We start from the raw sequence: 72089 nt of genomic DNA, 5'->3' as shown, positions 1-72089 counted from the left end.
TGTTGCCCTGGGGTGGCTGAGCATCTATGATCCGCGACTGAGAGCACACTATGAAATCCCTCTCAGTTCTCACTTCATAGACACACTGGAAAGTATCCGCTCCTCCGCCATGACACAAAGTATAGATTTCATATTAATCCGCCCCATATTTCTTCTCGTGATTTGCTGTCAAGGCAGTTGTACTTGCTGTAGCATCAAAATAATGTTTTTTATACAGCCGTTTAAAGCTGCGCCGGGGAAGATTTCGATGTAAAAGTCCAGCGGTCTTATGAGTCTAAATCATAAAGTGGGGCAGCAGCAGAGGAGAGTGTCCCATCTCCACTAATTGAGATGCTTTAGATTTCCCCAAATTCAAATCTGGTACACGCTAAAGGCGCAATCAGACTATTCACCAAAGTGTGAAAATTTGCTTCGCCCTCTCATTCCCTCCCAGTGAAAAACACGAGAAGAGAGAATAAGAAACGTCATTTCCGGGTTGTGGAGCAATTTCACCCGTCGCGTTCGCGCAGAGTTCACGATTTGATTTGTTGTTTTTTCAGTCACTCTTGCGATACGAGCTAATTAGCATGCTAGTAGCTAACAGCTAACTAGCGCCCTCCTCAAAGTTTGAAATGCCGGTCGCAGCACACGTGACATCATATCCTTTTTTGTCGCGAGAGAATGAAGATAGCTCCAACTTGGCGTCATGAATTGCGCAAATGTGTCCAAGAGGGGAATCCAAGGTAATGAAAATCAAAATGATCATTTATAGTCACGGTAATACAATCAACTCTACTTACAAAAAGTGAACAATATCTGTCAGTTTCTGGTTGATGTTAACTTGTCAATGACAACAATTAACTACATGATCGGCATCTTGGATGTGGGCGTTCCAACGAGTTAGAAAACGTGAACTCTTCCAAGTTGTAGCGACGTGATGTCATCTCGCTCTCCTGTTTCCTCCGATATGATATGAACACAGCGTTAGATTCCTGGAATGTGCAATTTACGCTACATTCCATTGTACTCGGAACTCGGAGAAAAACGACTTCCGATGTGGAAAAAGCTCAACAGGACGGTCGCTCAAGTCGGGGTTTCCCGGACGGAAATTCGGGTCAAGATCCGTTCCGCCCCGCGTTCTCCGACAGAAACACAGCTGACATCGCAGCAGTGAAAAGTAAACTGAATTCCCGTTGCATCAATTTGTACTTAATAAAACTTGACTTTACTTGATATGTAGTTTTTGTACTATGAAAAAAGGTCTGTCAAACCCCAGTAGATGCCAGCTGGAGATGTATTGAGAGCAATAAGAAGAATAAAACTAACTAGGAAAAACAAGACAGAATTCAGTTTGACATATAGTTTACATGGTAGATGCCTGCTTTAGGTGCAGCAGGCGGGCCAGTATTTGTGTACAGTATATCCAATCGTTGACGTGTGTGTGTGTGTGTGTGTGGGGGGGGAGGGGGGGTAGTTGTACATGTTGGAAATACAGTGTGCGCTCGTACACCAGGCAGTACGGTAGGAGAAAGCATCAACCAACTCAACGTAGTTTCACTCACTCCAATCATATACACTCCCACCCCATGAATGTACTTAATGGAAGGTGCTCATAAACCTGTGTGTGTGTGTGTGTGTGTGTGTGTGTGTGTGTGTGTGTGTGTGTGACGCCGCGTGTTCCAGCACACTCAAAACAACAGGATGACTAGTGAGGGGCCTCTTGATATGAGTGCATTTTAATGGGACACACACTTACAATGTGTGTCTGACAGAAAGAGAGAGAGTGTGCGTTTTTTTGTTCCTGTTTTGATGCTCCTACCCCTGTGTGTGTATATCTGTGTGCGTGTGTGTGTGTGTGTGTGTGTGTGTGTGTGTGTGTGTGTGTGTGTGCGCGCGTCGTCGCCCTTGTCCTCCTGGGCGCAGCGGGAACACACACACACTCGCCGGTGGGCCCTGGGACAGGCAGACAATTAAACAGGTCAGCGTGGGGTAACCTCGGCCGGCCTGCGGGGGGCGGTAGACACGCAGCTGGAGGTAGCAGGACAGGCGAGAACAGCAACACCTCCGACGGACATGCTCTCTGTTTCACAGGCAGATACTGAGGGACACACACACACACACACACGCACTTGAACACACACACACACACGCTCTAGACAGCAGGAGAGAGGGATGATTAAGAAGTTAGAGAGTGGAGGATGAGGACCACTTCTGCTGACCGCAACTCTGAACAGGGAGAAATGCATCCCACTATATTGCCATTTTTTTTGTGTATTTCACACCTTGGAACTAAAATCTTAATAATACAAAAAAATACAAAAAAATATATTCTTTCTGTCTCCTTCAGACTTCTTATTTCATTTCTTTTCCTAGACTCCTATTGTATTGTAACAGCACTTTAAGGCCCTGACCTTTACACTCCTTATCTTTGGTTGCTTGTAAATTCTGGCTGATCTAGGAACTGAAGCTTATTCTACTGTTGCACTCGCTGTTATTTGCTCTGGATAAAAGTGTCCGCTAAATACCTAAAACACAAATACACATCTAAATACAAATGGGCTCGGAGTGATGTCGTGATGCAGATATTGAATATTTTATTGCGCTCATCCCTTTTGATGCCTGAAGAAAGTGACTTATTACGCTGAATGTTAAATATTTTACATCTTTTTTTTTTCTCTACATTTCACCCCTTGTTGCCTCTGAGAATGCATTTCAACAACAGGGAAGAAAACAGGTGCCGCACAGTGTCTGGGCAAACTTCAGCTGTGGCTCCTCTGTGATAGAAGCAGATTGAAGCCTCTTTTCTGTGTTTGCGTGGTAACTGATTGCCAAGCCAATGCTATTCTTGTTTGCTATTGCAGCCGAGGCGGAATTACCTCGATTTTGTACAAAATAGTCAATTAAATTAACTGTGAAAGGCTATTTATTTTAACCCGGGGATACATTTTTTTTTTTTCTCTCTTTCTCTCTTCTCTCATAGATGTTAGAAGAGGGGGGGGGGAAGCTGCAGAAGAGGAAACATTGGCAGGAGAACAAAGGGAGAGGCTTCAGTGGGGGGAGATCCCAGCACTAGAGTCATACTGCCCTCAGGTGGTCAGAGGTGAGCGCTGCAGGACGGTGCCTCACTGTAAACGTGCACTGAGGTCTGTGGAGGAGGACGAGCTCAACTTTAATTGGCGCACCACTCCATAGACGGCAAACAGAGTTAATCTTTTCGCTGATAAAAGTGGCGCACTTGTGCTGAGTGTATAGGTCCGTCCTTTTATTTACAAATGAGACTACTTATGTCACTCCAGCACCCTTGGGAAACACGGCTGCACCCAGGGCTCTTAGTTAAACCAGACGTGCAGCATCTTCTTTTTCCATTTCCACTGTTGTGAGGATTTCTCTCAAATCGGTGAGGACCGTTCTTTGCATCAGGACCTTTATTTTATCACCCCCCCCCCCCCCCCCCCCCGCTGTCATTGCTTGTTTGCATAGCTTGCAGTGTGTTATGTTAAATTCCCTCAATTGCAATCTGTTAATTTCCATTTTTTTTTTACCACAATCTGTAAGAGCAAATACACAGTGTTGATCACGATAAGTCAACAAAGGGAAATTGATCTACACACTCGTACGTTCCAAACACCGACTGACGCGCAAATGAAAACAAATGGACAAAAAAAGAAACTATGCCGCACCACAGACACGGGGGCACACGCGCGTCCACGCATGCGCACGCGGCCCGTCTAGTTAAATGAGGCATGTGATACACTGTAGTGGAATGTGTATGACAGTAAGACAGAGAGAATAATTGTGACTGCGAGATAGAGCAAATGATGTGCTGGAGGGAAGTAAACAATGCCAGTTCCTGTGATAGACTGCAGAACACTTTCCGTCTCATTGACTTTGAATAATTTTTCACATCAAATGAAAAGTAATTACATCACAACACCTCATGCTGAATGGTTTGCTCTGTGCGTGTGTGTGTGTGTGTGTGGATGAGGCTGAAGATGCAATGAATAGGCCTATATTTGATATAGTAAGGCGGGTATTCATGTTGGTCAGCGCTGGCATTGACCTAACTGCAAATAGCACTGTCCATGATGTCGAAGGGAAATACTGATATATTTAGACTGAAACTGCCGATTAGCCAATATTTTGTGCCGCTATTCAATACTAAAGCACATTCAGTCTTCTTTAAAATTGACAGTTGTCATGCCAAAAATTACAAGGATTCATTGTTTTCCCCAGAATTTGAGCAGTGATTCCCAACCTTTTTCTCAACCTTTTTTCATAATTTAGTCCCATTTGATGAGATTTTGTCCCTCGGACCCAAATCTGAGAATATTTTTATTGTTAGATATGTTTTTGTCCAGAAGTCCATGACTATCTGTATTGTAGGTAGAGAGAAAGCAGTGAAATTATGATCAAAACAGTCATTCTTCTACATTCTCTAATTGTTTTACCTTCTTGTAAATGAAATAATGGTGAAGTTCAATAATTCATCATTTTGCTGGGGACCCCTGGGACCCCCTCAAGTACCCCTGGTGGTCCACGGACCCGCGTTGAGAACCACTGACCTATTCAATGGGAGGGAAACTCTGGGATACATTACTGCCTTAAAATGAAGAATTCATTTACAGAAAAAAAAAACATAGTTGAACAATTTGATGAATAAATAAATGTGCAAAGAATATAGAATTTCATTGTGGGTTTTCCAGACCTAGGTCCTAGTAGAGACTGTCAGTACAGTACAGAAATGATCTCAAATAAAAGTCGCACAAAACATAATTTCAGCAAAACACTTATGAAGACATTTCCATTTCCACTATACTTTTTGGGACAAAAATGGCTAAATGTATCCACTGGCATATAGAGCCAGTGATAGCCAGTGAGAGGGAGGGAGGGATGGATGGATGGCTGGATGGATGGGTAGATAGACAGATAGATAACCAAAGTAACTGGAATCCACCCAGGCTACATTTTCAAAACTATGTAATGTGATTCCAGTTACCCTTGCAGTGCAGTTACAATTACAACTTAAAATTTCCCTGATTAATTCATGAATGGACGCTATTAAATTTTGGAAGGGAGATGATAAATTAATATCACAATATCAGCCATGTCTCCTTAGGCCTCCTATACACTGAAAGAGCAGACCAAATAAAAACACACATTTCAAAAATCATTCATCAGTGAATAATTCATAAGAGTTTTCTGTCTCTGTGGCAGTAGGCCGGGCAGTTGTAGATTTGACCTGTGGACGCCCAAACAAAAATTGATATGTTGTCAAATTCCTCCAAAATATGTTTATAAGTCTACTCCTATTTCCTGCATGAGCCGAATAAACCAAAACATGTGAGTAAAATGCTCCGTTCTGTAAGTCATTGTCATTGCTATGGAAATGAGGTTTACTCCACTTCAGGCATGTTAATGTGTCTAATCCTTGGATTACGGGCCCATTTTCAAGGTGCAATTACATCACTGAGTGTGGGGATCACCATAATAATGGCTTCTTGGTGGCATTTTCAGCTAATCCTGTTGCATTCATAATCAAAACCAGGTGGGATGCGGCTCTCTGAAACGACGTGGGCATTAGGTACCTTTGTTCTTGGCACAAAACGAATGATCAAAGACATTGCGGGGAAGTTTGCGGCATTTCCAGGTTCTCCTACCAAGACAAAGCGGAATACGGAAAGTTCACCATGAGTGGGTGCTTTGATTACCTGCCTCGAAATTGATATTGGATACCAACCTGCAGCTTTATTCAGCTTTATTAATATTTATTATTTATCTGTGCACTGACTGGGGTCTCTTGCAAGAAAAACCCTAACTTTTGGGGACAATGCGCAAAACGGAAACCCCACCATACCTCATTGACGGAGCTAACTGTCCTTGAAGACTCTTTTAAAGCTAAAGTCCAATGTAGACTTCATCACCGTAGGTCTTTGCGGTGCTGACGTAGAGCAGAGGCTCAGAAACGTATCTATGCGAAGGGTGACGCAAGACCTCAAGAACTGCGATGGGTCCACTTCGTATTTCCTCCTACCTGTATCCGGCTGATGTCCACCGATAGTGAAGACAACGGAGCAGATCCAAGAGAGACGAGCTGGGGACGTTCGCGAATGTTCATTTGTACGATACCTCATCTTCGAATTATAAAGATTACCAGATGTCACTGAATTCGTGGTGAGAAATGCCCCAGAACATGAGTTTCAGAAGCTCCATCCCAACGTCCGCACTCACTTACTAAGTTTACATGCACACTAATAATGCAATTATGGCCAGTAATCAGAGAAAGGTATTACTTCGATTAAGATGTTTACATGGCTCAGCAATTGCTTTAAATCCCGTTTACATGCTACTTATGCTTATTCGATTATTTGCAGAATTGTGGGTATAGTTTCTAAATCCGTCCCGCCACTTGTATTGTCCTGACATCAAATTCTACCACAACAAGAGTCAACTATGCTGTACTCCCATTTCATATCTGTTGCCGCTATTTCATACTCCACATATCTTACTGCGATTGTGGTAACTCCGACGATGAGCATGATTAAATTAACATAATCAGCGTACGATGTTTACATGGGACCTTACTCGCATTACTGCTTTAATTGCATTATAAATGGATTATTAGTGTGTATATGAACATAACCACTGACTCAAGGACTTTGAAGTATTAACAATTAAGTGAAAATAAGCAATAATAAACAAGAACATAGTAACAGGCATAAAAGAGGCCAAAGTAAATATTTACACCCTAACTTGTTTTATAAAATGATTATGAAAGTTTTTATTTTACATTTCATATTATAAAATTGACATATTTGATATTTCATCTCAACATACTGTATATTACATTCAATAAGTTCTTGTATGTTCAAATAAGTCTGTTACTGTGTGTTGAAGTTCCATATTATTTGTGTATGCTATATTGTTACAGAAATGTCACCAAACAGCTGGTCTAGGGTCTCCTCTCCTAACATACCATAACTACCTTATAAGTCTCTCATAATTAGAAAATTGTTACCCCTTAATTCCCGGACTTCTTGTTTTGTTACCCTGTGACTACAGCATTGTTATTTTAATAGTACTCCATAATTACAAACTAGTTACACTGTAATTAGCGGGCTGTAAAATAAAGCGTTACCATAATAATAATTGTATGTGTTTTTGTGTGTTTGTTTGGTTTTTTTTACAGGAGAAAGGGAGTATATTAAAATCAAAATGGACTCTCAGTGAAAAATCAGACACATTTAGAATAACTATTGATTATATTGTTAGTAACAGAGGTAAAGAAAATGTTAATGGCCAACATATATTTACTAATTCCGTTACACTTTCACTGCTTCAGGATACAAGTTACCCATAACTGCAGGAATAAAGGTGTGTTTTGAAGAAATGTGCAAAGACACTGAAACAGTAGGGTGCAAATAAATGTATTCAAATAAAATGGTTCAGTTGTTCAATTCTGCATCTTGGATAGGAAGATGACAGGAGTTCAGAAGTGGACTGCAGGTGAGAGGGCAGTCAAGCAGGGCTTTGGCTCATCTTCTGTCTGGCAGGTCTGTTGGAGCGGTGTCTCTGCTGTTGCAGCCATGTTGTCAGCAGATTTCTTGTTCTTCCTCCGGAATATGCGGGATAGCCAAGAAAAGAAGCCACGCTTCTTCTTCTTTGGTTTTGTCGACAGGCTGTCTTTGGTACTGGAAGTCTGAGATCCTGCAGGTTTGACCAGTTGGACAGGTGGAAGTGTCTGTTCCAGTGTCAGACAGGACAGGTCCTTGGTGTCCTTTACAGTTTCAACCCCAAGGCTTGGTGGAGCTTTGACCTCAACCTGGATGGCTGGAGCCTGGGACTCCTGAAGCATGTTGGTTGATCCTTCCTTAAGCAGGTGAATCAGGGTGTCTTCAGCAAGAGAGACAGTGATAACCTCCTCTGAGGTGGAGTTATTGTCATGTCCAGCAGAGAGGACAGTGACTTTTGTTCCCTCACAACATTCAGGTTGATGCAGGACGGGGACAGAGCTTTCAGCAGCGGCCTCAATCTGTGCACAAGAGTTGACGGTTTCCCTCTTGATGATAAAAGGACATTGTTCTTCCTCCTTCTCCAAATCCTGGAGGAACAGCATCAGTTTAGAATCAGCTCTGACGATTGGCTCCCATTCATCAAGATGATCTTGAGTAGGGCCATGGTGTGCAGCGCAGGCAGCCACAAATGTAGAACTCGCTGATGAGGAAGCATTCATGTGCTTTTCACCAAGTTTCTCCTCCTCCAGGAGGACTGAGAGGAACTGCATCAGGTGAGAATCAGTGCTGACTACAGGTTCCCAATTTTCAAGCTGGTCCAGAGTCGGCCCATGCTGTGGGGAGCAGTCAACTACAAATCTAGAGAGATGTGATGAACCATAGAGGAGCTCCTCACCAAATCCCTGCTTCTCCAAGTCAAAGTGGGATTTGAGCAGTGGCTCCCACTCATCCAGGCAGCCCAGAGTGGATCCACAGGGTGAGCAGCAGTCAGCCACAAATCCAGATGAGTCACATGGAGGGGCATAGAGGTATCTCTTTCCAACTACCTCCATGTGGTAGTCATCTTCAAAACCAATGGGGGAGTGCTGAAGCTGACTCAATCTCTCAATGAGTTTGATGTCATCAGTCACTGAAGCCTCAACAAGGCGGAGCAGGTTGGATTGAACCTCCACATCCTGAAATGGGTGGATGGATGCTCCAGCATTTGTGTCCTCAGCCATGAGAGGAGACACTTTCTCTGTGGGAGGAAGGTCTCCTTTGTCCATGTCCAAGAGAAGTCTGCATGCTGATGAAGCTGTAACTATTGGTTCCCATATAGTGAGGCTCTCAAATCCACAAGCAGGTTTGGAGCCGAGACCAGCAGCAGACTGAGGTGAAAGGTCACAGTCCAGCTCAGCAGTCACAACAGAGAAACTAGAGGCTTCAGCATAAAGGTACTGCTCCTTATTCAGGACTTTCGCAAACATGCAGTTGATGTTTTCATGGCGATCGTCATTAAGGGCACTGAGTCGAGCGACCATTTGCATGGATGCTGAAAGAAATGCAATGGCAACATCTTAATAATCAAAAAATAACCGTGAGGCCACCTGACGTAGCTTCATTCAAGGTCAACATGCTTCATCAAAGCTTCATTGTATGCCTTTCATCATAGTTTAGTTTCAAGAACAAATCTAACAATGTAAAGAGACTAGACACAAATGCAAATCCTTCAACAAAAAACAACTTGTCTATCCTGGACTGTCTCAGCAAAATCCTCTACTAATCTTTTCATGTTAAATAATACAATTAAAAATACATGTGGCTTACCAAGATGGAAATCACTCTCCATGTTTTCTGTTCTAAACAGTAGATGTTGTTGTTGATGTTTTGTCCAAATAAATGCAACGTGCGTTTTCTGTCTCAATGTGCAGGTGAACAGCGATCAGAGATGAAACTGTGAGTCAGAGTCTGTGTTCAGGTCAGGTCTTTATGACACTGACATTCTAAATTCTATGGACTCTGCTGCATTGTGTCCAGCTGCATTATGATTCATCAGATGATCAGGCTCCAGTAAACTTTGATGACAGAGATGTCTCGCTTCGCAAATAGTTTATAAACTAAACATGATTAAAAAATACATGACTGAAAATTTGGAATTTGCATTAAGATACCGTATTTTTTATGTGGAAAACATCTATTTAATTGCTAATTCCTGTTGCCCTTTCACTGTTTTAAGCCACAAGTTAGCTCACTCTAATCATATCTGCTATCTGCTATCATATCTGAGGGGATACTTTATTCATCTTCAAGACAGACAAGATACGCCATTAATATTAGCGGCATGTAATATAACATAACAGTAATATAGCTATATGCTTGTGTTCTCTTGCTTTGTTATGCACTTCTTACTTGCGCTCATTAAGCTTTATTAAAAATACCTTTTGCTTTCAAGGTGCCTCGCACAGTTTCTTTTATGTTTTTGTACATATTGTAATGAAGTAGTGCAGGCTAACCTCTAGTAGAATGAAGACTATTTTTTACAACTATTATCATTTTATATAAATATACTGTATATGCAAGCTGTATTCTCTATTTTTTAATTCTCTTCCCACAATTTCCAATGAGATGGTACGTGAGAGACATATGCCATTTCACAAAATGACATTCTGTGCTATCAGATCTCTTGAATTTTATGCTATTAGCACTTAGTGTTGGTGAGTGCCTTAGTGTTTTACAGTGCTCCCTCCCTAGATGGAGGTCCTTGGCTCCTGACCCTTACCTGTATTTACCATTGACTGCACTGCAATCCCAAAATTGGATGCATATAAGTGATATGGATATTCTGTCACTGCTGAAACTTTAATCTTGGAACAAAAAAATTGCCAATTTGGGCTTGAACCCTTCCAATCACCGCTTGTGTTTACATTATCCATTTGAATCTCCTAGTCATTTGTCATCCAGTCTTGCTATGTGACCCATACATGCTGCTCACCTTCTCTTGGTGTCTACATGTGCTCTGTGAATTTTTCTTTTGCAAACTGTGCTTGGACCCCTTGATTTCAGCTTGTGGCTATACTTTTGTTTTTATTATTTTGTCTTTTTCATTTACAGGTATGTCTTTTATGGGATTACTCATCTGATCTGATCACTCGTCCATGCATGCTCACTGGATTATTCCTGTTTTTCATTCCCTGTGGTGATTCTCTACTGCAGTTGTGGCCCATGTGACATGTCTGTACTTCGAACTATATATATAGGTGTGTGTCTATTTAATAGATCTTTTCCACTGATGATGGGACAACTGGAAACTTATGCAAAATGGAAACATTTAGCCATATCTGGTTGGGAAGAGTTTTCTTCAATTTGTGAGTGCAAGCTCCCCTTGAGTCTAGTCTTATTTTTGATGTAGGTGTTACAATGAGTTAAACACATGAACGCAATTTTTTTAAAATTCAGATTCCACATAAATATTCAGAGCACATAATTCAAATTCAGGTGTCTGGTGATAATCTTCCCCTATCCCTTTCTTCTCATCTTTTCATTTTCTCATCTCCTACGGTCATTCCCGGGCCACCTTCAAGGAAAAACCCACCCTAAAACACTTTTAAACATGGTTAAAAAAACAGCTACTGCCAATATGTTGCATTTCAGGGTCCATTCTGTTGTCTGGAGGTGTATTTATCTTATTCCTGTGGATAACTGGCCAAACATAGACAACGTGACGTCACCTCCAGATATTTCCAGCGCAGCTACAATGGAATTTAATAGCAGAAATATTTTCAGCGATCTAAACCATCAACGATAAACGTCAGGTTTTGGTGTCAGTCCCTCAGAATCAAAGAGCGAGGGTTTCTTTCTAGAGCCGCCATTTTGCACCAAGAGACGTTCAACAATCATACAGGGAGAAATCCATCGTAGAAGAGGAGAGAGACCAATTCCTCCACCCACAGGAGCAGGAGAGAGACCAGAATGCACTGCAGGCCTGGAGCAAAATTGCGAGCAATGAGGAGCAATGTGATGAATAAAGCAAAACTGTCTAAAAAAAATACTTCAAATTATTTCTTCCATCGTGCAAACTGCAAACAATGACTTTTGCATTGCCTTTTCCTCAGCATTTTCTGTATACAGGACAAACTATTTTATATAACAGAAAACATATTCAACCGCAAAGGCAGACTAATAATAAGGCACACTAATACTTCAGTTTTAACCGGAGTAAGGCAATACTCTGACTATAGCAATGGTTCTCAACATGGGGTCCGGGGACCACCAGGGGTCCCTGAGAGGATTCCAGGGGGTCCCCAATTGATGAATACATAAACTTCACCATTATTTCATTTCCAAGAAGTTAACACAATTAGAGAATGTAGAAGAATGATGTTTTGATCATAGTTTCTCTGTTATCTTTCTACCTACAATACAGATAGTCATGGAATTCTGGACAAAATCATATCTAACTGTTGCGTAGCCTGACCAGAGTGGCTAGGAAGGTGATAGGAGGCAGACTCGAGAAACTTTGTCCAGGTATAACAAAAGGTGTTTTATTTACAAAAAAGTGGCACCATGCTACACGTGTAACCAAAAATATGTACAAAATAAATAAACAGTTAACTTGGCTTAACTGAACAAAACTCAACTCATAATAACGCAACTTATATTAACTTAACATCACGTGCACACAGCTACACACTGACGTCCGACCCCCATAACAGCCAAAAGGCAACTGCTTAAATAGACCCTTCCATCAGCAGGAGTCAATCTATAGGCTGTACCATTCCTGCAGGTAAATCCCATGCCTCTCCTGAAAACAGGTAAGTGATCAAGTTATTCATTCTTACTAACCTCCCAAGTAGAAACACTTTCACATAGCTTACCATATAACATACATTTGCAACCATACATAAACAGATCACAATCAACATAAATAACTTACTTAACATAATTTACCTCCCCCCCATACTTGATTACTTGATCTCACCCAGTGACATCACTGATGATGTCACCCAGTGTATAAATACAGAAAGTGGTTGGGTGCCTCCACCTTTGTCTCTGGAACACATGGTGGGTATGGAAAGTAGCAAAGAAAAAAAATTATTAACTTATGGAACGCAGAACTGAACCAATAAACAATAACTAAACTTAACACTATTTGTCCGTGTTTTACTTAAACCAGAAATGTTGATGGTATGTGAACTGTACCCAAACATAATGCAAAACACAAACAAACCCGGGATAGTATGTGTCTGCAAGTTACAGGTCAATGATGGAGCTATGGCTAAAACTAACAAGCATGGTTAAATTAGTAAAGAATATGGCACTGATGGTGACAATGGGGACAAATGGCGTGTTCTCACCTACTTTGTCACACTAATAAAAATATTCTCAGATTTGGGAAAAACTAAATCTCATCAAATGGGGGTCTGTGGCCCTAAAGTGTGCTAAGTTATGGGTTCTTGATATGAAAAAAGTTGAGAATCACTGTACTATATTATAGGTATATGCTATACTTCCACTTGGTCTTACTATAGTAGGTTATAAATCGGTACTCGCCATTGCCAGCAATGTTAAGCCAACTTGACCAACTCTATGGCACACTTCTTTCATGCCTAGAGGGGAAAATGGCTCTAGCTCCTTGTTCTTATGGCTCAGAGAAGAGCAAGTGACATTTAGCTCAGGTCTGCAGGTAAGTGCAAATATATGTGACTGAAACACCTGGAAATTTGGACAGATATTACACTACATTACAGTGCATCTTGTGTCTGGTGACAGCTACTTCTGATAGAACGAAATATAACAGAAAGTGAATGGATTATATAATTCCCAAAAATAAATGTAATTGAGACAACCAGGTGTTTTATAGTGTAAAATATAATTCAGTTCTTGGTGTGTTATTTATAATATCTCCACTGAGTGCCTGCTGAACAAAGATGACCCCAAAATTAAAATTTGAACAAAAAAACAAAACATCAGTGTCAGACTGGGTCTTTATGTATTATAGGCCTACCAGTTGTTTATCTGCCATATTTTACAATTAATTTCAATACTGACTGAGAATGGTGGCCCCTGCTGCCCAAAGGCAATATTTCATCAAAGTATACATTGGAACGGAGATTATAACTGGAAGAGTAATTTTACCATGAGAGAGTTTCGTAAGGATAATGCAAATTTCTAGCATACAAATATCTGTGCAATCTGAAAGTTCTGAGGCTGAATAAATATGCCCATGTGATTTTCCACGACCGAAGATCCACCACAAATCATTTATAAAAGGTTCAATCAATAAACAGCTTGATTTTTAGTTATGTAAGAGAAACTGCTATCTGAAATTATTATCCCAATAAAAAGTGGCCATTCTCCAGTATTTCTTGTAAACTACTTGTAATTCAGGGCCCGGACTCCATATTTATCATGGTTGGTTAAAGAATGTGTTCAAGGAAAATTGAGCGATTCGGAGACGCAAGTGACAGCCTGTCTGATTTCAGATGGAATGAGCCATGTTGTTTATCTGGCCTTGTCAAAATATATCCATGTAAGCAATGAAACATAAGAGCCTGATAAGACTTCACTACGCTAGGAGGCGACATTCTGTTATAGGCGCTAATGTGCTTACTGCTGCATTCAAGTCATATGGGAAATATGGATTGTGGTAAAGCAACGACTTGGAAGAATTCAGGAAGTCGGAGAAATCAGGTCCTTCTCTAAACCCCGAGTTCCCTCACTCGCAAGTAGCATGTACCTGATAATATAATGCTTACATGCGTTTGACCTCTGAAAGCTGAGGTGAACGGTATTTTCAAAGAGGAGCTCATATCTACCATTTTTTACCATGGACCATAAATGTAGCATATGCGTACCAGCCGTCCATCATCTCGCGAGGTCACATTGTAAACAAACCTTTACCAAACCTTACCGAGTGCAATCCCGCGAGACCACATTGTAAACAAACGGGGATGATCTTGTTTTACAGTCGATGGTATGATCGCTTGTTGTTCGCAAAACATAATGACAGTCTCTTCTGTCATAACGGTAGAGCTACAATAAAAACACAACGTTGTGAACAGGCAATTAACTACATTTTATCCTGTCTAAAAGTCATGTTGGAGGCTAGGTTGTTCCAGTTTCTGATAGGTGAAGCATTTTAAGACCCGCCTCTGCTGTCCGCTCATTGACTGTTTGAAACCGTCTGTGTGCTCTGATTGGGTTTCAATTAAACAAAACAGTTCCGCAAACCTCCCAGTCTATTTTGACGTTTCTGTAGAGAGCTCCTTCAATCTACCAAACAAGTCCAGAAGCTAGGTGACTATTAACGTACAACACCCCGGTTCGTATCTCGTCTCTTAAAGATAATATCTTGATTAAATATGCCAAACGTAACTGTTGTTTCGGCACTGAAACGGTGTCATTTTAGCACAACAAGGGAGTTTGGTCAGCTAATGCTAGCTAGCTAGTTAGCTACTGGGTCCTCATCTATCTAAACAACTTTACCGTTAGCCAACAGCTGTGTATTGTTTTGGCTTGACAGTTGCCAGAAATATTGCCCTTGAGTGTAGGCTGGTAGCCAGTTGTACAAGCTAGAATACGTGTTGTGTGTGTGTGTGTAGCTGAGGCTAACAGCCCAGCTTTTTTTAGCCTGGTTTGCAAGAGAAGCACACTTGCATCACTCCAGGCAGGCTAACGCTAGTTATGATAACATGTAGCCCATATTTGTCTCTCTGTTGCTGTTGATATCGTTGTGTAAGCGTTTGGCTATCTGAGTAGTGTGAGGATTATTTTGACTTGCAGCACATCTCCAAAATCAATACACTGTTTGCTAACGTGTCAGCCCTGATACACGCAGTTCACTCCTGTATGGAAAGAACTCAATGCCAAACTCCACTCAAGAGCTTCTTCTTCTTATAATGTGGTGTGGCTTTAATAATCAGCCAAAGTATATATATCTCATAAAATATAAGAGATCTTCTCTGACTTGTTAGCAGCAACTCTTCGACAGCTAATCCACCAAGTAGGATTTATTTCAGTAAAAATTTAACTTAAAGCAGGGATAGGCAAGCATGTGCATGAAGGGCAGGTTTTCTGCACCAGGAGATTTGACTGATGAGTTCTCTGGTTGAAGGTATGCTAATTCGTGTACTGTTTGGTTGGAATGAAAACCTGCATAGTGTCGGCCCTCCATGGCACATGGTTGCCTATCCCTGACTTAAAGTATTGGTTTGGCTGCTATTCCCAGTCTGCTTCCACCAGAATACACCGTGAGGCGTCTGACCCAACTCTAAAAGTTGAAATTGTAGTGAAATAAATGGGTTATCTCTATGCCGAATTACAGCATGGCACCTAATGTTTTAGAGAAGATCTTAAGTCATATTTTTATGAGATATGTACTTTTGCTGATAAGCAAGGGCACATTAAATTGCCACATTTTTGAACATAATTTGGTGCCACGGTCTCTCCATGTGAGAGAACAGAACCTATTGTGGCTGCTTAGTTGTTTGCTGCCACGCTGTTTTCATGATCACTGAGCTAGTAGCCCTGACACAAGGCTTGTGTCGCTGTGAAATGGTCCCTATTGTGGAACTAATAGAGAGGCTGATAGTGATCGGAGGCAGACCTGCCTGGTAACTCATGATTTATTCTAAATGCAAACTGTCATGATGTATAGTCCAACCTAGGGCTGGGCGATATGGACCAAAAATCATATCTCGGTATTTTTAGGCTGAATGGCGATACACGATATATATCTCAGTATTTTCTACAAAGTGGGCTAAATGTCAGTGTAAGTAGGGCTGGGCGATATGGACAAAATCAAATATCACAATATTTTTGACCAAATACCTCGATATCGATATTGCAACAGTATTGTAGGGATGACTACTGGTGCTTTCACAAAATATTTGCACAATGAGATTTTTGATAAATAATCATCAGTAATGTGGATATAATAACTAAGTGGGTAAAGGCAAATAATAGAACAGCTAGAACAGTCTGGTAAGTTCAGAAAATGACATCACTTTACTGTAATGCAGCCTTTAAAACCAGGAAAAGACAACATTTTGACATATCACGATATTACGATATCCAAAATCTAAGACGATATCTAGTCTCATATCACGATCACGATCACGATCGATATAATATTGATATATTGCCCAGCCCTAGTCCAACCTTTCATCTTTCCCACCAAAATGGAAAGTATAAACCATAAGCTTTGTTCAGTCGAGGTTTAGGCAGATGTGTTGGTTTGCCGATCTTGTCCTCTTATTAAAAATCAAATCTGGTCCAGTCAGTGTGGTCCACCTCTGATATGATGCAGCTTGATTGATTACATATTGTAGAATTGATCAATACATCACCAGTTGTCTATGGGAACCCCTTAACCCGAACTGATTCTAATGAGACTTTTTGAGCAGATTCCTGACAAGTATTTATTTAACCTTTATTTTACCAGAGAACTGGATGCATGGATATGCTATTATTGTTATTATCCTGGATTTCAGTGGAGAGGTTCTGTCCCATGATGGTCTAAATGCTGTTTCAGAGGCTTTTCCACCTTGACAAGTATACAATTCTGGGGGAAACATGTAACACTTGTAATATTTTAGAAGTTTTAGGCATGATCTGTCTTTAAGATGTTGAATATCAGCACAAAATATCAGCTATCGGCAAATTCAATCGAAAAATATCTGTATTGGTGTTGGCCCTCAAAATCCTATATCGGTTAAACCTAAGCATGACCTGAAATTGTCATGGTTTGTACAGGATATTATGAATTACGGGATGTAATTACAAGGGTTAGGGTCCTGCTGATACACATTGGGGTCAAAATAAACATTATTCAGTATGTCTGGGAGTAAAGATTTTCATATGTTATTGCATGGATGATAGATTTCTCTGTGGAAAGTGATGCACAAATTTGGCTCTTGAGGAGTATTTCTGACAGTGTCCTACTTTGGAGTCTATGTTGATTCAGAGTATTAAACCTAAGACGTTGCGAAACTTGCTCGGTCCTTTGATCAAATCATTACTCTCATTTAAGATTATGTAATCTCATGTCTCTTTCTACCACTGCAGGATAAAAACCCAGGAGACAAAATGGCGTCCGACTCTCCACGCAGACCAAGTCGCTGTGCTGGAGGGGTTGTGGTGCGAGCGCAAGCTGCCACGTAAGGCCAACAATCTCATTTTTATTATAAAATCCTCAGAATGTATTGTTTGATTTATAATAATTTCAGCCAATCACTTGAAGACAATGTAGCCTAGATCTCTATGTCCATGTCCCTGGTCCCCAAGACTGTGGAACCCCCTGCCTGTGGAAAAAGCCCTTTGTCAACACTGTAGACAAGTTCTAAATGCAGTTTATAAAGAACTACAGAAACTTGATAGCTGTCATATGATATGATATTGGCTGTTGGTTAGACTAATGAGTCTCTGATAATTCTGATAGTTTTGGTCACTGTATTTCCGAAGCTCCACGTGGAATTGAGCTGCCATGAGTTCACTGGTGTCATCAATTAGTTTAGCTCACTTGTTTTGAAAATCAATGAGTCAGAACACCTTCATGGCTGCTCGGTCAACCACAGATACCGATCTGAAATAAGCATTCAGGTGAGAGGTGAGATGTAATTATTCAATGCATTATTATTATTCATAACACGCTTTGTTTTTGCCATCTCAGGGAGCAGTCTTACATGGAAAGTGTGGTGACTTTCTTGCAAGATGTTGTGCCGCAGGTAACTTTTCTCTGTCATCTGATCACTCACCTACTATTTTCTATATAACTGATATCTGACTGAAAAGTAGTGGCTTTCATTAGGATGGGAGATACAGTATACCCCAGCCTCTAGCTAAAAGGATGTACATTTTACCTGTGTCTGTTAAGTTAATCTACTCGTATTCTGTTATAAATATCTTGTTGGCTGGTCAAATATTGAATGTAGCTAATGGATTGTTTGATTTACCATTTTGCCCTGTAGGTCAAAAGTCAGTTTTTTTGCCCTGGTGATGCCCATTTGGATGATGGATGTTGTTTTTTTCACCCACTTTCTTTTCTGTCTTTTTCTAATGACAGGCCTACACTGGGGCTCCTCCAACTGACGAAAAAGAGAAAATCATTTGGGTCCGATTTGAGAAAGCTGACATCAATGGTAAGTCTGTGAATAGCTAGAGGAGTGATTGCTAAACATTAGTTAAGTCACAAACTGCATACAGGAGCTCCACACTCATCTTGTGCGAATATACTCAAATGTTCCTACATTGGGTGGCTTGGTCAGAAAAGTGACCTATCTCTATACAATACTCTATCTAAATTGGCATGAATGAATATTGAAAATCAGGGTTTGTGATATTCTGAATATACATTGAATGACCAAAACCTCTTTCCTAATCCCAGCGAATGCACCGATCTCCTCACCGCGCAAGTGTAACCGGTCTGTTGTTACAGGCTAGTTGTTACTTTTAAGAAGTGAATGATTTTGCTTTTCACTAATCAAACATGGCAGATAGTTGTCATTGTATAGCTGAACACCAGGGTGTCCACCTGCAGAAATCCCAAGAGGACAATTTACAGTGAGCTTGGCTATTTCATTTGGAAGTTTTGACCGCTCCCGTTTAGATTCAGTATTTGTAAGCAATGGATTGAATTTTGAATTTGACTCAACGCTGTGGGTTCACTGAGATTGCTAGGTTGACAACTAATGCCATTACTTCATTCAGCTCAAATAAGCAACAGTCTGCAAGAAGCCACCACTTTTATTCACCGGTAATTTTTGCTTTCATTTGCTAGCATGTTGTGAAAATGGGGGCCCATGAAACCAGTATTTGTTTGTGAAAATGACGTCTATGATGTTTTTAGTGAATTTAAGATGATTTAAACTGAATTTAAAGTCACCAATGTGGGTCTTTAAAGCTGCACTAGGAAAGATTTTCATAATAGAAATACACCAGTCTATTAGTCTAAATCACAAAGGGTGGCTGCAATAGAAAACAGCGTCCAATCCCCACTAATTAGGATGTAATTGTGTCCTACTTGCCCTAAATAAATTCTGGTGTCAGGTATGGACACTGGTGGGAAATCTTCTCCTCTAAAAGTGTCTCTTAAACAGCAGTGAGGGAGCGCTCCGTCCAGAGAAAGCCAGACTCACCAATGACAGCTGAACCTCTTCACCACCTCCACCACACACTAGGAAGAACACATGTAGTTTACTGATGCCACCTTACAGGATTTCTGGGTTATAAAGTCCTCCAAACTTTCAACAGTTCAGCTATCTCCCCGCTGCCACTTGGGGTCCGCCACAGTGCAAAGTTGCCTTGAGCAGCTTCAAACCTTAATTTATTCAGGGAAAGTTGACTGACCTCCATGCGCTTTCTCAGCAAAGTCCTGCTCCACATTCACACAGTTCCACACAGTCTGTACTGGGAGCTGCCCAGCACGACCGCAATCGACTAAACAACACTGAAGATGAGAGGGCATTGCTCATTCACTTTCAATCCCCACATTTTCCCATAAGTTAGTGCTTTGTATAACATCTGTGCTGATAAATGGGGAAATTCGCACTAGCCACTATTACTTGTCAATACGTCTTTGTGATCTCAGATGGTAAAAATTATGACTTTGATATCAGCAGAGCCTTACTTGTTTTTCGGCTCCGTTTAGAAAAGATTCCTGTGGATGAAAACCAATATCATTTTGAGAGTCAAGTGAAATTACATTGCACCATATTTGACTGGGGCTTGATTTGATTTGTTCCTGGAGCCAAGTCAAGTATGTTTAAAAAAAAAGTGGCCCCTCGCAAAGATGTCCCTAGAAGAAAATATTATGACACAACAACTGTCTTTCAATGTAACATGACGGGGCCTTTGGCTGCTCTTTGTCAACCATCTGATCGTTCATTTCAGAGTCCTGCTGTATCACAGATGTCTGCATGTCTGAGAGAAAGTTGCGTGCGCCAGGTCTTTAATTCAGTCTGACAGTTGTTGAGTCTGTGAGGCTGCTGGAACCTTGTTTATCTGTATAGTTTTTGATGTCGGATAACTAGGAAATGTTACTTGACATGTCGAAGCTTTACTCCTTGTCATGCCCGAGGTGACAGAGGAACTAAGCTGAGGAATGATTTCTGTGAAGGTCTTGTTGACAGAAATTTTGCTTGTGGAATTTCATGAAAAATGTGTGTGCTATGTGATCACGGCCTGATGTGGATCCATTTTGGGGTTGGAGACATGAATATATTTGCAGGTTGTAAGTCATAGTATTGGATGGTTAAGCATGTCCTCTGACTGCTTTCTCTTTCTGTCTTTCTTCCCTGTTTGGACAGACACTTCCCGCAACCCAGAGTTCATGGAGATGCACAGTGGCACGACTGACCCTCCCCTCTGCCTCATGATCGGCTACGCTGACGGGATGCAGATCTGGAGCATATCTGTGAGTGACTAATGGCCTGAACCCCATTGTCCCATCATCTTCCATCATACTGATCGATTCAGACCAAAACAACATACGTGTTGCTGCAGCTCTAACAGGGCCTAACGGGCCAGTGGGCTCTCCAAAAATCAACCCCAAAAGCAACCGAAGAAGTTGTTTGAACACATTGACTTCACTCTCTAATGAGACATTGGTAAAAAAAGATGTAATGAAATTTCCTGAAGTCAGGCCTTTCTCCTACACTTTTGATGCTACCTTCACCATTGCTTTAGCACGTACTTGTTTCCTCTGTGCCCAGCTGCAAAATAAATAGTGAAAGTTTTTCAGGTCATGAAAATTAAAATATATACATGTCTCATTACAGAAGGAGTATGTATGTAAAAAAAAAAAAAAAAAAAAGATGTTCATGTTGATATAAAATATAAACTGCATAGTTAACTTGTGAAATGTCAAGGTATTGAGACTTAGTAGTGAAAAACCTTTAACTTTTACCATCCACTGTCCCTAACAAAAAACAAAAAAAAACAAGCATACAATTCATGACAAGCTGCGACCAGACTGGTGCAGGTTACTTTTGGGGCCGGTGTGACAAGTGTAGGTTGTGCAGTCACTAATAAGGATGTTCATGCATAGGCCCTTATCAATGACCTCAAGTCTATTCTTGACTGTGTGCAACATAAATCAGTGTTATCAAATTAGAATTCATTTTGGTGTGGGGTGTGACTTTTTGGAATATCTACCTTAGAATGCTGTCTTTTTAAATTGACCATGTCAAATAGCATCATGTAAATGGGTTCATGAGTCAGTTTTTTGACAGACTGACACTACCGGACTGACTGATACAGTGACTTATATATAGCTTGCTGGTCACAGCTAAAATACTTTGGTCAAAAGAAAAGTAACATACCATAAAATGCACCGTATTCATTTTAATAGAGGTTTCAGGTTAATTCACTCCCTCCAGATTTGAATACTTTTGATATTTCCTCAGTTAACCATGTTATCTACATACACCTGACAAATAATAGCTAAACCTGATGATAAATCAATTGTGATTAATTCAAATGAAAAACAATGCAGTTTAGGCTTTTAAAAGGAATAGATCGAAAAATTCAGTCATTATCTACTCACCCCCATGCCAGTTGAAACTCAAGTGAAGTTTGTAAATCCATATAACACTCCCAGAACTTCCCAGCACGACTCCGTAGCAGCCTTCTCCAAAACAAGAGTTCCAAAAATAACAAAAAATAACCATAAAATTACTCCATATACTGTAGGTTGTGAAGCATAATCCAAGTCTTCTGACACCGTACGATCACTCTGTGACTGGGAAAAAAACAAAATGTGATCCATTATTTAATGAAAATCGAGTCGTTCGCATTGTATTTACTTCCGCATTACCAAGAAAACTAATGAAATATGCAGCATGGAGTAGCTACAGCTAGTACCGATGGTACTAATTTATTTGACACTGATATAGTCAGTGTCCCAGCTGTGCATGGTTTAGCCCAGCGGGTCCTCGGGACCCAGAACACTGGTGGATTTCTATCCTATCAGGTAGTTAATTGTATTCACCTGGCATCCCAGGTGTAAATCAGTCACTGATTAGATGGCTAGAATGAAAAGCAGCACGGCTCTGTACCCCAAAGACCAGGATTTAGAACCACTGGTTTAGCCCATTTTACTGTTTTGGTTAATATAAGGTTATGGCCACTAGGTGCCATTGTTGACCAGATTATAGCATTTGATTCATACAGTAGTACTACTTAGCCCTCAATAACAAGGAAACACTGTTTTCATAGGCTATGGAGTGGTGAAAATTAATTACAATATAGCCACTGTAAATGATCTACTATATAAAAAAATAAAACAAATAAAAAGAATCCAACAAGAACTTCAAAACAAAAAAAAGAAAAAGCAAATGCATCCCAAAGAGGCCAACTGGTGCAAAAAAGATATAAGATAATTTTTGCATTTTTTTTAATCACTTTTGCACCTTATGTAAATAAAAGTCAGTACTTTCGTGCATCAGCTGGCCTCTTTTGGATTTCTTCCTCTACTATCGCTGTGCAAGTTCTTGTTGGGTTCTTTTTATCTAGTATCACACACCTGAGGCAAACCTTCCACTGAGCAATTTGACGTCGATTAGCCCAGCTGTTTGAAAGACGTCTAAATGGTGATGGACGTCTAGGCTAAAATTAGGCTACATAGGGTTTAAAAATGAAAGTCTAGTAGACATCTACTACGTCTTCTGGAGTATATGACAAAAATAAAGAATTATCCTGTACGTATGGACTTCTCTGGTGCATATTTTTGATATTTACAGCTGTTTATGCATTGTTTAAATATGTAATAATGTATTTTCAGATGATGTCTAGTGCTCAGTGGGCTCCTCCATCATAGGACTCTTCCTAAGAGAGCAGTCATCTGTCACTTGCTCTAGATTAAAATAGGCAAGTATAAGGGAAGGACAAATGCATATCTGATTTGTGGTTGGGCAGTCTAAATCTAAATGTGCCCACAGCTATGCAATCACAAGCTAGTTGTTAAAAATCATCATCTGTTTTTCTTCAGGAGTTACATACATACAAACATACGTATACATGTATGTCCATAATAATACATTCAATATATATTCCACCAGTCCACTGCTCTCCTCCTGTCAGTGAAGAAACAGATGTGGCCACAAGATGGAGGTCTTTTAATATGCTTGGATATTGTGGAGGGTATGATTTGGGTTGGCATGACCTCTGTCATTTACAGGTCATATGTTTACCACAGAGATTAAATTAAATACATAAGACATAAAACATGCAGCAAGAACCCAATCTTACTTAATCATTGCATAAAATAAGTGTTTCCTTCATCATTCAATATTTACTTTTGCAACCATGTATGTTGACTTGCATTCTTTTGGAAGACGTTCTCATGCCTGCGCCAAATTTTTTAACCTCAAAACGGTTTCTCTAGAAACGCAGGAAAGGGATTTTGTTTAGGAAATTAATTTCTTTTTTGAAAGCCAGTCCTGGAAAATCATTAGAGGATTTTGTCAGCTCGGCAACTTAATGAATTACCCACAACGTTGCCAGGGGTCTCGCTCACGGAGTATCGCCTTTCATGTAGGGCCTGTCACTGAAACATGCAAACTTCACATACATCCTGTGAGATCTAAACAGACCAAAGTCCTTAATCAGTCCCTTTATAAACATCCACAGGCCACAGGGGGAAAAGGACACACTCGTTTTCTTGCCGTGAGCACGCGCTCGCGCACGAGACGCTGACCACTGAGTGTGATGTGGCAGTGACCGACTCGTGTGTTTCTAGCAGCTTTTTCTATTGCAGTTATTATGGCGGAGTAGAGGATTGCAGTCGTTTTAGCCACACTACACACACCCAGTAAAAATATAAGCTTGGTGCGGCTTCACTTCACTGTATTTTCACTTGACACCGACAGCCTTATCACACACTCTTTCGTCCCTCTTGGTGTTTTCCTTTTGCGTGTTGGGAGTTTACGGGATGTTTCTGGGGCTGCGTTTTTTTTTTTTCCCCACAGGGTTTTAAGTAAGCGTCGAAGGTGCCTCGCTCTCTGGGTCTTGAGTGGCTGTGAAGTGTTTGTGACAGTTGCTAAGCCAACACCCTCCGTAATGGCCCCGGCAAAGTAGGAACAACGCGCACGCACACACTCCACAAATGGAGGCGCTGGCTGGTTGTGTGGACGCTGAGAGAGAAGTGTTTAGGCAGCGTAGATTAGTGTCCCCTAAGACTGGAGAGGTGTCACCCGCCACAGCCTGATAAGAGGTAATTGTTTGTCTGAATATGTGTTGTGAGGAAATGACCTGCTTTGAAGAGAGGTCTCTGCGGCGGGTGGCGGCGGAGACGGCGGTATTATTAAAGCTGGCACAACAACAGGCCCAGATAATGAGGGAGAATATCTAGCAGTCGGTCTCTTTGATACGCAAACGGGCCCGCACCACTTTGCGGATAAAATGGATCACCAATCTGATGTTAAATACATTCCAGCAGTTATGATGAAGTGTTGGTAGTTTACTTTTTTGGTGTACCCACTTTCCCTCAACCTGCCTTGTCTGCCTTGGAATGGCGATAGTGATAGCAAGAGCCAAAGTTTTTAAGGAAAAGCATGAGCTGTGTCCCTTGCTCAAAACAAAAACTTTTCTTGTGGCTGCATTGCATTCTGGTCTATCAACGCTACTGTCAGTGGAGAAATTGGGATATCTAGTTCTTCTACTATGGATTTCTCCCTGTATGACTCTAGAAAGAAGCCCTCGCTCTTTGATTCTGAGGTGCTGACACCAAAACCGGGCATTTACCATTGACGTTTTAGCTAGGTGAATTCCATTAAACTCATATTAGCTGCACTGAAAATAATACATTTGGCCAGTTATCCACAGAAGTAAGAAAAATACACCACCCAAACAACAAAATATGGGCCCAGAAATGCAAGGTATACTGCCAGTAGCTGAATGTTTTACAGTATTAAACTTTGTAAAGGTGGATTTAACTTTAGACACCCATTGTGCACAAGGGTACATTGGTCAGATTTACCAAAAATTTAGCATGTTATAATATTGCCATAATTTCAGTGATCAGTTCAATGATTTTGAATGCAGCAATGGGAAGATTCAGGGCACATTCTTCGTAACTGACAGCTAGTAATGGCCTACAGTGATGACACCCAACTACCAATCCATCGTGAACAACCCCCACTTAATCTTATCTCATCATTTCACCCCTGTTAGCGTCAGACAATGGCATTAGTGCCCAAAAGTGTGAATATCTCTAGATCCGTATAGGGATAACAATGAGACTGGGGGTGTCATAATTTCACACATAAGTACTAAAAGGCCTCCAGAACAATTATGTGATGAAGATGATGAAGATGTTTGACTCATGCCTGCCTCACACCTCATCCATAGGACTATAGGCCATAACGTTTGGAACAAATAACAAAAGGGAAATGGGCTACAACTTGATGATAATGAATCAAATTAAATAAGTAACCATTCCTGCATCTCACCCTTAGTGTTTTCATGCAAGCAGGGAACTGATGTCTGTGGTTAACAAATTGAAAGGCCAATTTAAAAGGAAATTAAAACAATTGACCAATCCCGCAAACCTTTTTGAAAATAAAACTGAAGAAATTAATTATACCTAGAACATACAAAAAAAATAATTGGACAAAATGGCTGAGGAATTGAACATATTGAATGTGTATGATCAGTAAATGACGCTTTTTAAATTAAACTATTTCATCTTTTTTTTTTTTTTTTTTTTACAACCAGTAAACTATATTTAAAAATGAGTTTATGGCTATCTGCTTTGCAGCTCAGCAGCAGCAATAGCCCTGCATGAGTCCAAGCCCATGCGCAGTCTTACCCTTTTTGTGCTGCCTGTGATGGAAAGCCATAAGCAAGCACCTGTTATTTTAGGATCCCTAAAGCACTTCATGCTGTTTGTTAAGTAGTTGACCTGCTCCATCCAACCCCCCAATATGTCCAGCAGTGCGTCCTATGTTAGCGAATATACTCACTTGTGAATATGGCCTAGATATCATCAGTTCACAGCTTATGGCATTACATTTGCGAGAGAGATTAAAACACAACGGCAGAAAACTACGATGCCACAAAAACATCCAGCCCACAAATGAAATGAATGTAACGAATAAGTGTATGGAGAGAAAACAACTTTGAAAAGCAATTTGGCATATTGCGTACGCGGGGGCCACTAATGTAATGGCGGGAATGTTGTTGATGGCCCTGGATGTCACACAGAGCCATGTAAGGCGAGGATGAGCGCCGGGGTAATGCACAATAACCCAACGCATTAACCTCACCCCCTCCCCTCTTCTCATTTCAATCCGGCAAATTCCATTATTCCCCCCACCAGCTCCATTTGCCTGTATAGGAATCCTACCCTCCTGCCACCCTCCTTTTATTCCTAGTATCGGTGCTCCTTTAACCTGCTAGTGTGTCCAATGTTAATCTACCACTGCCGGGCCTCAAGCACTTTTAATAAAAACATGGCTCCAAATCCGCCACTTTGAAAAGGCTACTAATTGCGCAAAAGAGCGATCATCCCCTCAGATGGGTTTAAAGACTTAAAACACACAGATTAGGGCACTGGTAATGTGATAATGCACGTTTCACTGTAATTTAACGCATAAAAGAATAACAAAAGTGGGGCATTCAGCGCTTAAAACAATGCGCCATTACACACGCCAGACACTGCCAAGAGCCACACAGGCCACTGACCTAATATCCTGGCATCGCTTGTTTCTGAAGCCTAAACCGGGCCAGGCAGGCAGACATCCATTAAAGGGCTTTATAGTTGTATTTCCACTGTAATAAAGACCAGAAATGCAGCAACCTTTAAAATCCCCTGTAATGTGGCAACTTGTTTTTAGTGTCAATGAGTGTACATGAGTGTAGTTTCAAGCTTGTACAGAAGAGCCAAAATGCACTTGTTTCTGATTGATTGGTGAAGCTGGATGATGAGGGTAAGTTTCGGGGGCAGAAATACTTAAAGAGTAACTAAACCCCAAACCTTAATTTGTGGTGAAACCTGACACCTAATGGTGAAAAGTAGGGTACTGAACTGGCCATCTGCTATTGGCTGGTCTTTGTGCCAGGTGATGTCACCTTCTATACAATCTCGGAACCCATCATCTATCGGTCTGACGACGATTAGACTCTGGGGGCGACGGACAATATTTGGGGGTTTCCGGTGTAGCCAGCGGACATCCGGGCCAAGACTTCCTCTTCCGTGCACCGGTCATTGTTTACAGTCCGATTAGCAACTTGAGACGCGAGAGTCAAACGTTTCTCCACACAATACACAAACATCGATACTTTTTGTAGGTGTTTTAGGTCCAGACGACATTTCGGCTAATCTCTATAAACAGATGTCTGCATATGAGTCTCTCAACTCCAACTCCATTCTCGCGTCTCAAGTTGCTAATCGGACTGTAAACAATGACCGGCGCACGGAAGAGGAAGTCTTGGCCCGGATGTCCGCTGGCTACACCGGAAACCCCCAAATATTGGCCGTCGCCCCCAGAGTGTAATCGTCGTCAGACCGATAGACGATGGGTTCCGAGATTGCCTTCTATAGAGTACAACAGGAGGTGACATCACCTGGCACAAAGACCAGCCAATAACAGATGGCCAGTTCAGTACCCTACTTTTCACCATTAGATGTCAGGCCTCACCAAAGATTTGGGTTTGGGGTTTAGTTACTCTTTAAGCCACTCAGCCTTTTAAAGGAAGAATCCACCCTAAAACACTTTAATAGTGTTGAAAGACAGCTTCTGAATGCGTACTTTGCATTTCTGGGGCCATTTTGTTGTTTGGTGGTGTATGTTTCTTATTTGTATGGATAATTGGCCAAACGTAGACAATGTGACATCATGTCAAAATATTTCCACCGTAGCTACTAGACTGGGTTCCCGATGGCTGGTTCATACTGTATATTAAAGAGGTCAGAAACACTAAAATATGTTATCTGAGATTTTAATTGATATGTAGTAGGGCTGGGCGATAAAACGATTTTATCAATTAATTCGAATTTATGGTTTCATGGAAGATGAAAATGAAAATCGAGATTCACTTTAACCTGGGTAAATATGGCGCGGATCGCTCTCTGTCAATCAAGCCCCACCGCTTCCCTGAGCTTCCGCAGTTGCTTACAACGCCCACCGAGATTTTCCCTAATATGTAGGTGAAGTAGAAGTGCATATGTTGAAATGCTGATGAAGCACGAAATCCAAAATTGAATGTTTTTAATACTGGAGTTTGGTAGTCCAGAAAATAGAACATTCCAGTAATTGAGTTTTGAAGAAATTAATGCATGTACAAGGGTTTCAGCATCAGCCATATCTACTACATATATCTAGGATGGATTTTTGCGATATTGCAATGGTGGAAAAATGCTATGTTTGTGATATCTTTGATGCGCGAGTCAAATGAGAAAGTTGGATCAAACATAACGGAAAGATTAGATAATCTCCAAAATTTCAATGTCCGCGACATGAGACCTTTGTGTTTTGGGGTCAGCAACTAGCATTTCTGTTTTATTGGCATTTAGTAGTACAAAATGTAATGACAGCATTCAAAGATGATGTTGTGAGGAACACTGTGCGTTCTATCTGACAGGTAAGACTTAGAGTAAGGGGAGTAGCCTGGATCATAGACCCACCGCAGTGTTCACGAACTAGCTGGCTACCAAGCTATATTTATATGCCCATATGCCCACCTTTGACTGACAGCAGCAAGTTCATGCCCCCTCTCTGGGGATTGTTGACAGACATTTGGGGAAATGTAGGAAATCACGAACTGAAGTAGAAGCAGACGAGGCAGGTTGAGGGAAACAGTGATTTGCAACCCTTCATCACAAAATATCTCCTGGAATGCATTGAACATCACAGATTGATGCTGTCTGACAGCGTAAGAGTATCCTAGGGTGGCTTTTTCCTTCAACACAGCAACCCTTTTGTTTACTTGCTTCAAATTTGAACATTAGAATCTGATATGGCATCTGATATCAGTTCTCAAATATCGTAAGATCAAGAGTAGAAGGGAATGTTAGGAGATTTTACGATCTCTTGGAAACACTCTTGTCCAGTCAAAGTGCTTCTCATGCTTACAGTCGGACTGAGACAGAGACTACCAGTGGTTGCCGCCCGCTTGGCATTAACCCCCCATCCCCGACCCAGCCTCGTTGGCTCTGTCACAGTAAGTGTAGGCAGCTCGTTTGCATTGCAATGCCACTGGGACCTTTATTCCGTGCTTGGTAGCTTTTACTTTGCGGTTTGGCTGGCACTTCAACCACCAACCCTCCCTTGTACCTCATCCTCCCTCCCTGCCCCCTCTCTCTCTCCATGAAAAGCCCGTTCCACGCAGTTGGAATAGATTATTTTTCTTACAGTGTGAACAAATCATTCTTTGTCCTTGGCCTCCCCCCCCGCTGCATTGTCTGTCTATGCCGTGCCGACGTAAAGCCTCCAACCCCTCTGGAGTGTATCGCTGGAAAAGAAAAGTTTATCAGTGCATTCTGGCTGATTTGCCGGGATTTAATTAGACGTATGTCCATATTGATCATCGCAGCACCCCCCAATAAGAGCTGGCTTAAACTGGTAACCCCAAAAAACATGGGGTTTATTTTACCAACAGCGTTCTGCAGCAAATATCTGACTGAAGCAGACTGCTTGATAAACATGTTTTTCATTGTATGCTTGTTCACATCAACTCAACTACAATTTTTTGTTTTTACCCAGAGATAAGAGCACATACACATTGCATCCCAAAGAATGTACCGGGACAAGTAATGACAATAATATTTCAGTATAATGAAAAGTAATCATAAAAATAATATTTAAAAAAACTGTATTTCTCTCTCTGGGATGTCATTTCCACACCTCTTTTGGCAGTTGTTTTCCTTTGAGATGATTTGTTCTCAAGCAAGAGGAGAACCTGCTTTCATTCAGAAACACAACAGCTTTTTATCATCCGTTAAAGGCTTTGTTGTTCTGCAAACACCTCCTTAGGATGACATCCTCCATGGTTGTTTCACACTTTATTTGCAAGCCATCGCACTTGATAAACATGACTTTGAGACTGAGACTGCATTGTCTGTCTGATGTGGCTTGGAAGCTGCATTATATGTGGTTTGAGCATAACTTCATGATAGGCTTGTATGATCTCTGTCCCAGTCATTTTGGGCGCAGAAGAGAAGATTCTACTCCCACTGAGTGTATTTGTGTTTTTATCTCTTCGGTGTTTCTCCATGTGACCTTTGATATGAACTTGTGTGAAGGTCCTGGTCTGTCTAAATGGGCTTTAACTCTATTCCTTTCTTGCAGTTGGCTGGGGAGGCCCAAGAGCTGTTCTCGGTGCGCCATGGTCCGGTACGAGCAGCTCGCATCCTGCCAGCCCCCCATATCAGTGAGTATCCTCAACGCCTGAACACTGCCTGAATATGTAACTACCAACACTAAGACACATGTATTCTGAATTTCAACAAGGGTTAGACCAATATATCTTTGCCAATATACCAGGCCAATATTGGCCATTTGTTAAAAATCAGACATCAACAATGTCGTCCACCTCTGATATGATGAATATGATGCAGTTCTTTGATCAATTATACAGTAAATATATAATCAGTGTTACTCTTATCAGTGTAGCTTTGTATGGGAAAGGGATCTTAGAACTAACTTCAATTCGTCTTATTGATCCGACTCTTTATCGATTCCCTTATCAATTCCTACTGAATACATTTTCAAGGGTAAAAGACTACGTACAGCTTCAGTGGACTTTGTTTTATTACTCAAGACAGACATTGCTGTGTTACATTTCAAAACAGCTAAGGCACATTTGGCATAATGCCTTACCTGACAGAATAAAATACAAGAACAAGAAGTGAAAAAATTCAAGTAAGTCAAGGTCAACATCACAGAACAAAAACAAAATTGCCACTGGCAATCGCTTCCACCTTTCCATACCTGTCTTAATTGTAGCTTGTGAGCAGCTCTCTTGTCAATTTCCACACTTGGTGCTTAGATGTTACGGGGTCACATCAAGATGCGTGTTGCACACGACTGTGCTGCACCAAGACAGTGAGACAGCAGCTATCCTGTCGGTCCAGGATCTAGAGCTCAGCTGTTTTCACCTCGTCTCGGCACATGAACTACACACACAAATGCTCCCTTTGCAGTTTTTATAGCTATATTTGTCTTCCAGATCTGCTAAAGTGGTGGAAATATGGCAATGTGGATTTATGCACTTTGAAACACTTTTGCCTCGGTTTCCCTCTGAAGAGTGTTTTTATTCAACATAATTGTGAATCTTCTTGTCCTGGAAAAAAAATTACTTGGGGTTTTTACTTTCTTTCAGCTTTCAAGGACAACGCTCAAAATGAAGTTTTGTGCGGCGCAACTCATGCAGTTTTGGGTTGCGGGTCATTTCGGAGTGGTGATATTTCATTAAAATTAAAGACTGCTGCCCCCTGTTTCTTAATACTCGCAAGGCCTCGTTTGCCAGGGCCGTCCCCGACGTGCCCTCTCATCCTAATGTTTAAGTCAATCTAAGATTAGTGTTGGCCTGCTCTCAGCTAGCCGTGGCAAGCCTCTGAAGTGAAGGGCTCCCCGCTGCCAAGGCTTTGCTGGAAGCCTCCCACTGCTCTGACTCTCCTTCACACTCTCTTTCACTATCTCTCTCTAACTCTCATCTTCCACTTACGGCTCACTCCGACTTTTTTTTCACATGCACATGCATGATTGTCACTTTCTTTCCCTGCCTCTCTTTCTTTTCATGTCAGCTTTTCATCTGTACCTGCTGCATTATTGTCCCTTATGTCCAGTACTGCCAAATCCACCCTTTAACACTTTAACATTGCTATATACACACTGATATACACATTTCTGGGCCCATTTTGTTTTAGTGGTGTATTTTTCTTCTTCCCATGGATAACTGGCCAAATAATATATATATTTCCAGCAGCTACAATGGAGTTTGAGAGCAGAAAATGGTTCAGCTATCGATAAAAACAATGGTTTTGGTGTCAGTCCTTCAGAATCAAAGAGGAAATGCTTCTTTCTAGACCCACTATTTTGCAGCAACGTTCAACAATCATACAGGGAGAAATCCATCATAGAGAATTTCTCAATAGCCTCAATAGACCAGAATGACATGTTGCATTTTGAGTAATGTAGGAAATCACAAATGGGGCAGGTTGAGGGAAAGTGGGTACACCAAAAAAGTAAATTACAACACTTCATCGCAAAATAACTCCTGGAATGCATTGGATATCACAAATCGATGATATCTAACAGTGTAAGAGGATCCAAGGGTGGATTTTTTCCTTTAACGTGTGTCTGCAGTGGCCCTCTTCTGTCCCACCCTCCTCCGCTCCTCACCATCTCCCTCGCTCTATCTCTCATATCACAACTGGCTCCTCGGCCCCATTGTGTTACGAGAGGTAATCGCATTTATTAAAGGTTAGGCGAGGAAGAGAAAGAGTCCAGTGACAAACATAGCCATGGTTTTGATCTAATCACATTCAATCAGTTTCCAGAGGAGGGGGGGGGGGGCGAGCAGTGAAGAATTAGCCGCACACAACAAGCAGCTTTAACTGACGCTCGCCCACTTCTTAAGACTTGGACGGAGAACAGAAAGGGGATGTATTGTTCTGAGTTCTGAGGCTGCTCCCTGCAACCTGTAAAGTTCCTGAAAACAATAAAATATATTTTCTCAAACGTATGAATAATGGTAATTTAGAACCCGTTCACACTCCCTTTTTGTCTTAGTTCTCCAAGAGTTCTGTCAGTGAATTCCGCAACATTCGGTTATGACTTGATATTCTTGGGTGTGAAAAATCTAACACTATGCACCGCTGAGTTTTTGGAAATGTGGAAATAATTGGAAATTTCATGGCTGCCACTGTCAGCCTGACAGGAATGTTAGCTAGAGATGCTGGCCGAAAACACAAAGACGAGACATAAATACAGTAACGTCTCATCTGCCATGCCAACCAGAATAAGAAAGGATTTGCTCCTGATTTAGGAGAAACAACAACATGACTTATGATATCTGTACATTTCTTTTGGTTAGATTATTATGAAAGACTTTTTTTTTCAGAGAAGGTGGAGTCTGTGTGAGGCATTTTATCTGTAAAACCTGCGAAAAAACCAAACTGCATTTTGCATGATGCCTGAGATTGCTTAGGAATATGTTTGTTATACACAGCTACAGTGTGGTATGGATGCGTCACAGCATACACATTTATATGCAAATTTAGGATGACAGATTTTTTTTTTCTTTCTAATGTCAAGAATTTGACTCTTTCAGAAGTGAACCGCACCTTCCACACTGTGTTCAAGTGTTCTTCAGCACAGTCTATTGTATTTACCGAAAAAAACAGATTTCAGCTGTGGTAACCCTAACCCCAAGAAAGTCAGAACAATGTTTAAACGAAAAAATGCACACTTAATCATGCATAATTATATATTTCAATTTTAGTTTCCGCAATTGATGACCGCAATTTCCACATTTAATCATTGCAGAATTCACATATCAGCATAGTGATTCATTTCATTTCTGTCTCCTGTAGTGAAATAGTCAAGTTGTTGATGTACAATACCAAATGTGTGTCTCTCTCTCACACACACAGACAGTTGTATCTAATATGAGCAGCAGCGCTCACATCCTCCAAGCCACGGTACAGTGGGATTTCTCGTTCCATCAATTAGTTCCTTTCCAGACATGAAGTTTGAATTTGGTGTCACTGCAGGTATCAATCAGTGCTGTGAAGGGCGCCAAATAGCCCCGCTGGCTTGTGGCATTTTTTGGTGAGAAAATCGGCTTTTTGTTCTCCGTCCATGTTCCGGTCCTTTGGCAGATTTCAACAACACACAATGACAGCATTTGAAGAGGCCCTGGAAACGGATGAAAGCGGGCCACAGTAATAAGAAGCAGCAGATACCCCCCGACACATGAGGGGAGCAATTCTCTCGGCAGAAAATAAAAATGAATTGTACTACTGGAGGGGAGGACACTGATTGCGATCTGCCAGGGCGCAAACAGTGTTGCACTGTGGTGAGCCATTAAAAGGCCAATTGTCTCGGATGGGAGCCCGTGGGTGGGCGGATTTGGAAAGACCCGAAAATAGGTGTTGATTATAATAAGGCAAGGTCTCCCCTTCCCAGAATAGAGGAGGAAGTGGTGGTTTTCCAACGGGGAGTAATCCGTTTATCCGCATCCTCCCTGGAGTTTATAACCTATGCTCTTCCGGTGTCTCGGAAAACGGGGCATCGCTCTGTTGCCTCGTCTGACCAGAAACGGACATTGAGGAAAATCCTAATATGCATTAGGTCTTTCTGCTCTCTTGAGCGCTTTCAATGGATGTCAGTTTGTATATATTTTCATCACAATAGACCTTCACTTTGGGTCGATGGCCCCGCACTGGAAAAGAAAGCGCTCTGGAAATTCTATAAAGTATAACAGCGCGCATTCTGCCTCTGTTTCAGGCCGTGCTTTAAATCCACTGCGCCCATACATCCGCATTCTAACATTCAAACACACAGAAGTCCATATGGAAGTCAACAGTGCTTGGTTTTGCTTCAATTACAGTCCACTAGTAATCAAATTTAAGTCCCTTCCCAGAAAGTTTATTTTACTAAATGTGCCATTTTAATGAAAGCCCCAAGTCTCTTCTGGAACCATCGTATTTATATTACGGCTCAATATCGTGACTGGTTATGATGTCTGATGACAGAAACATGAAGACAGAAGAAAGGGCCCTGTCGGGAGTGTTAAGGGCTGGTGGGGACGGCACATTTGCTCTCACGCCACACCACAGGAACTCGGGCTGATTACTGTCAAGCCTCAAATTACAGTCCTCTAAAGGGTAACATCTTCTTCAATCTAAGCCCCCATCCCTCCGATCCCCTGCTCCTCTGCCCGTCTTCAAGAGCGAGGCAATTAAGGAAAATATGGGCTCAGTCCACTTAATGCAACATGTTCCTCTCTCTGTTTTTTTTTTTTTTTTACTGTGCTGTAATTCCACCCCGAAACCCGACGACAAACACAAAAACAAATGTCCTCCCTTTCATTTCTCCCCGTTTAGTTTGATTCTTTCATTGAATTTATCCCCCACTATTGCCTTTATATCTCCCTCTTATTTTCCCAATGTTTTCTGGGGAGAGACTGTTTTTCTTTTCCCTCTCGTTCCCTCTTAAATCTCTGACACGCTGTTGTCTTAATTTCATTTGATCTCCCAAAGTCTTTATGCGGACCTGGCGCTATGTTGTGGCCGGCGCGGATGGATGCCCGCTAAGTTGTTAGGAAAAATAAAGGCCTGGTCTTGGGGGGGGAAAAAACACAAAATCTCTCTCCTCTCCACCCGTCAAGAAATGTTCTGTGACCATAATTTAATTACAGGGCAACAGTTGTAATGTAATCAACACACTTCCTGTTGTGGTAATTGGCGGCCTGTTAAACGTGAAGTGGGTGGGCGACACTAGAGGCCTCACATGCTCGCTTCAAGAATGTCCCTCTTTGTTGTGCTCTGGTTCTCATCGGCCTCTTCCTCCTACTCCTCTTCCTCCGCAGGCCCTCTGAAGACGGACAGCTTTGCTGACAAGAGGCCCCTGCTGGGGGTTTGCAAGAGCACGGGCTCCTCCGGGTGAGTCCAGGCGTCGTCGCGCAGCTGACATCACTTCCTATGTCAACAGGATTTTTTTTTTTTTTTTTTTTTTAGCCATAATCCTCCACAGCGGCGGTCTGCAGCCACGTGCCGTTGTGAGCCACGTATGTGCAGGTTTCCATTCCAGCCAGCACACTACAGCAGCTGCTTTCACTGATTAGCAGTAGAGGAGGAACTCATCAGTGACATCAGCTGGTGTTGTTGGTTGGAATGAAAACCTGCATGCACATGGTTGGCGACTGCTGCTCAACAACGGTCAATTGTGTCTGCATGTTTGTAGCATCACAGAGAAAATGCTAACAATGATAATAACAATCGACTTTATTTTTATGACACTTGCAAGAGGTTACAATCAAATAAGAGCGAACCTATTAAAACAAGCAAAAACGAGACGGCACCACAATATAAAATCTATGAATATATAATAAAAAAATAAAAAAAATGTGATAAAAGACATCACATAAAAGCAAGTGTATGAAAATAGGATTTAAGAAGTGATTTGAAAGATGATACTGATTTCTGCTAGCCTAATCTCCTAAGGCAGGGCGATCGAAAGCCAAAAAGCCCCAGTCAATTAAAATTGCATGGTCTGCAGTGTCAAGTGCTGCACTAAGATCTAAAAGGATTAACATGACGCTTTCACCCAGATCTGCCGCTAAATGAAAGGTTGTTTGTTATTTTAAGGAAGGTAGTCTCTGTATTATGCATATCCAGATTGAAATTGCTCTTATTTTGAAACGACTTCATCTAAAACCTTGGGTAAAAACCACTGCATGTATGAAAAAAAAAAAAAAATGTGAGCTGCCAAAGAGCTGTTTATAATTGGTAAAATACCTGGCCCAACTGGTTCAAATACTTTTTGTATTGAATTTGTAGGAAAAAGTTTTTGACAGAGAAATTGATTCACAACAGCTGAAAATGACAGAAATCTCCATTTCACCCAGTCAGGGGGAGTGATGAAGCCTTATACGTATTGTATTTTGTCTTGTGTAAAATGTAAAAAAAAAAAAAAAAAAACTGTGGGGAGGCGTCAGTACAATGGCTGGGGAGGGGCTATGACTGTCTGTTACATTGAACAGAACCGTTGGATTTTGACAATTCTTAGATGTGAGACGAACCACTCCAGCATAATTACTCACCTTTTGATATTTTCTCATGAGGACTTTTAAAATGTCAGAAAAGATGTTTTACAGAGTTTCACTTGCTAGGGCCTGTAGAAAACCGAACGTAGTATTTCATTGAAGGAAACTGACATTGCTTGAGTCACAGTCGGCACTAAGTCAAATGACCTTTTTTGAAGGTGCCAATTTTTAATTCTGTATGTTGGACACACACACACACACACACACACACACACACGTAATCCAGTTTCCATACGTGCTAGCCGTGACCGCTTGTCAGCGTGATGAATGTTGTTTGGCAACGTGGCGTTTTAATTATTTCAGTGCCCAGATTTTATGCGTTCTGCAACACGGCCGAATTCATGAAAGTTATGTCGAGTTCTGGTGGTTCTGTTTCTACGGCTGGTCTGTTCAGCTCCTGGTCTCTGCTCGCTCAGACCGGCAATGGCCCGAACCGAGTTCTGACTCACAACATTGGCAGGTGTCAGCCCAGCAAAGCCCATCGTGAATCTGTCCATCTGATTCAAATGAATTTGTTCTCTGAAGCTGGACCCCTTCGTCTTTTCCAGCAGCAAGGTGTTAATGCTCCACAAACGCAAGTGCAGAGAGTTAAGTGGCTCAGGATGTTATTAATTAATTAACGGTGTCTTAAGATGTAGGATGACCCAGTGAACCATGAGCATTCGCATATAAGTGGGACTCGCCCGGGGTAGTTCCAGGTGAACTCTTATCTTCCGCGGAGTTGGGAAAAGTGCACACTGACTGGTTGGAGACCCGAGGGAGAGAAACTAAAGTAACCTCTATGTGCTAATGGAACGTCCCATCCTCATGACATTTGGCCTTCGAAAAGAGCAGGAGGGAGGCGGGGAGTGATTTACTCTTTGTGATATTATGAAGTACAAATCCTAAGTACATCTGATAGCCTGTAATTTTCTGTTAATAATAAGAAGCATGAAAGGGACCGCCCCTCGCCCGGTTATGAACCCTTCACATACGCCCGACTGGAGTCGAGCCAGCGGCCGGTGATGTGGGCTCAGTAGCTTGGATTCATGGAGTCTCACTGGCACTATTGTAAGGAGGCAAGCGGTACCTGAATGCCCCATAGACAGACAGGGGCTAAGAGGGGAGATTAAACAGATGTGCAGACCCCTAGGAAGCTCAAAGAGCGTGGACCGGGAACGTCATGTCCCGGCTCGGGGGAAAAGAGTGGGAAAGAGGAAGAATTAAAACGAGACAAAACCCACGGCATTTTGCACACTCGCCTCTCCCCATACCCAGTCTGTGCCCTCCCTTCTTCCCCCTCCTCCTCCCCCCTCTCCCTCTCCCTCTCCCCTCCCCATTCACTCCCGCTCCTCTTCCAGAGCAACACAAAATTTTAACTCGATATTTCCTCCCTGGGAAATGAAATAAGGAAGTCTGTCTTCGGCCCGGGCCGCTTTGATGGAGACCACCTTCCTGATGTTTTCCAGGGACCGCCCGGGCCCCCGCCGTCTCTCTCTCTCTCTCTCTCTCTCCGACGCCGCGGCCGCTGCTTCTGCTTTTCCTATGTCCTCGCTGACACCGAGACAGGCAGGGCTCTCGACGGTTTTGGCGGAGCAGCCAGGCGTCGCTCGGCGCTAATGCCGAAAACATGCGCCGTGTTGAAAAGCAGAAACCCTGACCTCTGGCTGAATGGCACAGCCCCGGTTCTTCCCCCTTACAGAAGTGCTTGGTAAATAACACCACGGTCGAAGACGAGGAGGAAAAAGGCTTCCGGGTGCGGCGCAGTACTTTCCACTGGGCCTGTTCGTAAACTTACTAAGGTCCTCACACAATTTTTAGCATATAATCATTTTGAAATAACAGCTTTTGTGAACCACCAAAAAGGATGCCGTCTTGACACTTAAATGGAAAACAGATTGGAGTCTTGGCCGCTACAGCGGTGCTGGTTTAGAAGTTGGTTCAGTCAGCTCTAGGCTTAGATTACAAGATTTGCAAATTAAAGGAAAACCAGAGAAGGGAAAAAGCATGTGTGCCGAAGCCCTGTACTTGTGGACTTCCAGCCAGGCACACTCAACATAATTTTATCAATGGAAAGGATTATGCGTTAAGTCCAAACAATGTATGGATCCAGTGATTTTCCTGACAGCAAAGCTACATATGCGTCCCTTTCACTCTCTGCACCAGTGCCAGTGGGCTTTGGGAATTAGTAAAGAATGCTGGTGCCATTGCAGACCCTGGTATGTCTACTCGCATATCTGGAAAGGATTTGTGTTTCCTACCCCTACCCGCTGTTGTTATTATTTTCTTTCATTTTAATTACGTCCGCAGGTATTAAAATTCGGGGAGATTTAAGACTGCCCTTTCTCAATGAATGTAAATCATATGGGCAGGACGGAGGCGATTTAACTGTTTGTGGGTGTTTTTTGTTTTTTTTATCTCGGCGCACACACTCCTTGGGTAAAAGTTCAGCGCTGAAGAAGCGTGCTTTTGTTCTCCGGAGTTTGGGAACTGTCAGTGGAGTCCCTGACATTTCCAACCCCCAGCTACCCCCCTCACAACATCTCCAGATGCTGAGAGGATGTGGTCCTTTTTTTCTTTTTAACCAATATAGTCCTCTGTCACCGTGGAGATTACTACTGGATTTGTTATTTCGGGGTTCTGGCTGACACACATGGAGATTCTGGGCTGATGTCATGGTCACCATTGCGACCATGGAGACTCCCATTTCTATGGGCTCCGCAAGCACTGGGCTTTTATCTGCTCCCTGCGATTCACGTGACACCCTCCAACACATATTTTTTTATTTTTGAAGGTGTCCCCATTGGCTAATTGCTATTCTCCCTGGGGTCTACTCTTCTCCCTCCTTTTTTGTTATCATATGGTATTCATATAATTAATGATATTTATTTTCAAAGAATCAAAGTGCTGATTTCCAATATAAACTTTGCAGAATATAATACCAGCATTTAATATTCTTCTGTATGTTAAAAATCCTGCTTCTGATTTATTTAATTTTAGCTTTCCACATATTGGCACTTTGAAAGAATATGTAAACAATTATGCCACTACTTTTCCTTTTAAATACGGTGTCGTTATTTTTCATGTATCATTTCATTTATCTAGTGGTGATACCTATTTTTTTTACAGGTTGAACTGTTGGCACACTCATTCACAGATTTGTAATTTTCAGTACTTGTAATTAAAAAGATATCCTAGATTAAGTATAAACACTAAAAATATGTATTGAAATTCCTTGCTTTTCTATCTGCACTGGAAACCCCATGCACAATAGTAGGCAACACTGGACACTGTTTCTAAAGTTACAGCATCCATAATGTCATGTCCCTGAATGTCTTTATCCCAAAGCTGCTGTTAGTCCTGTTGTCACCTAATGCCTGGTTATTAATTAGTGTTGCGAGCAACAAAATCCACTCAATCCGCACGACACTTTCGAAGAGACTTAATGGCGAAAAGCCTATTGCGGGCACTAAGCCCTTGCGTTCCATTGCATTTTCATGACAGGTTTTTCGATGCGGACCGGAGGTATCCTTCTTCTAAAGTGTATTAAATGGAAAATTGTCGAGCGTTTGTATGAAAAGAGCCGCCAGATTAAGGGGATTTGGAGAAGTGGCGCTTTTAAAACCAGCGTGAGGCCGCGGCGTTCTTCTCTGTCACATTATGATCTCCCCACCCATCCTCAACAACACACCACTTAGTATCCAAGCCTGTGTGTAGACCCACGCATCCGGGATGGAGGCTAGATAAGGAACATTTGGCTGTGCCTAATGATTGAATTGGCATTAAGGAGTCAAGGGGATGTATTTGCTATCTCGATGATTTCAAAGGTGTTTTGATTTGTACTCAAATGTGTCATCATGGTTTCTTGTGAAGTCGAGAGTTTCTGTAACGCAACAGCATTCACAGGCAAGAGTATGATCTTTTTCTCCTGGTCCTCAAAGTAAGAGGTTTGTCTTCAATTTGTGGGCAAGAATGTCATGTTCTCTTTTGAAAAAAAAAAACAAAAAAAAAACGGTTTTGATGAAATCATTCCCGGATGCTTTTGTCATGCCCCTTCTATGGAAATGGGAATGGCTGTAATCTGGTCTTCAACTTCCCTTTTTTTTCAGCACACAACCACACACACACACACACACTCGTTCACTGCATAGGCAGGGCTTCAGGGCTCAGGCTTCACTCTGAAGCGTTTATTTTGACTTGCATGTCTGTTTTATGTCTGTCGAAAATGTGTTCTGCCTCGCCAGTTTTCCCCCTTCAAATAGGAAGTCAGATTAAACTCGGTAGTACTGGAAGTGGTGCATATAAACACACTCCGACAGGCTGAATGATTTGTAATGACTTTTCAGACCTCTACCACAAGCCGTTCCCTACAGCAGGCCTGAATGGTCAAAGCAATTAATATTTCATTTTACTTGATTTTTTTGAACTTTCCTGTTCCCCGTAAATTATACTACATATTTAGCAGCACTATAGTGATTTTCCTCAGATGGGTTGGTGAATGTTAACTGAGCACCACTTTACTGGAAATAGGTTAAGTAGCACTCTAGAAAAACACCAGCATATCTTACCTGACTTTGAGTTCCCCCTTGTTACCAATCCATTCTCCCAGCCAGGAAGCTATTACGGCGCATATATGTAAGAAATGGACCGTGGGCATACGATTGGTATTTAGCATGCAGTCATCCTTTTGTGGATTCCCCTTCCTCCCGAGTCCCTAAGAGAGTCTGCAGGTCCAGGTTGCCGCTTAGATCTTGTCTCGGGCCCTTGTCGTGCCGACTGCAGGGCCGTATAACTCACCGTCTCCCAGGACAGGAAGACCCTGGCCTTTCAAGTTTGTCTTTTGAAGAGTTTTAAAGCTGTTTTCCATGAATACCTTTTAAAGGGGCATTACCTAATCTATCTTTTATCGTCCTCTATCGCCGACCGAGGAACAGGTCTCTGGCTGCTTACTCTGGCCTACAATTGTCAAAATAATAGTCACATTTTCACAATTGAGAGGAGTCAGCTAGATTAGTGAAGAGGTCAAATATCACCATGCACAATACTGTGATAATAATACAGCTTTTTCTTGTTTTTTTGGTGGCTTCTTCATGGGTGAAATATCTTGTAATGCCGGTCACTTGCTCTTAGCATCGTCCTCCGTTGTTGAGCAGTTGAAAATGCCGGTGGGTGGGTGGGTGGGTTATTGGGAGAGTCTTGAACCACCAATGGGTGGGGTGTTGGGTCAGAAAGTGAGTTTTAAAAGCCAGGAATCTCAGCACCTGATGAAGTCATTGGTATTGATCAACAACCCTATCAACCCTGCAGATGTATTATGGTTCTTTTATATGGGGCAGTGCATATCTTACTTATTGCACCTTTAACATTAGTATTTGTAACTGCATTGTTAATTATTGTCTGGGCTATTACAATTTTGTGACATTCAAATTGGCAACTGAGATCAAGCACACTGTATCCGACAGAATCGTGCATACCCCGATATGTAAAACCCAACAGATAAATGTGTATATATCACTGTATCCTGGCTTCATCTTCTAACAAATATCCTTATCCACATGCAATTTTCAAGCCAAGTCAGCACCTCATGTTTCTAGATGTGAATACAGCTTCGGGATGTCAAAGCAGAAGAGAGAACTCTTCCTTGACCAGATGTTTCTTGTGTCAAGTGCTTCCACTTAACTCCGACAGAAAATTGGCACACGAGGCTAAAATGGCTAAAATTGGATCTAATGCGAGCTATGGTTTAGGTAATGAATATTAATATCCACTTCACTGCTGTCAAAGAAACAAGGAGAAAGTTGGATTTATGGAGCGCATATGCATAAATCACACAGTTGGAAGTTTTCCAGTGTCGCACCCCGTATTATTGGGTCGTTCCTAATGGGGAAAATTGTGATTTCTTTTATTTCTTTGTGTCTTGATTTACCTTGCGTGTAGCCAGTTGGGTCAGAATGGCTTTGTTTGCTACTGTGCTGTACCACTTTTAGTCAGGGGGGGGATGCCTTAATGCTATAAACACCAAAGAATGGGTAAGAGTCAGTACACACGCACACAGCGGGCAATGTGTTTCCAATATGCCGGCCATGAAATGTATGGTACTGAATAGGGAAGGAAATGTATTTCTGGCAGCGCTGCAGACATGGAGCTGTGATTGAACTTTTTACCCTAATTACTTTCCCGCTAATGCCCGCGGCATGCCGGAATCACTGCGGCCCCCTTCAGGCCCCCAGCAGCCTCTGATGTGGCCAGCGTTTGTTGTGCACGGAGGGCCGGGTTTTGGGAAGATGAGTCGAGACGGGAGAGGGGCGGGAGTGTGAAAAACAATGGGGGAGGGAACAGGGAGTGAATGTTGGAACAGTTTCTGTTGACCACCCACCTTTCTTGATGCATAATAAAATATTAAAATGTTGTTGTTTTTTTATTTGTAGGCATGTGTAAGTGAGTTGAAATGATGTCATAAAACAATTTCCTGGGAAATTTTTCTTGGTCCAAAGGTTGAATACATTTGCCTATATTTTCACAGCAATTTCAAGACAATTTTAATACACACAATGATTTCATGTTATTTATATGAACCAACATTTTATGTCAACCCCACACAAAATTTAATATATACTTTAATATATATATGTATATGTATATAGTATAGTATATACTATATAAGTAGAATAAATCTTGCAGAGAAAAAGAAATTCTTCATTTCAAGAAATAAACCGCTCTGCATTTATTTTATTTCATATGTGGAAATTAGATTTAGACCGATATATTGATTTGCCAATATTGGCCTTTTATTAAATATCAGCCAGCCATGTGGTCCACCTCTGATATGATGGAGGTTCCTCTCTGTCCACAGCAACATAGAAACCTGTAAAGAAATGTTATTTTCTTTGCACATTTTATTTATTGTTTTAATTGTTCAGTTATTTATTTTTTTTGTAAATCTTCATTTAAAGGCCCAATGTATCACAGAGGTTCCCCTACCATATGATAGGTGTGGTAGTTTTACTGTCCCATGGTGTAAATGCTGTTTCAGAGGCTTTCCCACCCTGCCAATAATACTTTGAAATTTTGTTTTGCCATGAAAATAGTCAAATTGAAATATAATGAATGTCGGCACAAAGTATTAGCTGTTGGCTACTTGATTCTGAGCCATTCAGCGGTTCTGCATTCTCCAGTTTGAGCATCAATATCCCCTCGTTCGCCAAAGCCAGCTTTGGATTCCTGGGCCAAGCTTGTATTTGTTTTGCGTTTCCACAGCATGTAATTGTCATTCGTATCCGGGGAGCTTGTAAAACTTTGCACCAGTCGGAAATGTGATGACGTCCCTTCCTTGTAAATGAATTTATTTGCCTGCTTTTTAATTCCCACTCAGGCTTCCATCTATGCTTTTCCCAGCCACATGATATTGTGCGGTTTAGATCCACTGGTGCAGTTCTTGTTCATAAAAATGTGTGTGGATTGAACATGTTCGCATTCTGTTAACCAGAGGGAAAGTGCCCGTGGAATAAGCCCAGCATCATTGTGAAAACTAAAATAACAGATTTCTACATGTTTCATCAAGAAGGAAGTACACAGACAAGAATGATGATAATGGCATGATAATAAGGCATGCGCCTTCCATAATGGGCCTTAATGAGCATTGTAAACGGTCGCGTTTCTAAAATTAAGACTCTCCCTCGGTTGTAAAAGTCACATAAAACATCGTGTTGTCGGGAGCTTTTCCAAATCTGGTACAATCCAGCACAGTGGCAGAGCCGGATGGTGAAATGACCCATATAGCCGAGTTTTACTGCAGGGCTAGTCCAAAGGGAGATGGATTCAGCAGGTGTGCACTGCGGTTGCTTTGCAGCATGCGACCTTGTAATTAGCAGAGTAATTTAGGATTAGGAAAATCCATGTTTGAACTGTCGTGAAGTTGAACCGAGCCAAGTCTAACAGTCTTCACAGATCTAGCCTTTCCATTAGAGGTTGTAGCCACGCTCTCAGCAGTGAGTCTCATCATTTTTGTTTTGATGAAACATGTTTTAAACATTGCCTATATTTAATGGAAGCATAGCTTATCGTTCTCTGAATTGCAGTGTTTTATTATTATTGTCTCTGGTTTTGTGTGTTCTGTAGCTGGCAAGGGCCACTCCATTTCCCCCTTAATTTCTGGAGTAGTTTCTTGTCCTACCAGAGGAAGTAAATGAGCCCAGCCTCCTCTCTGTCTCTCCCTCCTTTTGTATCTTTTCAGACCCAAGGGCCAGTTTGAGTAATAGTAATTGACACATTGATCTAATAGGGCCATCATAATAAGCCTGTTACTGAGCTGGGGAATGGCGCTCAGCGTCACCTTAACATGTGCAAGGACTGACATCCCGCCATGATCCATAATGATAATTGTGATTTAGCCTTGCTTTCAACCTACGCCTCTACGTCCCCAGCATCAGGAAATCTTATTACAGCTGACCCCGCATTGCCTCCATTAGAACTGGGTCATTTGTTAAAATACTGCAAAAGCAAAACAATTGAACCCTGTGCCATTTTGATTCTATAATAGCAGGTTATCATTGTCCCCTTGAATCAATTCCAGAGGCCCATTCTTCGGGATAAAGCTTTGAATTGGATTGATCGGACTCTGATAATGCCGAAATCGATGACGCAGCCGCCTGAAAGTGAGTTATCGTCGGGTGAAGTTTTTGTATTCATCTTAATTGCTGTACTCGGATTGGTAATGGCGGGGGTTGCGTAGCGCGAGGAAACGTTGACGGAGACATTTACCATCAGGCCCGTCTGCTGTGACGGAAAAATGAATCGGGGTTTGTTTCAAAACTTTTTAATGTGGCACCTCTTTTATCTTCCCCAGTTACTGTTCACTGGGACTTAAGGGAGGAATGCACTTGCGCTGACATGCAAGTGGTGTCACACACACACACACACACACACACACACACACACACACGCGGGGCTGGGACAATGTTTTATTTCTTTGCCTGGGCTGAGAGATCTGAGGGCTCCCATGGCGCCGCTGCTGTCCAGCCGCTGGCTTGGGAAACCTTCCGCAACAGCCAGGCTGTGTCTGTATATGTCTGTATGTATGTATATGTATGCGTGTGTACATGTGTGTGTGCGTGTGCGTGTGCGCTTATGCGTACGTGCACTGACACACACACACACACCCCGCCAGCGAGTTCGGCTCGTGCGGTTGTTGGATGTTTGTGCAGCAGTTACTTCATCTCGCATCTCCGGGTGTGTGTTTCTGTCTTTGTCTGTGTTCGGGAGAATGAATTATGTGTCAAGTGTCAAAGCAGGGTGTCTGATCTTAACTAACTCGTGTGTGTGTGTGTGTGAGAGAGAGAGCAGAGTGTTGGGTGATGCTGTTGGCTTTGTCAGTGGGCGATGGAGCCGCGTTCGTGTCTGTGGTGTCTGCTGCCGCTCTGAATCACGCCGCTGCCTCGGCCTCACACTCTAAACACACACTCACACTCTAAACACACACTCACACTCTAAACACACACACACACTCACGCTGGAGCCACAGGCCTAGCAGGATCAAAGTGTAGCAGACACTCTGACAGCGCGCCTACAGAGTTTATAGGCAGTTTTCCATGGAATTCTGTTGGAGCCTGATTATTTTAGGTGGGAACTAAAGGTTCTGTATAGCCTGCGCAGTTTGGCGGGTTACTTCCGGGTGCAAGGGGGACTTTCATTTAGCAAACTCACTATCTTTGTTCAGGCTCTTAAGTCTCCAACTCTATTAACTATAAAGAGGCTAGTAGTGGCTAACTTACTACTGCAAAATTTGCTGACTCTTATACTCCCCTCTGATTATTTCTAGCTTTGTGAAGCAAATAAAACATAGAGCTAATTACAATATCTCCTCAGCATACACCATCAAGTCCTTCATTAGGTTACATTTCTAAATGTATCTCTTTTAAGTTCATTTCAGTACAGACACAGCACAGTACAGACTGTCTGACCAATACCATGCATTAGGGCTGGGCGATAATTCAATATTATCGTTTATCTTCTTTCAGTGGAATCATATCATGATGATATGAAGATATTTTAATATTGTGACACACATTTCTGCCTTCTAAATTGATGATGACAATCAAATTTTAATTAAAAACTCGTGATTTTGCATACACAAACCATATCATGATATATATTGATATCAAGAAAAATCCTTATGATTATCATGATATTGATTTCAACCAGCCCTACCATGCATCACTCAAAGGAGCAATATATTATGGTTGTTGTAGTTCATTAACATTCTTGACAGCATTAAATATTTCTTTTTTATAAACTGAATTGATGAGAAATGCAATGTTCAAATGCCTAGTGCATCACAGCGAGATCCCCCCGCCCAAAAAAAAAAAAAAAACAAGAATCTTGGGCGGCTTTTAGCCTGGGCAGGCTGCCCAAACGTATAGGAAACCGTGCTTTTCTTATAACTGGTTGTAACAGTCAAACACCCAACTTCTGCTCTACCAATCTATAGCATATAGGCATGAAATTTCTGAGAGGGCCCGCCCAACTTCACCAAGAAAGGCTTTTTCCCCTCGCTACGGTCGAGCCGTCGCAGTCCTGCGGGCCGGCGCGTACGGCACGGGCTCCCGCGAGCGCCGGTCCACAGACGCTAACGTTGTTTGGCGTTTGCTGTCATGGCGGAAGAAAGGCTCAGTACTAGTGTGGCACGGCGAACACCGCACAAATACACACAGACCACGTCAAATGACCATGGAAAGGGGATGGGGGCGGGAGGAAGAAGTGAGGGGTGAAGGAAAAATGCTTGGAAAGGCGGACTGGTTTCTCTATCGTCGGGTCCGTTCAGAGCTTCCCCTCATTGGACGAATTCCGCCAAATTAAAACCCGTCGCTGGCTGCGACTCGCCCGCCCGCTGTTGGAGTAGCACATTGGCGAGGCATCCCACATCTTTTTCACATTGAAGCCCCTTGTCTCTAAGTGCTTCCACGTTCCTGACAATTTGTAGGCAGTTTAAGATGTCCCGGCCGCTCTATGATACTCTGATATGTGCATATTTTCTCGACTGTTTGCCTACGTTACGCTATTTCACCCGCTGAAGGGGAGAAACAGATCTCTTTCCAACATAAAGGAGAAACGGCGCGACAGCAGTGATCGGGAAGGCGGACGGACATTGAGGCCGTAGAGTCGGGTCAGTGGACCAGGGTGTGCTGCAGGAATATTCAACATGGCTGAGGTCATCTGTGCCTTGTAATGGATTGAAGTCCGCCCATTATGAGCCCGTCATTTGAATAATGTCCAGATTTCCCTCAGTGACTTGGCAATAGCTATCCCCTGCTTAACCTCATTAGTCCATAATGGTGTCTGGCACTGGCTGCCGTCTGCAGGAAGGGGATTTCCTCATCGATCAAGTCGTCAAATCAACTCTCCCAATACGGACCCGTCTCATAACCTTTCACAATCCAATATAATCAATGCTCGTGTGTGTCAGCGTGCGTTTGAGATTTTATTACAATATAATGTTCTTTTATAATTAAGTACCCCGCTGTTGGAGCTTATTTCCGAATTTGAGCCAGTGTTGTCTTTGCAGGCGCAACGCTAGCGCACTGTGACTTCATCGTCATTTCTAAAGATCCGGCCAATGCCTCCTGTTACTCCTAAAACCTTACATGCTGGGATTGATGAGGCGTGTAACTGCAGCGAATATGCACAAGCAAAACTAAATAGGCTGCTGAAAGCACACAGACCTATGGCTCAAGAAATAAAACTAACACCACATTTCGCCCGCGTATCCTCGGCCAACATGGCACCGCGGGCCTTGCCAAGGGTGATACAGGAAAAGGGAGAGGGGGGAGTGGGAGAGGAAGAGTGGTAGAGAGAGAGGCAACAGGGGAAGTGTATGTGTGTGTGTGTGTGTGGGGGGGGGGGGGGGGGGTAGCCTGATGAAGATTTATGTCTGTGTCTGCCTTCGCCAGCAGCCACTGCTCGCCGCCGTCGGAGAGCCTCGCTCATGTAACCCTCTTCCCCGCCGCGTTGATAGAAAAGCTTCTAGTAAATGTGTGTGTTACATGACAAAGCATTTCCCCTTTTTGCCCCTCGCTCCAACCCCACCCCCCCACCCCCCACTCCGTTCATTGCGGAGCCTCGGAGGAGGTAGGCCAGAGAGACATAGTGGAAACAAATACTGTGTAAATCCTCCAGGGACCCGCAGAGAGAAACAATGAAGAGACGGTTTAGAGTAAACTGCTATATGGCACTCTGTCTGCTACATGTGGGATTCACTGGCTGGAGATTTGATATACTGTTAACACAAAGACTCTGGCTCTGATTACTAGGGATGCGCACATTTTCTCATGGTTGAGTATTCGGCGCGTGATCTTAACGAATATTTGGATATCTGGTATGTGCCAAAACTTGCAAAGGCTAAAGCAGCTTATGGACCAAAAGAATCCTTTCCATCGCTTACATGGGTCGCATGTCTTCAGCAATCGTGTTGGCAATGATGACAGAGATTCTCTCAGTTTGGCTGGAACAAATGTCTTACTAGAAGCTGGAGCAAATGTGATGCTAGTTTAGCTAGGTCCATCTTCCTCGCTTGTAGAAGTATGGATACATTTTGAGGTTGTTGGCATACGCAACACTGAATAATATTATCTTTTACTTTCTCGATGTTTTCACATGCCAGATTTTGTGTGGCTTTATTAAAGAGTAACTAAACCCCACCCAAATCTGTGGTGAAGCCTGACACCTAATGGTGAAAAGTAGGCTACTGGACTGGCCAACTGCTATTGGCTGGTCTTTGTGCCAGGCGATGTCACCTTTCGATAGAGTACAACAAGTGGTGACATCGCCTGGCACAAAGACCAGCCAATAGCAGAATGCCAGTGCAGTACCCTACTTTTCACCATTAGGTGTCAGGCTTCACCACAGATTTGGGTTTAATAGCATAGATGCTAGCGAAAGCAGCTAGTGGAGGAGTACTAAACGATGCCAGAGAACGTGGAGGTTTTTCAATCAGAAGCCCTCAAGTGGCCGATGTATACCATAGCTCTTACTCAGCCGTTTGTGCTCTATGTAGTTAGTTCACTGTTAAAATTATTGTTTCTCAATAGATTACTGATTATTAGTGTGTGTGTGCGTGTGTGAGAGAGAGAGAAAATGAGTGCGCATGTCAGTATAATGTGTTTGTTTTTCTGTGTTTCCAGGACAAGCCCCCCGTACTGTTGTGCTGACCTGTACTCTCTACGGACAGGGGAAATGGTCAAATCAATTCAGTTCAAGACGCCCATCTATGACCTACACTGCAACAAACAGTATGTCTCCTGTACCAACTGATCTCATACAAAAAAACAAAACAACTCTAGGGCCCTCATATGTGATGGTGTGAACATTTTTTTTTATGGTACATCGCAAGCTTATTTCTAATCTGCCATTGGATGTAATTAATCTCATTCTTGAATATCGTCTCATTCTTGCAGGATTCTAGTTGTCAGCCTACAAGAGAAGATTGCAGCGTTTGACAGCTGCACCTTCACCAAGAAGTTCTTTGTTACAAGTAAGACACTTGACCAGTTGAATTTAAGCACATTGGTGTTTTTTTTGTTTAACCCTGTGTTTAAGTCTACTTCCACCCTTCTAAAGCAGACATTCCTTTGGGAATCCTGGGAAACTTCACACTATCGTTGCCCTCTTGTCTTGTGGATTCACCAGCAATTCATTAAATCACCATTAAAAGCTCCAACCTAAAATAAAGCCATTTATACACTTTGGTGAAAACCGTAGTTCATTAAAACCCTTGTTTAAAAAGAAAACCTCAAATTGATGTGACAATATGTGACATTTTGTTGATGTACGATAATGCATATATTTGCTTTTTTACATTTTGTACCTGTTTTTGTTTGTTGAGGAGCATATTTTTCAGCCATGACTCCATTTTCAGGGGCATTACACTTGTATTTCGATGAGACATGTTGACCAGCAAGGTCATTTATGAAAGCAATGTTCTTTAAGTATTTCCAACACAATCATATTTCTATGAAGAGTGTTTGCGCTGGGCCAAATGCACTGTACTGTACTCGATAGCACAAACACACAGCGCCAGTCACGTAACGCGTCATTTTTTTTCCCAACCCATCAACACTAACATTGCCAAACAAGATCAGTGACTCTGTCACGCTGGCATCATACAACCCAAACAAACACAAAACAGAACATTGGTTATAATACAACCAACCACCAAGGCTTGCCATACTGTAGTTCTCTCAAGCTTTGCATTGTGACTAAACTGCTTTTATCAAAACATTATGTGAGGCCCTCCATTTGAAGCTCAACACCAAAAAAAAACACTGTTTACAACACAACTCTGCAAATCCGCTTGCATCTTCCTGGCTGTACCTGCCATGTCTCTTGAAGAAGGTTGTGAAAAAAAAAAGGCCAGACTGTATTACAAGGCCATTGCTGTCCACTTAAGTCATTGGCTGGAGTAAACTGCCATTACTGGCCGGCTTTAATGTGTCTCCTCTTTGTCTGCCTGCCTTCCCTATCAGTGTCTGGGCCACAGGAAGCCAAACATGCTCAATAGTTATTAATCGTTTCTGAATGCAGGGGCCTCCTCTTCATAAAGTTGTTTGGTCTGTTTGGGCGGTAAGCGGAGTAAACAAAGGGCCCTGTGATGTGTGCAGCCTGGTTTTTCGGATGAGCCGTACTCCTATTGTGCGCCGGCTTCTTCTCCCCGGGACGTGACGGTGGACATGTCATGTTTTTGTATGAGCACTCTGGACTCGCCGCATCGCCGCCATGTTTATGTTCTTCTTGCTTTTGCGTTCATGTGATCTTCAGTCACTCCCCGCCACCAGATTGTCTTTCTTTGTGGAACAGGAGTCATGGTGGTATCGAGGTCACGGTTAGGTGTGTTTTGGGAACAGCAGAGAAGAAATGTCAATCCCCGTTGGTTAGTCATCCCTGAGAAAATCCCAATTCATTTTTCCTGTTTACAAATACAAAATGACTTCTCATCGATGATTAATCACGCAAAAATGCTCAGAACAAGCATTTTGTACGGATAAGACTAGAAACTTGAAAGCATAGTGTTCAGCCGCCTTCAAGCTTTCACAGTCATTGAAGGGATATTGTTTTATAGTTTGGTTTAATTTAATTTGCACTATGATAGATCATAGAAGTGATTTAAGAAAAACATATTGGTGAAATAGAGCATTTCAAAACCACAGAGAGAAATAGTGTTAGACGGATATATCGATTGGGCTGATATTGGCTTTTCAATAAAAATTCAGTGGAGAGTTTTAGTGTCCCATGATGCTAAATGCTGTGTCAGAGGCTTTTCCACCCCCGCCAAGACTAAAATTCTGGTGGGAATACTTAAAGTATAAGGCCGCTGTTTTTTAATGCATTGCTTACCACCAACAAATCCTATGAAAATAACAAAATCAGTAATGATTTTGTTTTGCCAACAAGTCTCGTCCATGTAGCCGGTGCCCAATGAAGCCATGTCCCAGCAGCCATAGAATGCCATTGTATTAAAAAAATGATTAAAAACATGTCAAAGAGCCATGCTGTTGCTCTGGGCCAGCCGACTTTTTCCTCAAACTTAATAAACCGGCTGGAAACACGTTTGCGATCTCAGGAAAGTAGTTCCGTAGCACCGAAAATAGTCCCCGGCATAATGAAGAATTTGTTCCCATTTGAATTTGATTTGGTTATAACTATAACAGTCTGACATTTCGTGGTAACAGTTAGCAATTTTTAAAATGTAAACTATGTCTTTGTGAGCTGTATTTAAAGGTTTTTAGCTTACAATTGGAGCCAATGACTTCCGGGTTGACGGCTAAAAACGGTACGTGGGAAGTCAGAAAGTAACGGGAGTAGAGCAAACGCATTGTTGATTTTTTATTTTCATCGGATTTGTTGATGGTAAGCAATGCATTAAAAAACACCGGCCTTATTCTTTAATACTTGGAAGTTTTTTCGTATGAGAAGGGTCAAATGTAAGCATTTAATATTGGCCCAAAATACCAGCTGTGCTCAATCCAAAAATATCAGCCTTTGAGAACCGATATCGGGCGAACCCTACTTTATACTCCTTTAATCCCAGCGATCTGGCCTCGCCTCTCCCTCTCCCCGCTCTGCCCCTTGGTCTCCACCCGGGATGTCAAACACATGTTATCTCACCGAGCGGGCTCCCCTTGGCCTTGGAGAGGCACAAAAGGCTTCTCTGGCGTTACCGGCAGGCCTTGTGGCTTACCTCAACCCCCCCCTAGCCCCTTCCCCAACACAGCACACTAAATTACTGTCTGCCTCCATCTCATCTGCTCCCTGAGCACTAAATTATTGTCAGCCAGCCCTCTCCCCCACACCTCCATGCACTCGCATTACCTCACTGGGTGTGCGTGTGTGTGTGTGTGTGTGCACGCTAGTGCCCACGTTCTCAAACACAGCGGGTGTGTTCATTCTTGGACCGACAACATTTTGTTGCCTTTGTGTATCTGCCCTTGTTTACACATACTGGAAACAAGCAGACTGTCGCCGGGCTGTATCTGCATGCATTTATGGCAATTTATGACAATATCCATCACGTCTCCCCGTCTGTTTACAAGCACATGTTTGCGTGTTTTTTCGTGAGTTCTGCGTTGCGGTAGACGTGATGGATGCTCTGTAGCCGGAGCTCGGTGTTGCTAGCAGCGTTAGTGAATGCAGTCTACTGTACGCGCCTGTTTGCTTCCACATCTGTTTGAGTGGGCAGAGAAAAATTTGTTCTGGTTTATCATGTCCAAGACGGTTTATCTGCTTGTGAATTTATGGTTTTGTCTGTCATTCTGGCTCATTGGTTGCTATTTTTATTTCTGCTGACAGGAGTTTCGGAGTGTGCGTGTGTGTGTGTCTGTGTATGTGTGTGAGTGAATGTGTATGTGACCCTCAGGGATCAGTGTTTGGTCAATCTGCAGAGGAGCCAACCTCACTTTATTGGGTACCACAGGCTCCATTAGGTCATAATGTGTATATACACACACACACACACACACACACACACACACACACACACACATCAAGTCACCCTCATTAGGCTCCCCTTCATCTTCCCAAACAAGAGACTCCACACAGACACATTAATGGTTTAAGAGAGGTAGACCCTCTCCCTGGGGATGAGGCTCATACAAATCCCTCTACGGCATTAGGATAAAAAAAACAAAAAACACTGTTATTTATTTATTTATTTATTTATTTATTTATTTATTTATTTATTTATTTATTTATTTATTTATTTATTTATTTATTTATTTTCTGGCAAACTTTTGATCATGAGCTTACCTAAGACATGCTTTATTGACCAAAATGATGTGTATGAATTCGTCATTTCTTCAGTAATTATTGTATGTGCCCTGCTGAATAAGATTGTGTCTTTTCAGGCTGCTATCCCTGCCCTGGTCCTAGCCTCAATCCAATAGCCCTGGGAAGCCGCTGGCTAGCCTATGCTGAGAATAAGGTAGGGCACACACACACACACACACATACACGCACACACACACCGCCCATCCATTACAGAAGTGCTTTATCAGAACAGCGACATATTTACAATCCAAAAAATGCATTTATCTATTTTTTGCCTCTCTAATCTGTCTGGGTGCACAACTCATTCCAAGAAGAGTCCACTAGAAATGATAACATTTTGAAAATCAACAGATGCACAGGAGTTTTCTACGTCTATTTAATGGGATTGTTAAGTATTTACAAAAACCAGAATGTTCTATTGCGCACTCTGCAATACGTTTAATGGATAATTGTGTTTGGTGGGTTTTCTGATTAGGCTGGCCCACTCAAGTAATTGACAGATGGGGCCACTGTTTGTGTGACTGCCTAAGGATTTCCAGGAAATGCAAAATCCAGTTTTTGAGCAGTAACAGTAGGACCGGGACGGAGCCATTCAGTTGACATCGTATGTGAAATGAAATCGAGATTGGACTCGTTGGTCGCATAATGTCCCTTTGAACCCATTCTTGAAAGTAAAACCAATTTTCTCCAAAGAGGGAGGAGATGAGCTGAATTCCCATTTACTGACTAGTTTCTAAGCTTTTTTGTACATCTGCTCCTATCGAGTTACACTGTATGTCTTTTATTTATTCGTAAATCGTCCTGTGTTTTTGCAGTTGATCCGGTGTCACCAGTCTCGCGGAGGGGCCTGCGGTGACAATGCCCAGTCTTACACAGCTACAGTGATCAACGCTGCCAAAGTGAGTAGCAACACACACATTTACCAGTCCTCCATACATGCATACATACATGTGTGTCTCTTAGGCTGGGTACACGCTACTAACAAACATCACTGAAAAGAGTGAAAAGACTGGACTTCACACACTTAAGGACTGGCAACTGCAGATTTTTTTTGTTTTGTGCCAGCAGACACACTGGTTGGATTTGGGGAAACACACACTTGACGACCAGTTGGATTCAGGGAACACACACTTGATGATTAGTTGGATTTGGGGAACACACACTTGACAACCAGTTGGATTCAGGGAACACACACTCGACAACCAGTTGGATTCAGGGAAGACACACTTGACAACCAGTTGGATTCAGGGAACACACACTTGATGATTAGTTGGATTTGGGGAACACACACTTGACAACCAGTTGGATTCAGGGAACACACACTTGATGATTAGTTGGATTTGGGGAACACACACTTGACAACCAGTTGGATTCAGGGAACACACACTTGATGATTAGTTGGATTCAGGGAACACACACTTGACAACCAGTTGGATTCAGGGAACACACACTTGACAACCAGTTGGATTCAAGGAACACACAATTGATGACCAGTTGGATTCAGGGAACACACACACTTGATGACCAGTTGGATTCGGGGAACACACACACTTGACGACCAGTTGGATTCACGGAACACACACTTGATGACCAGTTTGTTTGAGGGAACACACACTTGACAACCAGTTGGATTCAGGGAACACACACACTTGATGACCAGTTGGATTCATGGAACACACACTTGATGACCAGTTGGATTCAGGGAACACACACACTTGATGACCAGTTGGATTCATGGAACACACACTTGATGACCAGCTGGATTCAGGGAACACACACACTTGATGACCAGTTGGATTCAGGGAACACACACTTGATGACCAGTTGGATTTGGGGAACACACTTGATGACCAGTTTGATTCAGGGAACACACACATAACAACCAGTTGGATTCAGGGAACACACACTTGATGACCAGTTGGATTCAGGGAACACACACTTGATGACCAGTTGGATTTGGGGAACACACTTGATGACCAGTTGGATTGAGGGAACACACACTTGACGACCAGTTGGATTTGGGGAACACACTTGATGACCAGTTGGATTCAGGGAACACACACACTTGATGACCAGTTGGATTTGGGGAACACACTTGATGACCAGTTGGATTCAGGGAACACACACACTTGATGACCTGTTGGATTCAGGGAACACACACATAACAACCAGTTGGATTCAGGAAACACACACTTGATGACCAGTTGGATTTGGGGAACACACTTGATGACCAGTTGGATTGAGGGAACACACACTTGACAACCAGTTGGATTTGGGGAACACACTTGATGACCAGTTGGATTCAGGGAACACACACACTTGATGACCAGTTGGATTTGGGGAACACACTTGATGACCAGTTGGATTCAGGGAACACACACTTAACAACCAGTTGGATTCAGGGAACACACACTTAACAACCAGTTGGATTCAGGGAACACACACTTAACAACCAGTTGGATTCAGGGAACACACACTTAACAACCAGTTGGATTCAGGGAACACACACTTGACGACCAGTTGGATTTGGGGAACACACTTGATGACCAGTTGGATTTGGGGAACACACACACTTGATGACCAGTTGGATTCAGGGAACACACACTTGACGACCAGTTGGATTCAGGGAACACACACTTGACGACCAGTTGGATTTGGGGAACACACTTGATGACCAGTTGGATTCAGGGAACACACACTTGATGACCAGTTGGATTCGGGGAACACACACACTTGATGACCAGTTGGATTCGGGGAACACACACACTTGATGACCAGTTGGATTCAGGGAACACACACACTTGATGACCAGTTGGATTCGGGGAACACACACACTTGATGACCAGTTGGATTTGGGGAACACACTTGATGGCCAGTTTGTTTGAGGGAACACACACTTGACAACCAGTCGAACAGTTGGATTCAGGGAACACAGACTTGATGACCATTTGGATTTGGAGAACACACACTTGACAACCAGTAGGATTTGGGGAACACACACTAGACAAATTCTAATACCACCCAATCCCCCCAGTCTGGTGAAAACACAAATGTGTGCTACTCCAAAACGCAAAACAAACATGAAGGTAGATCATTTTTCTTCCTACACTTTATGTATTTTGTTACTTCCTCTTGCACTCAACTCTTATGGTTTAAATGGAGTTATGGAGTCTTTGACCAGCTCACACTACAGGAGGATGTCAAGACTTGATTCAAGTCCAGATCCAAATCGAAAAAAAAATTGGTAACAATGATGATGGTGTGACTGGATTGGAAAAACAAGAGATTCAAGTTCTGAACTGTAACACACGACAAGGTCATCTGTGCGACTAGCAGTGGCTGGTTCCAATCTTGAAAATCTCATCCCGTCCTCATCGCCAAAACATGTCTATAATCCGTCTAAAAATCGCATAGTGTGTCCCCAGTCTCAGTTTTAGACGCAACAGTACAGAATACAGTGTTTCCACCTCCGCCTACCTACATCTGTAAATGTGCTGACATCGGATCCACCCGGCCTCCTCTGCTCACTGGGACTGGGCTTATGAGACACTTCATCAAACCTGCCTATCTGATCCTTTTCCACTGTAATCCTTTTCTCTCCAAAGGCCCCGCTGCACTCATCTCTGCAGGGGAGTGGCGCTGAGCTACCTCGCTAACAGCCAACAGCCCCCTTTGATACTGAGCAAAATTTATTCCCGCTCCGATTTAGCCGGCCCGTGCTAGCCGGCTAGCTCCTCATATGGCCCTGCTCTGCTCCTCCGTCCAGTCCCGAAGGGGGAAGGGCTAATTGATTTACAAAGACCGAGCTTATCCCTTCCCCTTTACTTAACGAGCGCTAACAGCTAGCGCGAGAGAAGCCCCATTAGAAGGCTAATGGTGGTATACATCAAAAAGAGCGGCGTGTCGCTAACGGGTTAGCTTAGTGGTGAGGGGCGGACAACGGGAGGGGAGGGGGGGGTACTGATATGCAGACAGGCAGTCTGCAGCCCGCCCTCTCCTCATTTAGGACCATATATCTCAATATGGATGACAAGGTATCTCCCTCTGGCCTGTGGCGCGACACGCTGGCTCTTAGTGCTGACGTCCAGAGACAGGGAAACAAAAAGGGGGGAGAGGTGGCATTAAAGAGTAATGGCTTGTGTTTGCAGGGAAAAAAAAAAAAAACAAGAAAAAAAAAAACAATTGTGAAAGTGCTACAGCTCATGCAATTGGACTCATTGTTTAAAGTTGGCTCTCTTACAGTAAATTTGTGCATCGCATCAATCCCGTTCCTGGTTCCTGGGCGCATGAACGAGATAGATCTTTCGCATAAATGATGTTATAATAATTTGTTTAGGCGGGGGCAGATGGCATGTCTAATCAGGCTGTAGCCGTGTGTGTGTATGTGTGTGTAAGTGTGTATGTGTGTGTTTGTCAGCCACCAGACATGACCTGCCTCTAGCCCGCCCCTCCTAGCAGATCAATAGCCCCTGTTTGGACTAGCACTAAGAACTCCACAACTGCAGTGATTAGAAAACACATTAGTGTTGATCAATTAGGAGCCAAACGCCTCACTTAATAATTGATGGCGCTTCTGGCAATTTACACACACACACACGCACACAGACATAGACACACACACACACACACACACACACACACACGTGGGGAGCAGACACTGTTAGTGTGCACGGCCAAGTGGCAAAGAGAGACAGTGGGCGATCCACAGACCCAACAAATGCGAGGCGCCACGCTGTATTGACAGGGCCGCCTAGCCTGAATGCCTGATTAGGCTCTCCGGGGCCCCTTTGGCGCTAACACACACACACGCACACGCACACACACACACACACACACACACACACACACACACACAAAGGACTCCATTAGGCAAAGACAGTGTAGTAGGTGAGATAGACTCCACTTAAGCAGCACTATCCATTTCCCTCGATCGAGCCACAGAGGTGTGTTTGAGCCAGACACCCTGGCTGGGCCTTAAGAGGACACAGAGGAGCCTCTCTCACACACACATACACACACACACACGCGCGTGTCTTCTGCTGCTTCAGTGCTACAAATCATCAGTACTACAAGTTATCAGCAGGCACGAAGTGAACACATGCTCTCTCTCTCACACACACACACACACACGCTCTGCCACACGCTCCTGCTCATCTTCATTGCCTCTACATACTTGAAACTAGGAAGATGTAAATTACAATGTATATCACATGCATGCACAATATATTAGACGGTTATATATATGTGGTAAATATTTTTAAGCTCCCTTCCCTTCCTAATTCCTCTGTCTTTTTGTCTTCACCCCCCTCCAGACACTAAAGACGGGCCTGACCATGGTGGGTAAGGTCGTCACCCAGTTGGCGGGCACCCTACCGGCGGGCACCCCGGACGAGGAGGGCACCCCGCACAGCACGAGCCGCCGCAGCCCCCACAACCCCGGCGTGGTCACCATCATCGACACGCACAACGTTGGCGAAGGACAGGTCAGTGGAGTGTGTGTGTAATTTGTTTGTGATACATGATGTGCATTACTGATATGGGGATTTTAGGGGATGAATTAAGGCAAAACTGGTTTAAATATTCCATACAGCGGGATAAAAACCTCTTATCTCCTAAATGTCAGTATTTCCGCAACTAAGAAAAACAGCCTGCTTTTCAGATTGACCGCCATGCATTTTTTTATGAGTTTATGCATTTTGAAATTTGAATTTTCTCAACCTACAGAGGGCAATGTAATCAACTGATCTCAATCAATTGAATTCAGATGAAGTTTGGATTGAATTTTAACTTCAATAAATGACCAAAACTGGAGTTACAGGGTTTTCACGCAACAACAGCAATACGTTTTAAGTAGAAAATACAGTTTCTAATAATTAGGTGAACAGCAGATAGTTGAAAATGCTGAAATGATGTGTGTTCATTGATATAGAGGAAATAAGCCATATTTTATACTTTTATATAAAGCACATTGAGTTTCCTTGTATGAAATGTGCTATACAAATAATGTGTGATTTGACTCTATATCTACACTATATGTTTATTTTCTCCATGTGATATGTGTTTTTATGGCAGGTTTGCTCTACATCTGTATGTGTTTTGCTTTTTCAATTTGATGTAAAACAGAAGTATGAAATGTGCAATACGAGTTTGACTTGACAAATTATCTTTAGGACGGATGTAAAGATAAGACAGTAATAGATTCCTTACAAGATCAGATAGCTCTTTATAGTCGATATAGTCTTAATAATGATTTCAGCGAGTCATCTTGCTAAGTTACAGTGTCTTCCCTCCAGTGGCGCGGCAAGTCTTGCCCTTTAGTTTTACAAGGACACTAGAGAAAGACAAATTAGGTTCTTGTTAACTTGACCCCCCCCCCCCCCCCCCCACAACACACACACACACACACACACACACACGACTAAAACTGGTCCGAGGATACTCAATTTTCTCTTTTTAGACCCTGCATGGTGGCTAACCAGAAACTGTTACCAGGTGGCCATCCCTGTTTAATAGAGTGTCAGCTTTACTGGCTAGCCCTCTAAATGCTTACAGTTCCCTCCAACAAGGCTCTTTATATACATGCACACACACACACACACACACACGTTCGCACACACACCTAAGGTTAAATTGGCACCCATTTGTCCTTGGCTTTTTCCCACCTTCGGTCTTGTCGAGCCTGACCCAGGTAAACACGCGACCACGGCCTCCGCGGGCTCGGCGGGAAACAGAAAAAAAATCCTCCCAAGGCCGGCTTTTCTTCTCCCCAGCCCCGGGGCGCAGCCGTGGGCCCCGGGGCTCGCCCTCGCTCCTCGCAGCTCGCTGAAAGGTGTGATTTAGATCGGCCCGCATATTTTAACAGCCAAGCTTTTAGCCGCGGCCCCGTCTGTTTTTAGCAGATCCCGTAGGAGAGACGGCGGGTAAACAGCCGGCTGTCGGCGCGCATCGGCCGTAACCTCACATGGAGCTCAAAGCGGAGCCTTGTGCCCTGCGTGTCAGATGAGGTCTTTGCGTTATCTCTGCACAGTTTCACACGTTAAGCTTGGGACATTTGTTATTAGGGATTTGCGAGGTGAGTGAGTGGTCGTGGTGATTAGGTTTCTACTGATACGGGTTTTTAAGAGGCCGATACCGGTTTTGTTGTGGGATTTAGGCAAAGGCAAGGCAAACTGTATTTATATAGCACATTTCATACACAAGGCAAATACAGTGTGCTTCAAATAAAACAGAAAAAATACATAAAATGACACTAAAAAACGAAAGAAAGAAAGATATTGAGCAGTCACTCACCTCTGGTCAGCCAGTATAACGTCTCTGAGAGTGACTCCCTCAATTTTTCCTCTCAAAAGGAAATCAATTTAGATGATTTAAACTGCCAATAGTGGATGTTCAATAATTTAAAAAGCCTCTGAAGGGGGAAAAGCCTCTGAAAAAAGCATTGGGACACTAAAACACTGTACTGAATCCTATTTTTCAGTAGAAATAAGATTTATGTTGGCCTAAAAAAGTAGTAAACTATTCCAGAAATAAAAAAGGTGTGTGAACTGAGTTTATCCTCTACCAGAGTGGTTCTCAGCGTGGGGGTCCGGGGACCACTAGGGGTCCCCAGCAAATTGAAGAATTGTTAAACTTACAACAAGTGAACACAATTAGAGAATGCAGAAGAATGACTGTTTTGATCATAGTTTCTCTGTTATCTCTCTACCTACAATACAGATAGTCATGGAATTCTGGACAAAATCATATGTGACAATAAAAAATATTTTCAGATCTCATCAAATGGGGGTCCGTGGCTCTAATGTGGACTAAATTAGGGGTCCTCGATATGAAAACCACCACATCACTGTATATATAGACCTATACCCAGGTATGCCTAATGTCTTGAGATGAAACATGCCAGTTGCCCATAACATGTCTACACTTAAATGAAAAGATGCTAAAAGCTCCCCCCCCCCCCCCCCCCCTCCTTAATCCTCCTCACCCGCTCTAAAGCACGATGATTAATCACGCCGGGGGTTTGCCGTCGCGTTTTTTTAATGAGCCGTGCGAGCGTACATAGTACAGTTTGTCAGCGACGCAGTCACCTCACACCGCTCAAACGCACAGACTCCCTTCTCTCTCTCTCTCTCTCTCTCTCTCTTCTTGCCCCGGGACGGCAGCCACTGCCCCCCCCCCCCCCGTAGCCGGCGTGTTGTCCTATAAGCCGGGGGCCTAAAGCCTTCAGAAGCGGGGGGCCTGCACTCTGTCACCGGCCGACACGCTGTAACCCTACACTGGCCATAAACACTGAACTCGGGCCGGGTGGAGGGAGGGAGGGAGGGAGGGAGCGAGGGAGGGAAAAGAGGGATTGAGGGAGAAGCTAGGGAGACAAGGAGAAATGGAGGGTGAAAGGAGGAGAGGGAGGGAAGATGGGGCGGGAGGGGGGGGAGCAGGTGGTATTGGACGGGGAGGGAAAGCAGGAATACGATAAAGGTAAATTTCCTATGTCAGCGAGGAATATTCCTATTCCTTTTCCAGTCTTTGAATATCCTTATTTGGAACAGCAGCGCCATAACGGACACACACACACACACACACACACACACACACACACACACACACACACACACACACACACACACACACACACACACACACACACACACACACGCTCTCTCCTGTGTAATAAGCTTGGCTCTCCAAAGGACACTCTTGTTTCAAAGGGCTCCAGCAGGATTCCCTCACAGAACAACATTGTCTGCCTGCACCGTAATAAAAGGGATCTGCTTCATGTCACCAGCCTCTTTCTTTCTTTCTTTCTTTCTTTCTGTTCTCCTGTTTTTTTTTTGTTTTTTTTCTCCTTTTCGTTTTTTCTTTTTTTTTTCTGCTGCTTATTCTCTCGCTCCCCCGGTCTGAGATGAAGCCCTTTTAGTTTTTTGGAGGCTGTTTTGTGTTTGGACTAGCTCCTATTAAAAATGCTCAGCCAGCCCCCCCGACGTCCTTAATGCAACACTGGGGCCAAATTTATCACTGTGTGTACGCTCACACACACACGCACACACACACGCGCACACACACACACACACAAAGTGGCCTCATGTCTGGGCTTATTGCTAATCTCTGTTCAGGACTAGAGGAGTTTACTGCCAGCCACTGGTCTCAACTCCTTTTGTCAAACTTGTCCCATACTTGCCAACAGACTTCGCACACTGATCTGGGAACAGCCTCTGGTTGTGTAAAGCGACTATTAATCTCTGTTAGGCCAGTTTCATAAGTAGCAAGCCAAAGCTAGATCGGATGCCAGGTTCTGCATGTTTACAGAAAAACGCTCCGTCTTGGGCTAGAGCTCTTGTCAAAACCACATGTGAAAAACCACATTAGTGCCAGTGTAAATTAGTCCATATTCTTGTTTCTGCTGTTGGATCTGACCCCATCCACCGCTAGTTTCACAACAGCCCCCTCACTGAAGAGCAACATGTTCCCAGGTCAGTGAGTCACGCTAATGAAATATAGCTCGGCTCTGGATGATTCAGAGTCCTCGTTTCTTCAGAGAAAAGAGAGAAAGTCGGAATCGAGTTCATACCGGTTCGATTCCGCCCCGGTTTCCCCTGCACGTCAGGTAATATCCTGATTATTTTCTATCCACAAGAGGGCAATGGCACATTCGGAACGGGACTCTTCCAGCTATTGCGCGGCGGGGTCGGGGCAAAGGGAAAAACAGCCCGGTGGTCATGGTATCACGGGGCGACGCTCAAGTCAAGAAACAAAATGTGAGGAGAAATCCTTGAGCGGCGGAAAGTCCCGTTCTGTGTTTAATGTTCTCATTGTTGTGAAATGACTAAGACTCTGTGTGTGTGTGTGTGTGTGTGTGTGTGCGTGTGTGCGTGTGTGTTTTACTCCAGGTCTTGGTGAGTGAGGACTCGGACGGAGAGGGAGTTGTGGCTCACTTCCCAGCTCATGACAAACCCATATCCTGCATGCAATTCAACCCCAGTGGTAAGACACACACACACACACACACACACACACACACACACACAGAGAGAGTGAGACAGAGAGAGAGAGAGAGATGTGTTTATTTTTGAGGTAGCAAACAACAACCAGAACATTGCATAGGGGAATTTACGTGTGAGTTCGGGCCGACCTAGGCGCAGCAACGGGGGGGGACGGATCAAACCGAGGCGTCCGAGTGTGTGTCAGGGTGTGTGTTCGGCTTTCCTGTGGCCCGCCTTGTCTCCCCCAGGCCGGGGTGGACCCAGCCCTCTGACCTGGAGGGGGTTTGCGTTCACCCGACCAGGTGAACGCAAAACCCCCTCTGGCACCGCCGCAACTCTCCATTCCCATATATCTCTTTCTGTGGGACTCGCATACACACCCCCAAACAGTCTTGGGTATGTGTGGGGGGGGGGGGGGGTTTGGAGGTTTTCTGCTTCCACTCATCTCCACTCGAGTGTCTCAAGCACCGAGGGGTCGAGGCCCATCATTCGTTAGACACGCTGTCGCTCGAGTCACAACAAAGTCCCACAGACAGCCAGGGGAAAAAAAAAAAAAAGCAAAACAACACTGCAAACCGTCCCCTTTCTCCACCTCACGCTTATGTGCACGAGTGTGAGTGTGTGTGCACGTGCGCGCGTGAATGAGCCACCACGGACAAATCCTAAACTCACTCCTCACCATGTTATTTCACTCTGGCATCTCCTTTCCCACTTTTTTTTTTTTCTTTTTTTTTGCCGTTTCTGAACTTTTCACTCCGGAAATAAATGGACAGTGGATGCTTTGTGAGTGTGAACAGGGTAACTCCTCTATCTGCGCGTACGCTAGGATATGTTAGCTTGAGTATCTCCCTTTTTTATTTCTATGGCGCATTTGCCTCTGTCTGGTAGAGGATGTGTGTGTTCATATATTTTATGGCGTGCGTGTGCGCGTGCGTACGCAGTTAATAAAGGAGCTGCTGAGAGATGGCTCTCACCCCGTGACCTCCCTGTCCCAGGAATCCTTCACATACCTGGACTTATGACTAAACTCTGCACCTCTGTCTGAGTGGGAACAGGACTATAGACAGACCAGATACATGGCTGTCTAGACCCCCCCTTCACCCCCTTTAAAAAAAAGCACAGAAAACGCAGCACACATAAAAGTCCAGACAATGGAAAGAGAGCCAACATATCCTACTATTACACTGCTGAAATTTGACTTAAATGGGGATATAATTACTGGTGTGAAAATCTACTCAACTCACTGGAAATGTACTGAAAAGTTGCAGTTTTTTTTCCGCACAGAAGACAGTTTTCTTTTCTTACAGTAGATACTGGTGTATGAGATATATGACAGTGCAAGGAATGCTCCTTTAACTATTACATATAGTGATAGAATTATCTGAAAATCTGGCATATTGATCATTGAGATCATTCAGTACTACAATCCCTATTTTCACACCCAGCAGACTAACTGCAGCTCTAGAGGGCGCCGTTGTTTCACCCCAACCTTCCAGGGGTTACTTATTGGACCTTTATTGAGAGAGAGAAAGAGAGAGTGAGAGAATTCCCTTGTAGGAAGGTGTGTGTGTTTGAGAGTTAGTCAGCACCAACCAAAGACTTGACCTGTTATTGTACTCAGTAGACTGTTAGGTAAACTAGTTCAGCTCTATGCCACTAGTGGCATAGAGCTCACTATGCCACAAGAGGATGTGGTAGATGAGGTATTTGAAAAGTGAGAGAATTCCCTTGTAGGAAGGTGTGTGTGTTTGAGAGTGAGTTTGGCTTCCAGCACTCTGGTCAACCGCACGGCGACAGTCAACCATGTCCACCTTTCATCTTTACGACCTAAGTCTCAGGCACAAAACCATCCACTGTAAGTAGTGGACGTCCACCTGGACATGGTGACCTGTCTGTCCAGGAAGGTTCCACTTACTGGGTTTGGATTTCTACCTTATGCAAAGTTGTTCTTCAGAGATATATGATGAACAGTTTTTGGGACTGTAAGGATTGATGTTGAATGTTCTACATCTCTCGGACACAGAGAGAGCAAAAAAAAATGAAATGTCTAAACACCCCATGATGAAAACATAACATAAATATGCAACAGTTTACAATGTGGAAGCCCTCCCTTAGTCATGGATGATACATTTGCCAGCATAACCAAGTGTGTAGGACACCTGGCAGCATAAATTAAAATAATTAAATTTACCTTCTTCTAAACCTTCTGTGGATATTTTAATAGTAAGTACAAATATCATCGAAAATCTAGTTTAAACATATTTACATGACATAAAAATATGCTTAGTAACATTTGAATTTACCATGTGATTGCAGCACCTAGAATTTGGTATCATGGCAGGGTACACAATGTAGCATCCATTATGGCAATAGATGCATTTGGGTATCAAAGTGGCTTGTGGGTGGGGAAATGTGGCAGAGGAAGAAGCTTTTTGGAAATAATTTTGGAATATGGGGATTAAAATAGGTTCATTATTGCTGCCACCACACCAAAACGTCAACCAGTGCCTAGATGAAGACCCCACAAGTCCTCTGTGTTCAGAAACAACAATGCTAGAATGTAAATTAAGTCTTGAACAAGGACAATATACTTGGCAGCATAACCTGGTGACCTAGTCAAGAATCATTTGATTAGGAGAAGCGAGTGATTGTGAAATGCAAGCAGACATGGGCCAGCGAATTAGTCCTTGCAGAGTTAGTCAGCACCGACCAAAGACTTGACCTGTTATTGTACTCAGTAGACTGTTAGATAAACTAGTTCAGTAGAGCTCACTATGCCACAAGAGGATGTGGTAGATGAGGTATTCGAAAAGAAGAAGCCTAAACACACTGAACTAGCAGCCAAGGCTGGAAAAACAAGGCTGAAAAGCCCTTTGGAAGTTGGGTGCCATGGGTTGGTAGCCTCATCCACAAATAGTTTACTCAGGCAGTTAGGGATTCAGGGTCAGGGATTACAGCAGTCTAGAAAGGCAACTTCTGAAGCAGCCAAAAGCTCTGTTTGAAAAGAAAGGAAACTTGTAGTTGGGGTTGAGAGTATGAAACTTTATGTCTAAGACACGAGTTATGTATCATATGTTGGCGTAGCTATGGTAGCATGGAATAGTTCACCCAAAAATGTTGTCATTATCTTCTCAACCTCATGTCAGTTGAAACACCAGTGAAGTTTGTATGTGAATATAACATACAGAGAGTTAGCTGATGTACCTCTGTGTCAGCCTTCTCCCAAACAACAGAAGTGGCCAGAAGTGGAAAAAGGGTAAAACAAAATGACCATGAAATGACTCCAAACAGCTCATGCAGCATAATCCAAGTGGTCTGAAGCCAAACGATTGCACTGTGGGTCCAAAAGTGCAATATTTACCTCATTATCTCCTGGACTTTCCATTTGGCTTCACTGTATACAAACCTAGGACATCACATTTACATGGTACGTGCCTTAGACCACCGACGCCACCCAGCTAGGTTTCTACATGGATGCTCTCTCAAAATGGCCCAAGGTAAGTAAACACAGTAGTTGCTTTAGATTCTGTGTATTGGTAAATATTGAATCAGCAAGCAAACAGAATCCCCCCCCGTGACCCTTTCCACAGGGCACCATCAACTTCAACACGCCAAGCACATACAGTATTTAATCTGTCCACCTCATTTACACTGAGGCAAATCCAAAGGGTTAATACATGTTTGAATTCCGACCCAAAACACCACCAAAAATGTAGCCACAAAAACACACTGATTTCCCCCCTTTCTTCCTAGCATTAAGAGTGCCTAATGAGGTTAGGATGAATCTTCATTCAAGCTTAGCACTCCTCACTTCCAGTGCTGTAATTGTGGGACTCCTTTCAACATTAAGCTGCATGATCAAAAAAACACTCCCCAACATTGTCGTCTCTAAGCCGCCCGCTTTGGAGTGTCCCAGAATGAAAGGCCTCTTGATTTTGATTAGAGCCCAAATCCTGAGTGACAGATGATCTAGTCTGGCCCTAAATGAACTGTTTCCAAGGAGCTGGAGGAAGTGGCTACCGCCGAACTGCCTTCGTAGCCTCTCCGAGGCTCCCTCCGCAGTGGTCAAGCTCAGCAACCAAGAAAAAGAAAGATAGAACCCAGCAGGAAACAATGGTATGACTCGACAGCGCCTGGAAAGCCCAGAAGTCTCTGGCCGGGCGGAGTTATGTAAGAAACCCCAGTGGCCTGTGTGTGTTGGAAGCTCTACAGAGGACGAACCAGCAGCCGCCAGTTCTTGGTGTGGCGGCTGGCGCTTTGTGGTGTTTCGGTGGATCTATGGATCTATTCCTAGTGGTGTAATTAGAGGGACGCAGTTGAAGTGCAGTGGCAAAGCGCTCTCTTTAACAGCTGCAATGTGTGTGTGCTTGTTTTCTTTCACGTCTCGTCCCCTTCACTCGTCCTTAACGATCCTTGACTTGATTATTAGGTACGATGCCAAGGTCAAAATACACTCATGTTTTGATGGCAGAGATTGTCCAACAACTTGTGTGCATTTCTTTGACTGTAACAGGCGCTAGATGGAGTGATTGATCCAACAACCATGCAGGGCTCCACCCTCCACTCTTCTCTCTCTCTCAAACCTCTTTCTCTACAGTTCTTCTGTCAATGATAAGGATCATGTATTTTGCTGCTGTACAGATACATATAATGCTGTTTACTCACAGAATCCTTGGATAGGACAGTTCCTCCGCACATACAGAACATTGTATACGTTGGTATTGTCAGGCGCTGATGTACAACATGAATGTATAAGACTCTTCTCTGCAAGGAGGAAAACTGAATTAGCCAGCTAACTTGTGGCTTGCACTTTTACCATTGGTCAGTAAAATGTATTGTAGTTAAACTTTGCCTACTGAGATTGTGGCCTACCAGCGCTAGGAGGTTTCCGATCTTGGTGCTATGAGGAACCTCTTTCCAATATAGTTAACCTCATTGAACCTCCCAAAACGCAGTAGAATATCACAAAATCAGAACTTGAATTTTTGTGAAACCTTTTTTAAAATGGAGGGTCTTAATGTGGAATTTGGAATAGCATCAAAGCCAGCAGCAATGGCAGATAAACCCAGACTGAATCTCTCACCAAACGGCACTGTCCCATAAACCATATCCCTTGTTTAGTAACAAGCCAGCCTAATGAATAGCCTGGCCCGTTGAGCCTGACCATCTAGGCAGCTGTGCCATGAAGGCAGCTCTTCATGGTGTAATAACTCTGTCCTTCCATCTCACTGATGTGTGAAAGAAACCAGGCCGTCGCCGAAAACCCCGAACCCACACACACATGTTGAACACGAGGGAAATTCCCCCACACAACCAGCTACATTCGTCCCACAGCCACACATCTAGCATGGATTGAGTTGTGTCTTCACACCAAGATAGTAATTAGCACTCACAGCTGTGCTGTGATGTGATTTACAACAGCTACTCTGCAGGGCCCTCTGTGTTTTTGCTTGTTTTTTTTCACTATTTTGATTGGAGGACAAGATGGGCATCTTCTCTGACTCTGAATGTTATTTAGACGTTATTATCACTACTGTTAATATTAAATATACTGTCATACATATGATAGTCTTAGTTTGTGTGACTGTTTATATTAATTTGTCATTGTGATCTAATGTGTTTGTGCTTCTTGACATGCAGTGTGATAGCGATGCAAATCCCCCATGTCAAACTTGGCAGAAGGCCTTTCCATCAACTCAAATTTGTGATGGCATTAGCCGAAGATGATGATCTATATTTCCCCAGTCCACCAACAAGCTTAATCCATGTCATTTACTTCCCTTACAAGTTAATTCTTACTTGCTGGGTTTACATCTATGTATTTATTAAAATTAAGATTTTTCAAATTAGAAAAGCTGAATGGAAATGATGCCGTTTCTTCTACACTGCGAAAAAGTTTTTATGCTTGCTTGAGGCAGAATCAGTTCATAAAGAAGTGATGATAAACAGCGATAGAAACACATTTGTTGAATAATTACTTACCTTATGATGTTCAGCCAATGTTTGTCTATAAATTATCTATCTACCATGACTTGCTGGAGATATAATGTACACTGTGGCTCCCATGTATAAGGCAGCTGACGTGGTTGTATGGCCATTGGTTAATGAGAATATTGCTAAAACATTTTGATCCTGTGTGCGTGTTTTAGAGGAATCATCTTTCACAGCAGTTCTGACTCTCCCTTTAAATAGAGCAGTAGTTGAAGTGTTATGACTGTAACTATCCTTCAGAGCTTGCATGAAACCATTTAATTGAAATGATTTACCCGTCTATGTCTTCCAATGTTCCTCTCATAAGAAAACTAGCAGTGGACACCGCAGTTAGCTGCCGACCGCCTCGGTGTGAATGCTCGACCTACAGTAAAACCTCCTTGGTGTGTTTGCAGAGCACACAGAGCCTCCGTCCGGCCGCGCTCGTCCACTGTTTGTCCAAGACGCTGTCAAAGCTGGCGCTGGTCGCTCGGGCTATTTTTACAGCGTTTCCATGCTAGGTGGCGAGCCGGCCCCGGGACGTCGAGAGAAGGAGAGACAGGGTAGGGCCTCCCGCTCCGGGCCCGGTGAAACCCACACTTTGGATCAGAGTGGAAGGTTGAGGGGATGTGGGGGAGCGGGAAGACAGCGGGATGACATGGGGAATGGAGGAGAGAGAGGGATGGGGAGAGGAGAGAGGGAGGAATAGACGGGGCGTGATGAGAGGAGGAAGGGGTTAGAGCTGTAAGAGAGTGATACACAAAGCGATACAAAGAGTGAATGGCAGAAAAAGTCTGAAAACAAGAGATTAAGAAACACTGCACTGACTCAGTTATATTCCATTGCTAGCAGGATTAGACCGATACATTAGTTTGCCGATATATGGGTGGCTGAGTATTAGTGATGCAGGTTGTTAGATTACTTTTTGTTTGGATTTCTCACACATACAGTATGCATGAATATGTCTGTTTTCTTCTTCTTCTTTGTTGTTGTTGTCACTGTTGTCTTCTTCTTTCTATCCTGGGTTTCAGTTGGAGTTTTAGGTCACATGATGGTCTAAATAAGTGATTCTCAACCTTTTTCATATCAAGGACCCCTAATTTAGTCCACATTAGAGCCACAAACCCCCATTTGATGTGATTTTGTCTCTCAGACCCAAATTTGAGAATATTTTTATTGTTAGATATGATTTTGTCCAGAATTCCATAACTATCTGTACTGTAGGTAGAGAGATAACAGAGAAACTATGATCAAAATAGTCATTCTTCTACATTCTCTAATTGTGTTCACTTCTTGTAAATTAAATAATGGTGAAGTTTAACAATTCATCAGTTTGCTTGGGACCCCTTGGAACCCCCTCAGGGATCCCTGTTGGTCCCTGGACCCCACGTTGAGAACCACTGGTCTAAATGCATTTTCAGAGGCTTTTCCTCCCTGAGAAGGATACAGTCCTGTGGGAAACAATGAATGCTTGATATCCTTTTTGTTTTGTTTTTTTTTGTCATGAAAATGGTCACATTTTATATATACTTATTGATTCAAAATGTCAGCTATCGGCAAAACCGATATCGGTCAAAACCCCATGCAGCTGAGGCTTAAGGAAAAAAAAGATAGG

The 72089-nt window shown here is 42.9% G+C and overlaps 1 protein-coding gene across 1 annotated transcript; it reads left to right on the top strand.

Annotated features, from left to right (window-relative positions):
• Window positions 1–14701: 14701 nt before the first annotated feature.
• On the top strand, window positions 14702–71037 carry LOC139667101 (BCAS3 microtubule associated cell migration factor-like; the record flags this gene model as incomplete). The annotated part of the gene is made up of 15 exons (XM_071546507.1): window positions 14702–14790; window positions 17535–17626; window positions 18139–18193; window positions 18532–18607; window positions 20774–20880; window positions 30755–30836; window positions 36003–36075; window positions 50393–50500; window positions 50666–50742; window positions 54608–54684; window positions 55346–55429; window positions 59843–60013; window positions 64412–64505; window positions 64753–64806; window positions 70891–71037. Coding segments are annotated over exons 2-15 (1276 nt in total), but the record flags the coding sequence as incomplete, so codon positions are not given.
• Window positions 71038–72089: the final 1052 nt, after the last annotated feature.

This window comes from Centroberyx affinis, unplaced genomic scaffold (genome assembly GCF_046629955.1).
Source record: "Centroberyx affinis isolate AG114_WGS23_722 - 3 ecotype Tasmania unplaced genomic scaffold, CSIRO-AGI_Caff_v1 ptg005297l_1, whole genome shotgun sequence".
Lineage (NCBI taxonomy): Eukaryota > Metazoa > Chordata > Actinopteri > Beryciformes > Berycidae > Centroberyx > Centroberyx affinis.
Note: the sequence above shows the minus strand (reverse complement) of the source record. Positions and strands in the feature narration are given on the sequence as shown.